Genomic DNA, 71,112 nt, shown 5'->3' on the forward strand with positions numbered 1-71,112 from the left:
GATGGTGAGTGCTGTTATTTGATAACCTTTTTTTTTTCTTAAATAATTTCAATAATTTTTTAGTTTATGTATCAAAATTAAATAGCATTTTAAATTAGGTACTAATTGAAAAATCAAACAAAATAATAAAGTAAAATGTATTAGAATTTACAAATATTACATCACATGCTACTAAAATAAAAAAATAAAAATAATATTACATCACAAATATTACATTAATTTATACTATATTGTATTAAAAAAAAATCAATCCAGTCACAACTTAATTGTAACTGTTTTAGTAAATTAAAAGAGACAACTCACACCACTATATTATGCATTATTTTGAGTAAAAGTATTATTTTGACCTTTATTTATACTATAATGTAGTATAATTTCTCTAAAAAAATTTTAATTTAATCACAACTTAACTGTGACTGTCGTTCAGTCACAACTAAATTTGAAGTTGTGAGTGTCGTACAGTCAAAACTAAATGTGAAGTTGAGACTATATTAACAAATTTTCAAGATAATATAAAAGCTTCAAGGGCAATTTTGTCAAAACTTTATAAATTTTAACTAACACCTATCATATGTGGGTTAAAAAACAAAAATGTCAAATGAAAAAAACTCAAATCAAAGGGGCCAACATATTTGTGACATAATCTAAAAAACTACATTTAAATTTGGTAGTTCAATTGAAATATTATATAGTCTTCATACTATACCAAAAAATTATAGGTCTATTGATTTTAATTACTAAATTTCAATAACTTTTTAGTTTAAGTACCAAAATTAAATAGCATTTTAGATTAGATACTAGTTGAAAAGTCAAACAAATTAATAAAGTAAAATGTATTAGAATTTACAAATATTACATCACATACCACTACAATAAAAAAAAAAATATTACATCATAAATATTACATTAATTTATACTATATTGTATTAAAAAAAAATCAATGCAATCACAACTTAACTGTAACTGTCTTGGTAAATTGAAAGAAACAACTCACACCACTATACTATATATTATTTTGAGTAAAAGTATTGTTTTGACCTCTATTTATACTATATTGTAGTATAATTTTTTTAAAAAAAATTTAGTTAAGTCAGAACTTAACTGTGACTGTCTCACAACTTAGATGTGACTGTCGTTCAGTCACAACTAAATTTGAAGTTGTGATTATCATACAGTCACAACTAAATACATGTGAAGTTGAGATTACATTAGCAAATTTTTAAGATAATATAAAAGCCTCAATGGCAATTTTGTCAAAACTTTATAATTTTTAACTAACACTCATCATATGTGGGCCAAAGAATAAAAATGTCAAATGAAAAAGGCTCAAACCAAATGGGCCAACATATTTGTGACCTAATCTAAAAACAACATTTAAATTTGGTAGTTCAATTGAAATATTATATGGTCTTCATGTTATACCAAAAAATTATTGGGATTTGATATTTAATTCTAATTTTCTAAAAAATTATTGGGATTTAGTATTTAATCCTAATTTTATATTTTTCTTTTTGCACACTCCCACCAATTTATTTTGTGAAATTACTTAATTGACACAAAAAGAAATTACCTTAAAGGACAACCCACATTATTTGAAAAAAAAAAAAAAAAAAAAAAAAAAAAATCTCTCCTTACACACCCCCAACCCAACACTCCTAAACCACAACTACACACCTCACCCTCAACCTCACCTCCAACCACAACCAAAACACACCACACCCGTGACCCCACCTCCATCCCAAAATTGACGACACTCACCTCCCGCCGTCAACCCGCCTTCATCGCCGCCATGCATCATCTCTTCACCATAGTTATTGGAAGTTGAAGACATGCCCTAACCTAAATTTTTTGGATTTGAATGTAAATCTAATGCTTTCTTATTTAATTTCAATTGGTTAATCAATTTCAATACCTTTTTTGTCTGTTTGCTATGATTTGGAGTGAGGTTTTTTAGAGTGCAAGAGTGAATTTTCTGGTTATTTATTTTCGGATTCACAGGTCATTCGGCACTGGTCTGCTGAACATTTCGATTTCGTTCGGTAGTAAGCTGTCGAACCTTTCAGTTTCGTTCGGTAGTAAGCTGTCGAATGAAACTAAAAGGTTCGACAGCTTACTACTGAACGAAACCGAAATGTTTTGTAGCTTACTACTGAACGAAACCGAAATGTTCGGTAGACCAGTACCAAATGACCTGCTAAACCTTATAACTCAAACCTGAAATTTCAATCTTGAAACCCAGAAAACCCATACTCCAAATTATCTCAAACAGATAAAAATAGGTCTTGAGATGGATTAACCAATTTAAATTTGATAAAAAAACCTAGATTTGCATATGAATCAAAATAATTTAGCTTAAGGCATAACTATGGGTTGACAACAATGACTATGATGTTGTATTAAGGTGGTGAGACCACCAACAACGGATTGACAGTAGTGAGTTAACGGCGATTTCAATGGCTGAGTTGACGGCGATGGTGACGGCTTCGATAATGATGTTGGTATACAGGGGTTTGTTCTTGGTTAGTATCGGGTGGGCGTGAGGTTGAGGGTGGGGGTGTGTATTATCTAAAAGGATTGAGTGGGTGTGTATTGTTTGAATGAATTGGGTGGGGTGTGTGAGAGAAATTTGGTAAGATTAATGAGATTGAGAGTATTTTGGTAATGAGAGGGGTGTGTTAAAGATAAATTTTACATTTTAAAAAATTTTAGGAGTATAGGAGAAAAGTGTGTGCAAATAGCAGCTCTCTTTCCATTTTATGCATAGGTATGAGTGCAATCAAGTAGGGAATGAAATCAATTATATTATTTGGTTGCAAATAAGAGTCAAGTTTGGAATAAAAAGTGGGCTCATGGTTAGAGTTCTAAGACTTGGCCCATAAGGTTTATTGCTTATAGGCTAGAGTTCTATCCCGTTTGAAGTTGAGGTTCATGTTTGGGGACCAATCTTGGCTTTGTAGCTAAGGCTTAGATTTGGAGTTCGAGATTTGGGTACAAGGGGTTTAGTTTATGGGGCTTAGGATTTATGACATGTTTACTAATATGTAATCAGAATCAAATTCCTCTAGAATAAAGAGTTGGATTCTAATTCATGTGTTTACTAATCAATAAAAACACAAGTGGGGCCCATATGAAATAAGGAATTCAATTCCTTATTTTGGAAGAATTGGATTCTTAGGTGGGGGGTGGTATTCTGATTCCTTATTTTGGAGGAATTCAATTCCTTATTTTTTTTTTCCTATTATACCCTCACATTATTAACTAGCATATAAAATAATTTATTTAGAATAAAGGTATTTTAGTAATCAAATGCCCACATGATATTATGCCTACTTTGATTCCAGATAATTTAGTAAACAGCTTCAATGAGAATCAAATTCATCCTCAATCCAATTCTTCATCAATTCAATTCATCCTAATCCGATTACGGATTAGTAAACATACCATTAGAGTTTGGGAATCAAGACTAGGGTATGAGGTTTGGTGTCCTTGTCCTGCATCCTATGCCTTTGGTTCATGGGTCCAAAGTCCAATGTTCGAAATATGAAGCTCCTTAAATTTGTGAATCATAAGAATGAAATGAGCATTAATTCATCACCTTAAATTTGGATTCTCCTTCACTTATTTTGGAGGGAAGGAAATAATTTGCTCATTCTCAAAATTTGCTCATTCTCAAACTATAAGTCTGATTTAATAGCATACTCGAATTATCCACCTCGATTGAAGCTCTCGGTGAGCTGTAAAAGCATTAGAATTTTTTCTAAATAGAAAGCATTAAGCGATTTGCCTACTTAGGGCCCGGTTGACACTATTTCTTAGGCAGCACTTTTGCTAGAAGTGCTCATGCTCAAAAGCACATACAAATTTTTACAAAATTTTAAGTGCTTCATACAAAAGCACTTGGAAAATGATTCCTCAAGAAGCTCATATCTCTAAAAACTCCTTAAAAGCACTTTTTTAATTTATAAACACTTATTACCAATTAATGTTAAATGATACCAATTAACGCTTTTACTAATTTGAAAACGTTTTTGACCTCTACAAGTAAAGGCATGTAATTTGGGAAGTGAAATGCCAAGGCATATCTCTATTTTCCTTCTATGTGAGCCATATAATGGAACGGTCTTCCCACATGAATACCCAATTCATTTAAATATTCATTCTAATGAACCAAACATCACCTTCAGTTTGATTGGCCCTAGTTTTTGAAAAACCTAATAGACTTTGCCATACTCGAAATAAATTTGAAAATTTAGTTTTAGGGTTTAGTGCATACAATCCCATCAAGGACTCATTTTACACCCCCTAAGAATCTATCCATATTGTATACTAACATCTAGATTTTTAAGATAAATATTAAAAAAAAACACAAATACACAAAAAAAGTACATGTTTATTGCATGGATGAAATAAATAGCGCAAATACTAATAAATTTAAATGTAATGACTAGGGGTGGGTTCGGTACGGGAACCGTACCGAACCTTTAATACCGCATGTCGGGCGAAGGAGGTCGGAATTCTTGTATTTCGGCTCTGATACCGTACCGCTAGAATGCGGTAACCGCACTTATCGGTGCGGTACGGTGTTTTGCGGCATCGGGCGGTATTGGTAATACCGAACACCTGAATTGCACAGCCTAATCCCATTCGATAGCAGCAGTTTATTGCAAACACTCATCAAATCTGCAATTTGAAGCCTAAAATGCTGTTCAACCAAAATAAACTATGGATTCAAAATGGCCAGATGGAAGGCAGCAATATGTTCTACAAATATGTCATCCATAATTCCATACAAATATACAATATACAATACCAATACCTAAACAAATATTCAAAATCACATATCAATATGTCATCCATAATTCCATATCAATACCTAAACAAATCCAAGTCTCACACACATACACTTAACCTGTGAATAATTAACAAATTAGAAGGAGGAAAATGGCATCAGAAATCATACAAATGAAACAGCCATTAGAAATCAACCTTAAGTTACAACCTTGCAAATTACAAATTACAAACTTAAGTTTAAAACTTAAATTATACAAATGAAACAAGTTCAACAACCATCAGAAATCAACCTCTGCAGCTGGAAAATGGCAGATGGAAGGCAGCAGACAGAAATAATCAACCTCTGCAGCTGGAAAATGGCAGATGGAAGGCAGCAAATGAAACAACCATCAGAAATCAACCTCTGCACCAAACCAAGTGTGAGTGTGTTTGCACAAGTGTCTTAGTTTGTGTAAATGTGTCAATATTTAAACCCACAGATAAACCCCAAATCGCATCCAACCCCTAACCCTAACTCTAGCACTATCCCAAATTTCCAATCATCAACCAATTCAAAACAAAGGGGTATTATTGTATTAATGTTAAAAGAAATGACATCAAAAGCTGGTAAGCAACCCAATCCATCAAGGATCACACCACTGTTATGCTATCTCCTAAGTAGATTGTGGCAGCCCAACCCCAGCTCGGCAGCTACTCCATTTTTTTTTATTGAGACCTACCCCTTCACTCTTCTTCTTTAAATTTTCTTTTTGGTTCAGTTCTTACATTCTCTAGGAGCTGCAAGACCCAGGTAAGTTGAATCTATGGTTAATTTCTATTCATTTTTCATTTTCACTTTTCGCTTTTCTCTTTAATTTCTAGGGTTTAAATATATTTCTCATTTCTGTTCAGTTTAGTCTTCACAAATGTCAGCCACTACACCAGCCATCCCTTCCCCTGTCTCTGTTGCTCTCTTTTCTCTCCAAATGACACGCAAGCCATAGCAACAGAACCTCTCCCCCTTGCTCTCCTTTTTCTTTACTCTCTCACATCCCCACTGCAAGGTAATCTCTCTTAATTTCTGAATTTAGAACTACTATTGTTAAATTTTTATTTTGGTCACTGAGTTATATAATTTTCCCTTTCAGTTCCCTCTGTCTCTCAAATCCCGAATCCAATTAATACCATAATTGAGTTGCTGAAGGTGAGTTCCTAATTTAGGTAATACAAGTATTTATAAATACTATAGGTTGATGATGAAGCTGTATGATAATTAAGGAACACTGAAATAACTTATTCCTCATTATTATGGACATCAATTCCAACCAAGATATATGAAACTGCACTGCATAAAAATTAAGGAAAACATAAACACCAGAACTCATTCAAAAGTCAGTAATATGGATAGACATTTAATCTAACCAAAATACATGAAACTGAACAAAGATGGCAATTCTAAGGTCTTATTCAAGCATGCATATATCCAAGAATTTAACTATTGCAACATTCAAAAAGGGGATAAGTATGCTTACCCATGAGAAATGGCCACCATGAAATCTGTTGTCTGTGCCAGCCAAAAAAACTACTTAAAAAATGCATAAAATGGATGGAAAACCACTGTTATGCTATCTCCCAACAGAAATTAAATAAAACATTACGCCAGCAAGTACCTCAGATTTAATCATGTAGTAGTAGAAGAAGGAGGCATGGCACTTGCACTGGGTCCACTTGCACTTGCACTTGCACTTGCACTTGCACTTGCACTTGCACTTCCTTGAATCAAAGTGGAGGCTGCATGTAAAATAAATTACAAACTTAGACACATAACAGAACAATCAATATAATTTAAATTGCATTGAAATTTGAAACACCAAAATCTTACTTGCTTCTATTTCTTCAAGATCCCTATAAAATTCAACCTCTTCGTCCATTGGTTCCTTGTAGAAGCTAAATTCTTCGGCTCTAAGCCAATCATTAGTACACACTAATGCCTCTACCATTTTTGGAGTCAATGACGCTCTAAAAGGATCAACAATCCTCCCTCCTAGGCTAAAAGCATTCTCACTAGCAACGGTAGAACTTGGAATTGCAAAGATATCCTTGGCAATCTTTGCAAGGATTGGATATCTTGTTGCATTCACTTTCCACCAATTCAAGATGTTGAAATCAGCCGCTGTTGCACTCTCAAAAGGATCCAACAAGTATTTATCCACTTCATTGGATACTTCCACAAGTCGTTGCTCAACCCTTTGTTGTATAAGGACTCTCCACATTTCGGCTCCTAGATCTTCTTCTACATCATCATCAGCCATCTCAATCCTTACCCGACCCCCTACATATCGGGCAGCTTCACTCTCATTGGTTCCACTCCCTTTATACTCATCATACAAAGCAAGCAAGCATTGTTTAACCTCACCCACAACTTCTTCAACCCTAGATGGATCGGCTCCAATATTGGAGAAGGATATTTTAATCATTTCAAATTTAAGTCTAGGGTCTAGTGCTTCAGCTACAAATACAAGCTTGTTTATTATCTCAAAACTCCCCCAATACTTGTCAAATTTGGCCATCATTGAAGAAGCCACCCTTTGCAATGTAGGATCTCTTACATCACTCACTTTTTTCAGTATCTCACTTTGTAACCCAACCATTTGTTGCCAAATTATGGGTGAAGTACAAGTCTTGGTGGCACTAAGTTTCAATGTTGTTTGATAAAATCTTTTAAGAAAATGCACATAGGCTTTTGCCTTGTCCCAATCCTCATCTCCCGGGGGCCCCACTCTCTTAACTAGGTTTCTTGATGCATCCTTTTCATACTCATTAAAATAACTCACAAAAGGAGCCGATTCATCCCCCATCCTTTTGAACACCATCCTATACTTGAATGCACTGTCAAGCATCTTATAAGTGGCATTCCACCTTGTAGAAACATCCATAGGCACATTTGCCATCTTGTCCATGCACTCTAAGATGGCAAATTGCCTAAACTTGTCTAACCTAGCTGGGGATGAGTGAATGTACTTCACACAATTCCTTATCCCCTCAATTGAGCTATAAAGCTCCTTCAACCCATCCTTCACAATTAAATTCAAGATGTGACAAGCACACCTCATATGCAAGTACTTGCCATCAAGCATTAAAGTTTTTAATGCCTTGAACCTTTTGGCCATGTACTCAACAGCCCCATCATTTGTCTTAGCATTATCCACTGTAATGCTAAACACCTTTTTCTATCCCCCAACTGTTCAAACACCCCTCTAGACACCTCCCTATATCTTCCCCCTTGTGACTTGTGATCTTAGTGAAATTAATGATCCTTTTATGCAAATTCCAGTCACTGTCCAAGAAATGGGCAGTGACTACCATATAATTGATGTTTTGGATCGAGGTCCAAGTATCGGTTGTGATACTTACCCTTTGGTCACCTATCACACTTAATATCTTAGCCCTTTCCACTAAGAACAAATCCCACACTAGGGCAGCCACCTTCTTCCTATCGGGAATCTTGAACCTAGGTTGAAGATCTTTGATGAAGGCTCTCCACCCTTTTCCCTCAACTGTCCTAAAGGGCTGCTCATCAATAATGATGTATTGCACAAGCATTTGTTCATGTCTTTGTTGGTTAAAGGACCAAGGAACCAAAGGAGCACCAATTGTCTCATTTGTCAATAAAGGTTGAGTAGGATCCCCCTTATCATAAAAAGGACTAAGCTTGCATCTATCTAGGTGACTTCTCAACCCAGTGGTCCCATTCTTCCTAGAATCAGCAGGTACCTCCTTTTGGCAATAGTTGCAAACCCCCATGGTATGCTTTACCCCCTTATCATCTGTTTTTTGGATTTTCTTGCAGTGTTCCCACACAATAGAACTACCCTTTTTCCTCTTTCCTCCCACTTCAGCGACTGTTTGGGGTTGAGATTGTGTTTGTGGTGAAGGTTGTGTTTGGGGTGAAGGTTGTGTTTGTGTTTGGGATTGTGGTACAGACCCTAATGAGGCACCTAGTGTATTTGATTGGCTAGAGGAATCCATCATATCCTAAAACAGAGACACAAATCTTAGGTGGAAAAATGCAACCTTGCAAAATGCAAATCATACAACCTTGTAATCTAATACACTAATACATGTCAATTAGTCAATATGTCATACTAATACTAACATTTCAGCAAGCACAAAGCACAATTAACAATCACATATTCACATTACACAATCCCAAAATCAAAGCACAATTAACAAGCAGCACAAACCCTTAACCCCAAAATCAAAATCACATATTCACATTACACAATCCCATTACTTCAATTTATTCAAAATCAAACCCAATTCATGTCAACTAAGCCAAACTAAGTTACTAAGCCATGAAATATTGAAATCCATATACCTGATCGTTGCCACCAGCCAGCTTCACTCTCAATCTCTTAACAGTAAGCAACTAAGCACTAAGCACTAAGCACTAAGCAACACGAAGCTTCAACCTTGCAAGGAAACCATGAAGATCAATTATATTTCAAGCCATTTATATATGCAGATTACAAACCCTAACCCAAAACCCTTAATTAATCCCTAATTTTAAAACCCTAATTGAGAAATTATCCTAATTCGAAACCCTAAATTGAAACCCTAATGAATTCCTAACAAACAAAATATAAATTGAAACTTTGAAACCCTAAATTTAAACCCCAATAAATTGAAACCCAAAAAACCCCAATTCGAAACCCTAATTGAGCAATTACCTTCTGATTGGCGTGGCGTGGGTGATTGGGCCGTGAGACAGAGAGAGAGAGGCGACGAGTAACGACGGTGGTTAGACAGAGAGAGAGGCGACAATGGTTACTGAACTTACTGGTTAGACAGAGAGAGAGGTGGTGATTGGTGAGAGTCGTCAGACAAAGAGAGAAAGGGAGAGAGGGAGGCGACGGTGGCTGAACTGGTGGTTTAAGGTGGTGGTGGGTCGTGTTTGGGGTCTAAGATGGTGGTGGTGGTGGTCGGAGATGCTGTAGTGGTGGTCACTGGAGATGGCGAGATGCTGTAGTGGTTGGGAATTTGGGAAGGAGACTTCGAGAGTGAGAGAGAGACAGAGACTTCGAGAGTGAAACCAACAAAAAAAATCTGTTTCGGTATAAAATTAATCAAATAAATGTATAAAACTGATTTTTTTTTTTTTTTAAATTGGTATTCGGTATCGGTATACCGCTGGTATTGTATTCCGTAAGCCGATGCCGTTACCAAAATAGACGGTTCGGAACTAATACCGAAATGGCGGTATCGGTTACCTCAATATTCGGTAATTTTTGGTGCACTTTGCGGTCGGCTCTCGGTAAATTTCGGTAATTCGGCATAAAATCTCAGCCCTAGTAATGACAATTTGATCAATGCTACCCAGAGTCGAGTAAAATCGACTCTTAGCCAAACTTTCTTCCATATGGAGGTTTTAATGAGTGAGACACATGTTGTATTATATCAAAGAATTTAAATTCAAACCTTATAGGAAAACGAAACGTGAGTAGCCCTTACTTAAAAGTTTCTCATCTTCCTTTTTCACCCCTTTGTTTAAAAGTGGATTGGCTTGTAATTGGAACCTCCACATGAACCGTTTTGTTCTCTTGGATTTTGTTTTGGATTTTAAATAAAAACCCTCTCTAACAAAATTCTAAAATGTACACCCTAAAGTTTGGGCCAACTTTCGCTTTACTCCTTGAATTTCAAAAGTTTAAAATGTACATCATAAAATTAGATCCATATTTCAATTTTTACTGTTCGTTAGTTTGACTATCATTTGAAGTGTTATTTGCTTATTTGGAAACTATGAGGCCCACACGTTTTCTTATATGGCATGTGATAAGACGTCGATTCTAGTTTTTGTTAATGGTATTTTCATAAAATTATCCACATAGATAATCTCACAAAGCCCATGCCCCAACAAAAACCATGGTGAAAGCTTTGCCACTTCCCATATAAAAGAACTTGAGTTCCATAACATAGGGCAGAAATTGAAAGAGGAGCTTAACGTTAAGGTGTGTGTATTGTAAAGTTTTGAATATCAAAAATTCATAATGCAAAAGTGAAAAATGAGTCGAACTTGGAGGGTATAAAGTGTAATTAACCCAAACAATAGGAGAGTGTTATTCCCCCATTTGCATCCAAATATGAAATACCTGCTGCCCGCGCTCCCCATTTTATATTTCTATATTAAGCTACATTAAAGAACATACCACAGATTTTTCCTTCCTTTTACGGACGGGGAGCAACTTAAATGGTAAAAGCGGACCATAACGGTCGTTATTATTTCAAACGGTAACAACAATTCAAATTCAAAGATACTCAAAAGTCCCAAAACCAAAGGCACCAGGCACTTTCTTTGCTGCAAGAAAAAGGCTCTTTCCACTCTCGTTACCTCAAGATTTTCTCAGTCCCCAAACACTATTCAACGCCCATTTCCATGGAAGACATGCAATTCAACTCCGCTTTCCAAGAAGCAAAAACCCTACCTTCTTGGGTTCCCGATTCCGAGAAAGATCAACAGTCGCACCCAGATCTCAAAGATTCTAACATTGTCGCGGTTTGCGAGTCTCTGGTGGATTCGATGCTTTGTGACTCGGGTTCAAGACTAATTACTACCGGATTAACAAGACCCAACTCCACAGGTTCCTATCTCTGGTCTCATATTGTTTTCATTTTCTTGTATTGGGATAGTGTTTGTTTGGTTTCTGAGAAACAAAATGGGAAAACTGAAAAGAAAATAAATCAGATCTGGGTCTTTCTTTTTCCCAGTAATTAGGGTCTAAGTTAACAAGGAAATTCACCCACGTAATCCTAATTTTCTTGTTACATTTAAAGAAAAAGATTATCCCTCTGTTTATATATTCAATTTCGCAGTATTAAATATTAGGCCTAAGCTTTTCAGTGATTTCGGTCTATATGCCCATTTATGTCTGGTTTGGTTTGCAAATGTTTAAACCTACAAGTTCCAATTCATGCTAATCATTTTATCAGTTTATCGAAGGTTTCAACACTAATTGCAGAATTATTTGTCTTCCATTGTGTAAATTGAATTATAATTGTCCAGGCCTTTAATTGTTATTAATGTGTTCTTCCTTTTTATTGTGTGAGTAGGAAATTTCAAATTTACAGCTGTTTTACTGTATTATAGTTTAGTGCCACAGTGTTAATCTATAGATGAGAGGTGATAAAGTATTTTTAACTGAATTGGGGAATCTAATTATGGTGGATTTTGCAGCAGATGAGTATGTGATGTTTGTGAATGCTGGAGGTGAGGCTTCAAATGAATCAGATTCTAGTGTGAAATTTATGGGTGACACCTATTTTGAGGGAGGGAATGTTTTACGGACCAATGAACATATACATGATGGTGGGGATTATCCATTCATCTATCAGTCAGCTCGAGTAGGGAACTTCTGCTACCGGTTCAACAATCTTCCTCCTGAAGACTATTGCATTGATATTCATTTCTCTGAAATTATAAACACAAATGGGCCTAAAGGAATGAGGGTATTCAATGTATTCATCCAGGAAGAAAAGGCAAGTCAATTGAGTGAAAAGCGTATCTGTGTCTATTTCTTTTATTTCCCTTCCCTTTTGGTGAAATTAGTAAAAGCAGGGACTGATACGTAGAAATTCTCTTCTTGATCAATATGGCAGGTCCTTTCAGGCTTTGATATCTTTGCTGTTGTAGGAGCCAATAAGCCCTTGCAATTAGTTGATTCAAGGGTCTCAGTGAAGGAGGATGGAGTAGTTGTGATAAGGTTTGAAGGGGTTAATGGCAGCCCAGTAGTTAGTGGGATTGGCATTAGGAGAGCACCAAAGGTTTCAGGTATTCTTATATGCATTGTCTTTGTTTAAATGGTTTTTTCCAGTTTAGTGGTATATGGGTATGTTCATATCAGTATTTTGAAGCTAGTGCTGACTTATGTCTGATTACAGTTCCACGGCTGATAGTGGAACATCTTAAATGTAACTACTGTGATGCTGAAATAGAATTTCCTTCAGCTCAGGTTAGGAACATCTTACTTAAAGTTAAAGAGCTTACACGTTTAAAGCTTAGCGATATTTGCTTATTTGGAAACTTAAAATTTTGGGTTTACAGATGAAACTAATGCAAACAAAGTCCACCGCCAAATATGAGAAGAAGATACAAGAGCTTACAACTCAGTGCCAACTTAAAGCAAAAGAATGCTATGAGGCATGGATGTCTTTGACTGCAGCAAATGAGCAGCTGGACAAGGTCAGGATGGAACTTGACAACATGACCTTTAAGACACTGTCTCAAGGTATGGTTTGTTAAGCTTCCACATTTTATAGAGAGTGCCTTTCTAGTGTCCTCTAAATTTAATGAATTGAGAATCTTCTGGTTAGACAATTGAGAGATAATGAAATTTTCCATAATTAGTTATGCCGAGTGACTTTAAAGTAATCTGGAACTCAATTCTCATTATGTTCAGTGATCTATACATGGATGCCAGTGAATTCAGACTTGAGAGACTACAAAATCTTTAGTTGTCCTATTTTTATGGTCTAAATGGGCAGAGCTGACCCACTTATCTTCTGCCAAAAAAATGAAAGAAAAAGGCTATAAAAGATGGTAGCTTTCATCTTATAAGTTAAACATTGGGTGAAAGAAGAAAGTAATAAGGTCTGCCTATGAAGTACTGCCAGGACCATTTTCAGTTCAACTAAAAGTTATGTTAAATTTTGTACTCTTTTTTTTTTTCTTTTTTTTTTATGTATAACTTTCTGATTCTATTTCATTTCCTCATTAGATCAAACAATGCAGAAACAAGCCGAAGATATAAGGAGTATGTCTAGCAGGTATGAGCGTGACAAGAAGTACTGGGCAGTAGCAGTCAATGATTTACAAGAAAAAATAAAGGTTAGCATTGGAAAGAATTGTGTGTGTATGCATTTGTTCATAATTTGGTCTCGAATTCATGTGACTGGTTTCTTATGCAGCTGATGCAAACAGAGCATTTACAGCTTTCTCGTGAAGCACATGAATGCGTTGGTTCAATTCCTGAGTTGAATAAAATGATATTTGCAATTCAGGGATTAGGTATGTTAGAATTACACTTTGTGTTTTTTGGCTTTCAAAGTTACGTGACACAAGATATTTCATGGACTTGTGGAATGATTTTACAGTTGTGGAGTGTGAAGATCTCAAAGTGAAGTACAATGAAGAGCAAGCTAAGAGAAAGAAGCTCTTCAATGAGGTTCAAGAGGCTAAAGGCATGTGTCGTTTTTTTACTTTTTTAATTTAGTGGTGTGCTGAATTTAAGCTTACGAATCTTTTATGTATGTCAAAATTATCAGGGAATATCAGGGTTTTTTGCCGCTGCCGCCCATTAAGTAAGGCAGAGATAGCAGCTGGGTGTAAAACGGTTGTAGACTTTGAGGCAGCAAAGGATGGATGTCTTGGATTCCTGACAGGTGGCTCCACTAAAAGGTCATTCAAATTTGATCGAGTTTACACCCCGAAAGATGATCAAGGTATTTTTTCACACACACACGCGCGCACACACATATCTATCTATCATTTTATTGCCACCTAACATAATTTAAGTTGGTGAAATCTGTATTGAGCCAGAGTTTTTGCCTTTTTCTTGACAGTTGATGTTTTTGTGGATGCTTCCCCAATGGTGACTTCCGTCCTAGACGGTTACAATGTCTGCATATTTGCTTATGGGCAAACAGGGACAGGAAAGACATTTACAATGGAGGGCATTGAGCAGAATAGGGGAGTCAATTATAGGACTCTCGAGCAGTTGTTTGAAATTGCAAAGGAAAGAAGTGAAGCATTTACATACAACATATCTGTGAGCGTACTTGAAGTTTACAATGAGCAGATTAGGGACTTGTTAGCTACATCACCAACATCAAAGAAGTAAGATTACTGTTGCTGTAGGCCAAAAGTTGACTAGGTTCAGCTGAGATAAAAATGGTTAACAGAAAGTCTGTCAAATTATTTATTTTGGGTATCACCTAGCAACAAAAAACTTACACAATTTTTCATTGTATTGCTAGGTTGGAGATAAAACAAGCTTCTGAAGGGTCTCATCATGTTCCAGGGATAGTAGAAGCAAAAGTTGAAAATATTGGGGAAGTGTGGAGTGTCCTGCAAGCTGGAAGCAATGCTAGAGCTATAGGAAGTAATAATGTTAATGAGCATAGCAGCCGATCTCATTGGTACTGCTCTTGATTGATTTCTCCTAATTTTGTTTCTGTAAAAGATTTTTTCTTTTCTTTTCGCTCTATGTATTTTTATTATTGTTAACCATGGTGAATATTTTACCCGTTTTATTCAGCTTGCTTTGCATAATGGTAAGAGCGAAGAATTTGATAAACGGTGAGTGCACCAAGAGCAAGCTTTGGTTAGTTGATTTGGCAGGCAGTGAGAGGCTTGCAAAAACTGATGTACAAGGAGAGCGACTAAAGGAAGCTCAAAATATCAATAGATCCCTTTCAGCTCTGGGAGATGTGATTTCTGCTCTTGCAAATAAAAGTAGTCACATTCCATACAGGTCTGCTTTGTGTGTTGTGCGAATTTGTATCATTTCTCCACCAATCTTCATATTCTGTTTTTATAACAGTGCTTGTTGCTTGGTTTCAGGAACTCTAAGTTGACACATTTACTTCAAGATTCATTAGGTAAGATTATCCTAGCTGTGCGAGTGTGTGTGCAAGTCTTGTTTTATTTGTTCAGAAGTAAAACTTTGAGGCTTGGGTTAGTACTTGTGTAATAATCAGATCAATTAAATGATCAACTTAGCACTAAAGGAAGCTTAAATTCTGCTAGCTTTTGCCACTTCTTTAATGAGATTGTTGTGTATGTGTTGCAGGAGGTGACTCTAAAACTTTGATGTTTGTGCAAATAAGCCCTTCAGATCAGGATTTGGGCGAGACTCTAAGCTCTCTAAATTTTGCAACACGGGTTCGAGGAATTGAGTTGGGTCCTGCCAAGAAGCAAGTTGATACTAGTGAGCTCCAGAAAACAAAAGTCATGGTTGGTATATTGATTTTCGGTTGAATTATGTTATTTTGACACCAATTATAAATTTTAGTAAACATATTTTCTTTCCATCAAACCAGCTTGAAAAGGCTAGGCAGGAAGCAAAATCCAAAGATGAATCTCTGAGGAAGCTAGAAGAGAGCTTACAAAACCTGGAGAGTAAGACCAAAGGAAAAGATCAAATTTACAAAAGCCAGCAAGAAAAGATCAAAGAACTTGAAGGGCAGCTTGAGTTGAAGACAGCCTTGCATACTCAATCAGAGAAGCAAGCTTCACAACTTTCAGATAGATTGAGGGGGAAGGAAGAAACCTGCAGTGGTCTCCAACAAAAGGTTGCTCTCCACCTGAATTATTATTAATTCTGCACTTCTCTATTATTGATGCTGACAGGAACTTTATCTGCTGAAGGTCAAAGAGTTGGATGCTGAACTCATAGAACAACAGAAGTTACAGTCAGAGTCTGCAACTTTGCACCAGAAGGTACTACCACTCCAAAGTTTAACCTCTCTATGTTTTATTTTATTTTTCCATTTTTATCTTTTTATTATAAGGCTGAGGCACTTTTTTTTTTGTTTTCATTTTTCTTTTTAAATTATTTACAAGTCACATCCTTTTGATATGTTGAAAAGCTGAAACATCTAGTATTTTTTTATTTTATTTGAGCAGGTTAAGGATCTTGAAAACAAGCTGAAAGAGCAAATGCAAGAGTCTGAGTTTCAATCCACCATTCTTCAACATAAGGTTGTTAAACACAGGAAGCATTTCTAGTGCCTAGTTTATATATGTTGATGGAAAATTATAAGGTCATAAGCTTATTTGTTCTCTTCATTTCTTTTAGGTGAAGGAGCTAGAAATAAAACTGAAAGAGCAGGAGCAAAAATCAGACTCCTCCTCACTTCATCAGAAGGTTTTGGCACTACCCTCACCACCCCTCTATTTATGCTCTTATTTCTATTGTATAATTTTTTGAAAGCTATTCAGTGGAAATTTGCAAAATTCAGATATAGTGATTGGAGTCTAATGATTGGCTGGTACCAAATGTTCACCATATATGGTTGCACTTGTAACAAAAAAATATTTTCGCATGATAAAAGATGTCTTTTTGTTATGCAAATTATATCAGCACCCATAGAACCCGGAACATTTTACATGTCTAAAATTGTGATTTGCATTAGTAACATTTTAGAACTTTTCTCTGAGCGAAGACAGAAGAGAAACTGAAAGTGCAAATATTTATTTTCATGTTGTGACAGATTAAGGAACTTGAAGCCAAGTTAAGGGAGCGAGAGAAACAGTTGCAGAGTACTCAAGATTTTGCCGATGCAATAAGGGCCACACCTAATGAGGGAAAGACCTGCATAAGAGATGAAATCATGAACGATGTTGAGCCTTGTATCTTAAGGAGTTCAAATTCACTAAAACGTCCGATGAGTCAAGGGTCTACATTACTGAAAGGGAATGATTCTGTCCACGAGGCAAGAAGGAAAAGGGAGTTCAAAAGTGGTGACACAGAGAACATTATGATGCTATCTACTTTTTTAAATGAGAACAAAGTTAGGAAATCTGACCCACCTAAGATTGCAAGAATCACAAGAACAGCAAAGCCAGTCACTGCTCCTCAAGGACCTTTGATTCACAAGAGGATTGTTAACAGAGATCAGACTCAAGTTAAGGAGAGGGATAGTAAGAAAAAAATCTGGTCAAGATAGTGAGATGTAAAAGAACAAAGAAAAATCAACTTGCTCTATGTTTTCTGTATTAATATGTATATATACAACACATATACTGCTTCTGAATTCTGTTTTCAATATATAATTCTTTTTGTGCCATCTTTGTGGGCCATCGGAAATTCTGTTTTCAGTATATACCTTTCTTTTGTTTTTCCTTTTCCCCCCTAGTGTTCTACATTTTATTTGTTTTTCTGATGTATTTTCACTTTGCTCGGAAGTTCTACATTTTATTTATCAAGAACAGGTTGAATGGGACATGTTTTGATGGCAACAGAGTTGCTTAAGTTCTGTATATTGAATTAGAAATGCCTTGAGTGGATGAAGGATTTCAATGTGGGATTTACAAGTCCCAATTGGACAAACTGCAATATGGGGATACCATTTTCTTTTAGGCTTAAATTCAAAAATTTAATTGTTATGCAGCTTTTGTTGCTACCTTGCAAACCATTTTCTGGGGCATACAGGCTCAGACCCTGACAGCTAATAATAAGTCCCAAATTGTGGTGAAGCAGAGCAGCTCTTGGTAGAGCATATCATATGTTGAGCCACCAATCCATGAACTGTCATTAGCAAACATGCACTTACAATGCATCTGCTGCTACTCCTATTTACCAATAGTATTGAAATAAATAACAAAGTACTGTAAGAAGTTGCTTTAACTCATGGAGTTTACTGGTTAACTGTGAAGCCTATCTTCTTTCTCCCCTTGACATTAATAAATATAAGAGATGTGTCAGTACCTGCCTCCCAATTATGCATATAGAAAAGTAGAAAAGTCTTTAGAACCCTCTCCATATGTGTAAGACAGTTCAGAAAAAAATTGAAGAATTGGCTATATATACTGTTCGTGCCATCTTTAATCTTTATATTGAGGAATATATCGTAGGGATAAATAACTATATATTTTTAAGCCTGCAAGCCCACAGCACCCCACCCTTAGCCCACCTCTCCAGGCCTAAGTCCACCAAACCCCACAAGACCCAGTCCATTCCACTTTGAAATTCACTCCGTCCTCATAAATAGAGTTCACAAAAAAATGAATCTTTTTTTTTTTGCTAAGAAAAAAATGAATTACTTTTATAATTTTATTCCAACTTTTTTCTGAACTCTTTTATAGTATAGTGAGTATAGAGAGTTGAGAAAAACAATTAGGTTCTAAAACAAATTTTCTTTTTTAAATACACATAATGAATTACTAGTTCTTGACACGTGTACGTTTTCATGAGTATTGATAGGCCTAAGTCTTACATGGGCATCTCTCACAATGAGGTGAGTCTCATGTGTTGAAGAGCTCACCTCATTGTGAGAGATGCCTCATTGGGGCATGCCCCCTTAAAGACTCACTCTATCGATAAGCTTTGTTTGCTATGCACTTAAAGGCTAGAGTTGGTTCCTGTATCAATTTTTTTTTATTTAAGTTATTTTATTTTGCTATAACATGTTAGTAGTTAGTCTCTTTGATAGTTTTGTATTCCTTTTAAAGTTTTCATTTCATGAAGGGCAATTTTTTATAAAGGGCATATTTTGAATTTCAAAATTAAGTTACACCAAACCTCTTAAATAGATTAGAATAAAACTATAGATTTAAGAGTTTATATAACTTTATTCACACCAAAAAAGTGCTATAATTTCATTGCATCATTTGTTTGCTATCTTTATATAACAAATATAAATTATAATTAAAAATCATGTAAAACAAGCAGAGAATCTACCTGAATCCCTTGTTTTTTTTTACCACACCTACATTGCTTTACTCAATATATTAAGGTTTCGAGTCCAATTGAGAGAGAGAGAGAGAGAGAGAGAGAGAGAGAGAGAGAGGTGTGTGTATATATCTCATCAACAGATGCATCATCACTATAACAGAAATAATTCCCTTCTCTCAAGAAAAGATAACCATATAATTGAACAACTCCAAAAACAATTAATTCCTCACAATCTCGAAGAAGTATGTACATCTTTGAGAACAAGTGTACAATGAACCTTAATTTAGTGGTCACTTGGCACTTGCACACAAGCACTCTGACTGAACATATTACATTGCAGTACTCAAGCTAGGCTGTACAATTTGTGTGAAAGGGAGTTGCAATTTATAACCTGTCTTAGAGAAGAAAGCTAGGCACATGCACTTAAAAGACCAAAAATGAAATGATGAGGGATCGGAGGGTGGCCTGGCCTGATGAAAAATGTGTGTGTGGGTGTTTGTTTTCCGACCCCCAGAAAATGCCAAAAAGGGTGACGAATATGGAAGCGATTTTCTCGTTTTAAAGGGCGGGTGGGTCATTGCCCAACAGATCATCACAGCCACAACAAAACAAAACCTTACTACACATCTTCAGAGGCGAACGTTATTTTCTGACGATGATGATGATGACATGTTTGATTACTTAATTGCCATATTTGTGTTTTGCTTGTAGATAGAGAAAGAATCTCTTTACTTGGCTTGTCATGTTTGTACTAGTTTGTTCACACCAGAGCACTAGCTTGGCTAGCTATATATTACTAAAGAAAATAGATTGAAAAAAAAAAAAAAAAAAAAAAGAGAGAAGAAACAGAAAAATACTTGCCATTTGATCATTGATAAACCTGACCCATTTTTTACTGATTTGATAATGTTGGTAGTGGATTAGTAAATTTCATAAAAAAATTATTATATGTAATAGTAACACGATGTACATAGCATGTTGGCGTGATTTTACGAATCTATCCAAATTATAACACATGCAATTTTATTTTATTTTTTAGTCGATCACATGCAAAATCATTATAAATAAGACATATATGTCATTGATCGAGAAGATTTCTTCTGAATGACAAGGGCGAGGAAATTATAGGTGAATCCCAATTATATATGAAGACTAGTGTACGTAAGATCATGCCTTAAAAACTCTAATCAATGCCACACTATCGTTTATATTTTAATGCCAAAATGTTTTCCTGTCAGATAGTTTAACATATTAATATAAATTATTGATTTAAGATAATTTTTGCTCTAATTAAGTTTATAGCTAGTTTGATAACATAATATTTTTATATTGTGGTATATACTTTCTAAGAAAATTACCCATTATATAAATTCAAAAGATTAGGCAAGGGGTTACAAGGAGGAAGCTATTCTTTGTTATCTAGTCAAACCATTGAGAGCGTAAAAGAGGTGGTATCCACAAGGACCACAACCTTTTGATTCATGTCATGATGAAGTATTACCCTTTCACATAACCTGTGAGTGAATAAAGAAATGTGTAGCTAGCTACTTATAAGCATGACCTTCGTGTTCTATTTCTTGGATTGAATGGTTCATACATGCAATGTTTGGGTGGTTTCATATGATGATGAAACTAATTAAGCATATATCACAGACTCACTCACAATAGTGGTGGTGGGCCAGAGTTAGGGTGTAGGATAAGATAGGTGAAGATGAGGAGCATTGTATAGTTTCTCAATAGGTCATGAGCTTCTTGCAGCTATAAGGTTGTAAAATGACAGTTGACACACCATGACACTATACAACACAAACAGTCTAACAAAAAGTTCTCTCCCACTCAGCCCTTCACGTTAATCATGCGGCTTCATGTTCTTCTGTTATTGAGTCACTCATCTCTCTCTGAAAAAAAATATATTATATATAGTCATTAATTAACATTTTTTTTTGGCTTACATGGTGTATGTAAAATTTATAGTTTATTTCGAAAACAGAAGGACTGAAGGAGAATTACCTTATTGCATGTATATATGTTGGTAAGCTATTAATTTAGATTATTGATTATGGGGATTATATTATTTTAATGTGTAATACTAAATAAATTAGCAATATAACAACATAACATGTCAAATATTTAACAAGATGATATTATTCTTTATATATAGGATAAAAGACCATTTTGGTCTCTATAGTTTTGCCCTTGTTTCAATTTCAAATTTTTTCATTTAATTTCTTGTAGTTAAGATTTGTTACAATCAAGTATAAAATTAATTAAAATATCATCCAAATTTTAGAAAGAATTTTTATTTGAAAATCATGTGCAATGTTAGCCTTTGTGAGGTTAAGAGCAAAACATGTCATAAAATAATTGGTATAGTGTTGCACTAGCGTGTTCATAAAAGCAAAGACTTCACCGTCAAATTATAAACTACGAGAACTAGCTAGATTAAATTTAAATAACCATCAAATTACAGGGACCAAATGATAAATTGCCCATATAAAAGATGGATTTGATCGAACAGGATGTTTCGGGTCAAATCTTGTGGTAGATCCCGTTGCACGGAATCCTGTTTTTCATATATATAAATTTTAATTTACAAAAATAAAAAGAATATTAATGATTGATTAGCTTTTGAAGAGCTTCTTCTGTTCATAGCTTTATTGAATGCATGTGTGTCTAAGAGAGAGAGGTGATATGAATGAATGAAAAAGCAGCTAGCAGAGCAACATGTCTATAAATAAAGATGGGGGGACGTCCTAGCTAGCATGTCAGGCAGGGAGAGTAATTGGTGGTGTGTCTCAACTCAACTCTCAATGTTCCATTTAGATTCGTGCATATATACAAGCCAGCCCAAAGAATGTTGCACTTGTAGTAGAGCTAGCTATATATGGTCGGAAACACGTACAGTGGCTGAGAGCCAAGTTAAAATTGGTTTCATGTAAAGGAATGAAGCCTGGCACATGCAATTTTATACTCATCATCAAGAGATTGATAAATAGATACATATGAACAAGCATTTTTAATTGCCTTGATATGTAGCCCAAAGAAAAGGTATAGACAGAAAGCATTGCCCTTATTAATATACATGCAGACAGGCTTTGTATATATAGTACAAGCAATTTTAAAGTGATGATCGATAGCTGTCTCTCTCTCCCTCTTCTTTATATGAAAATTATAAGCATGTTTTTTGTTTATATATATAGTACCATAAGTATGCATGGATACAAGGAGCTTTATGCAATATTTATGCTAATACTTTTTCGTTTCACATAAATAGCCAAAGTAAAGAATAAAGTTGGGCATGGCTCTCTCTCTCTCTCTCTCTCTCTCTCTCTCTCTCTCTCTCTCAGAGTTATCATAAAACAGAATGGCATTGAGAGATGCTGCAGTAGCCTTCAGCAGTAGCAATTAGTAGCAATTAGCACGGAGGGATCAGCTGGGGCTCGCCACCCAACACTCTAAAAAGCTAAACACTACATATAACATTATTTTTTGCTACACCAAAAAACGAACCCTAAGCTTTTGAGATGCCACATATATCTTTCATTATTTCACTCTCTCTCTCCCTCTCTCTCTCATTCAAATGTTGACAGTCTTTCATTCAATACACTTTCAAACCACCACTTTTTCAGACAGCACCAAATCACACCACACTGCCACTAATTATTACCATAAGAGAGTCCAAAGCCACAGAGAGAAAGAGATAGAGGAACAGACAAAGAAAGAGAGAAAGAGAGCAGGCTAGGGTAGTTAATTAAAGCTAGGAAGAGGCCCAACAGCAGAGGCTTTACCCAGCCACTGTTACTGCCTACTGTGGTGACAAATTGTCTCAGTGGCTGATGAGAGGAAGCCTGAGACTTGGTTTTTTGATAGAGATGTGGGGAGAGAGAGAGAGAGACAGAGATGTACAACACTGAGACAGTGAGAGTTGTAGATACTGACTGATCATAAAACAAATCAAAGATATGGCATTAAGTCCCCATTTAATAACACTTCTCCAAAATCTATCACATAATAATATATTAATTAAGTAGGTAGTGAGAGATTTAATTGAATGCTTGCTATACAGTACAGTGTTTATTTAAGTAGCTAGCTAGCATCAATATTGCCAAATAGTATATACAATCCAATGTTAATTATCTATATCCATTCTTAGGTAATTAACCACAAAATCATTGGTTTTTTTGGGGGAGAGATCTAGAGATCGAGATGGAGAGAAAACACAAAGCAGACTTAATTAATTTATAGCTTTTTGGTGCAAGCCCAGCTCTATTTTTTGCTACCCTAAACAGCAACCTTTCCTGAATCTACATGCATATAAGAAATGGGGAAAACTAACTACCATGAACATGATCAACAAAAATTTGCACAGATTAGCAATGCAACAAGATTTATATACATATATATAACTGGGGATATTGGAGCTAGTATTGATCAACATCAATTAATTACTGGATAATAGTAATAAGATATAAACATATATCATTTAGCTAGTTTAGGGCAAAACACTATTTCTTTTTCTGTTACCAATTAATTAACTTTTACATTTGCATATGATCGATGAACCCCAACAAAACCAATTAACCAACAAACATATGCCAAAATGGGTTTAATTTAGATAATTTAAAATTAAATAAATTATATTCTCCCCATTTGTGATCATCATATATGCTTTTTAACTGTCTAGCTAGCTAGCTACCTCGATCTCTTGATGCTCCTCCTGATGATAATAATTAATTAATTATCATCATAATCTAGGGCAAAGCATTATATTGCTGCTGCAAATCACTCCACGCGTGATGAACTCCATTCCAGGCGTTGCCGTTGCCGCCGCCACCACTGTTGGTTGGAGTGGGATCAGTCACCGGCGGCGGTGCGTAAGAGTTCCCAAAGAACCACTCGGTCGCCATATGAGCACCAGCTTCTTTTGCTCTTGCACCCACAACTCCAGCTCCTCCAGCTGGATTTGATGAAATCTCCAGATTCTGAAACAAGATGGGTTTGATGGGCTGCTGCTGGTCTTGATGATGGTCCAGCTGGACTGATGAGGAAATTACGGTATTACCCTTGGGAGACTGATCATGATCATCATGATCTCCAGTAGTACTGCCAAACAACATGGCCAGCCTCTGCTGCTGTAGCTTCCAGTGGAGGTCTTGGTTGATGGAGCTCAAGGACTCAATTGACGACGCAAGGTTGCTATGAACGTTCATGTTCTGAAGTACTCCGCTACTAAACCCAATACCACCGCCGCCTCCGCCTCCGCTACTCAAAGTGAGCGGATAATTAAAACCCATAAAAGGAGATGAGGTTCCGGCCGCGGCTGACGGATCAAGAGAAGTAGCCGAATTAAGGTCTCCGAAAGAAGAAAAGTGGTTATTGTAAATCCCAGGTTGTAGTGAAGGGTTGGTATTGAGCCTAGGCAAAGATAGGGCGGCGCCGCCGAGCTGAAAATCCATTGCGGGGGAAATGCCTTGAAAGAACTTCAACCCAGCACTCAAATTGTCCGAGGAGGAGCCGGAGTAGTCTGTGGAGTCACTGCCGGAGAGGCGGGAAGACGATTTCAGCTTCTTGTTTTTCCGGCAGCCGCCGCCGATGGGGACGTTGCGGAGAGCCCCGCCTTTGGTCCAGTACCTTCTGCAGGTCTTGCAGAAATGGCGGGGCTGCGTGAGGCTGTAGTTGTTGTAGTAGCAGAATTTGGTGTTGGGGGAGTCGCATCTCGGGCACTTGAGAGCTGGCGGCTGCTGCTGCTGCTCATCAGATTGTGGCTTTGCAGATGAAGAGCTTTTACGGGTGCTCGCCCCCGGCGGAGTACTCTCGTCATCTTTCATGGCCGGCTTCACCGGCATGTGGTGCTGATCATCTGAGGACATCATTTGGAGATGAATTAAAAGCTTGGAGTGATATTGAATAGAGAGGAAAAGCAGGAAGAGATGAGAGCTAGAGAGATGATGGTGATCAATTAATTAAATGGGTTTTTTTCTGGGGGGTGGTGGGTTGATCAGTTTCCTTTTGCAGAGGCAAAGATACTCAAATTCAATGGTTTCATGCATGGGATGGAGAGAGAGGGTAGGAGGAGTAGGGGTACTGTTGATGGGTGCTTGTGATCTTCATCAAAGAGGGGAAATTGATTGGGATCGATGACTTTAATTAGAAAAAAAAAAAAAGATAAAAGAAAATATGATATGTGTGTAAGGTGGTTTTAGAAGGCTAGATAGCCTAGATCTGATGGAATAAATAAAGCTACATATATATATATATGTGAGAGAGAGAGAGAGAGAGAGAGAGAGAGAGAGAGAGTTCACTAGAAAAATAAGTCGGTCTCTTTATATATATATACATGTAGAGCTAGATATATAGCTAGCAAACAGAGAAAAGGAGTGAGCAGAAGAGACAATTGTAAACTAGCTACATGATCTGAAAACGATGATCAGCTGGCACTGGCAGAATAATTAAAAATTGGATAGAATTAGTTCTTGAATAGTGTTGGACATGGAAAATAATGTATATTCATGTATATATATATACTTCCTCTCGTCATTTCTTTAATTAATTAAAAAACGGAACTCATATATTTTATAGTATTTATAATTTTCTGACCTTATTTTTGACATGATCTAATATTTTAAGGTATAAATCATCAACTAAGATTTGTTCTTCTGTTTTAAGTCTCATGGCCAGTTTTGTGCTCACATTCCTTAGTTAGATTGTAGGTTTTAATTCTCGATTTTGGGCTCTTAAAACTCAAGAGTTAAAACCTAAAATATAACCTCGAATGATGATTCTATATCCGAAAACTCGAAAGTCAAAACCTAAAATATAACTTCGAACGATGATTCTATACCTTAAAATAAATAATCATATACCTTAAAATGGTAAACCCTATAAAAAATAAAATAAAAATAGCAACATTTCAATAAAAGACTCACGTCCATTTTTTAGTTAAAAAACAGACATCTTGAACAAAAAATTTTTGTACATATTTGTATATACTGATTAATCATAGTAATTAAAGGCCCAATTAGAGTCTCTGGTCACTAAAATCTTTTAATTTTGGAGTAGTTGGTACAAGTGTTGTGCGTTTATAGGTGATGAAAACTTTTGTGGATTAGTAAACAGAGAAAGAAGTTCGTCTAAATATATTACAAAATATTCCATATGGGTCATATGGCATATAAACACATCTAATAATAAAAAGATTCATATCTTAGTAGTTGAAAAGTGAAGTTGTTAAAACTTAAAGTTAAATATATGATATTAGGAGTACTATTATATGTAACATAGTTCTTTCAACAATGTGAAATTCACAATGATCGATTGATATAATATAAAGAGATAATGACATAAAAATTATGAGTCTCATCATTTCTATTGATTGAATGAGTAAGACTGAAAATATATTGAACAACAAGTGTAGTATTGAAAAATCACCCAAACTAGTATAATTTGACCTTAATAATAATTAATTTAGTTAAATGACTTGGTAATTTGGTGGATGCGATAGAATCAAGGGTTTAAATTTTGAAATTTTCGGCGAAATTTCGTCGAAAATTTCGATTTTGAAGGGGTCCGAAATTTTAACACTGATTCGACAAAATTTCGGGCGAAATTTCGAACACTCTAACAGCCAAATTTTTTGAATTTCAGAGAAATTTCGTCAAAATTTAGCAAAATTTCGACAAAATTTAGCAAAATTTCGACGAAATTTCGCTCACTTACCCAGAAAGTCTGAAACCCAGCCCAGCGAACCCTCACGCAGTCACACCTTCTCGATCTCACTCGATCTGCAGCGCGCGCCGCTTTCTCCTCTCTCCTCCGTCTTCTCCTTGGCTTGTTAGACTGGACTCATCTCTCTCTCTCTCTTCTCACCGATTCTGTTATGTTCTCGGCTTCTCGAACTTCTCTGTCTTCTCACCAACTCCGGCCACCTCGAAGCATCCAGCCACCTGGCTCGAAGCCTCCGGCCACGTCGAAGCCTCTGGCCACCTCTCAGCCTTTGGCCTCTCTCTCTCTTAAGTCTTAAGAATCAGATGTAATATTATATACAATACAGTATACATTATGCATATGCTTTTAAAATTGTGTATGTAATGCAAGACAGTGATGACTGTGAGTTCAAGCCAACATGAGGAGGAGTCAGAAATAATAAGGATCCCGAGGACCCAAAAAGACAAGGACATAGACTGTTTCTTGATCTTTTGATTTGTACATAGAAACTAGAAAGAGGAGAAAAAAAAAACTAATAAGGACAAGAAGAAGTCAATAAAAAAAAATATATTGAAAGAGATGCAAAAATATACACAATTATTATACTTATATGATCTTAACAGACTAGTAACAACTGTATACTGTATATTATCAATTTATCACGGCTAAAGCAGTAAAGCCTAAATGGCTAAATCTGCCTAAATCTAATAGATTTACAATTTATTAGATTAAATTGGGTTACAAATTTACAATTTATTAGACTCTCGGTCCTAAATCTAATTGATTAGATATTAGATTTACAATTTTACAGTTATAATTTTTTAAGATAAATTATTATCACCTATTAATATATTATCTAAGATCAATAACATATTTTGGGTTTACTTGTAAATTATATTGATCTTGGGTTGTTTTATATAAGATAAATTATATTGATCTTGGGTTGATTTATATAGATTTGGAATTAATTATATGATTTTGGGTTGATTTTGATTTGTATAATTTGTATGATTTTGGGTTAATTTTGATTTGTATGATTTGTGTAATTTGTATGATATATAAATATTGATATGGAAGTTGAATTGGTGATATGATATGGAATTGAAATTGTATGATTTGTTAATAATTAATATTGAATTTGTAAGATTTGTTAATAGTATCTAATATGTGTCATGTATGGAATTGCCAAATTGGTAATTTAGAATTAGTGAAATTAATATGGAGTTGGTAATAAATTAATAATTAATATGAAATTAGTAATATGGAAATGGAATTGGTGATATAATATGAAATTACAAATTAGTAATATAGAATTGCCAATTGGTAATATTAATATGATATGAAATTACTAATTAGTAATAACTAGTATGATATTAATTTCTTGGTGATATACTGATATGATGATACTGAAGACGGTGGAAATTTTGAACCTCCTAAAAATTCTATGTAGTATTGATTACTTTTGTAATTCATGTGACAATATTGTAGTAAAAATAAAATTGAGGTGTTATTGAAGTAATTATTAATTTGTAAAACATTTTTTTAACAATATTTGTCTCCAGCGCACATTATATTCATCACATATCACATGAAACCTACCATATAATTTGGTTTTTTTAATGTAGTAGATAATATGTTAAATAAATATAAGGTAAAATTTCATTCAAAATTTTTGTATTTTGATAGCAATTTTCGTCGTTTTCGTCGAATTTTTGTCGACATTTAAAAATTTTTAAAATTTTCGTCGAAATTTTCATCAAAATTTTTTTGAAATTTGAATTTTATTCCTTGAATAGAATGTGTACAAAATATGATGGATGAGTGGATGACACATGAATTTTCATGTGGTGAGTAAAATCATGCATGACATGAAAGCGAACTTGGGATGTGACGTATTATTATATAAGTGATGGATATATATAGGCTATATATGATGGATATATATAGGCTATATATGATGGATATAGGCTATAAGTAAAAGCAGGGCAGAGAGTAAGGAGTAGCGTTAGCTAGCTAGGGATGGAACTTGGAAGGTTGAGTCAGTGAGTGAGGTCCCCAACAGTAACTGTGGGCTCTGCCACTCACAGCAGCTTTGTCTATTCCTTCCCATGTAATGTCCCTTTTAAACCAAAGATAACCAGACCTCACTTTTCAGGCCCCAAATGAGATTGATTTATTTATGGGATTAATACCATTTTGCTCCCCCGACTATTACACTTGTATCAGTTTGCTCCCCAGACTTCTAATTTAGAAAATTAAAGACTCTGACTTTTTCAATTTTACCAATTGAGGTTCTTTTGTCAATTTACACATTTTTTATCTAAATCTTTGAGGGCAAAATGGTCCCTTCCAATTAGATCTTATCATTTTTTCCTCATGCATCATTTTTCCTCTTTTATTTCTTGCTAAATTTTGCTTGATCATCTCGACATTTTAGATGAAAAATGTATAAATTGACGGAATAACCTTAATTGGCAAAATTGAAAAAGTCAGGGTCCTTAATTTTCCAAATTAGAAGTCTGGGGAGCAAACTGATACATGTGTAATAGTCTGGGGAGCAAAATGACATTAATCCCTTTATTTATTTACTTTGGCCTGGGGGGGGTAAATTAATTCACTGTCTCTAATTAATTAGCTCTTCCATCATTTTGCTGGCTACGTACACATATAATTGATAGCAACAATTTTAGTACTCCCAGTGCCCAAAAAACAAAAGAATTAATGCTCAACCTGTTGCTTCAATTATGCTACTAATTAGCCAATAATGAACAGACAAGCCAAAGGTAAAAAATAAACGGTCCATTAATAATGGCCTAATACACTTGTAGTGTCCCAGTGTTGATAGTTTTTGATATATGGTCCTGAGCAGGTAGGAGGGGGCTATGAGTCCGAATTGCATCAGTTGGTGCAGTAGAAACAAGTACGTACGTTTACGATTACGAAGACCCATAAAACAGCAAATTAAGATACCCCTTCGCCTTTCCCGCCAGTTTTTTTATGCAAAGAGACTGCACTCATCTCTGTAACACAGGAATTTAACGGTCGCGATCATATATATTTTTTTAATTCTCATTTGTCTTCTTGTAGCTTAGCTAGGTTTGGATAATATTGACTATTATGAATTACTTTCTGGGAACCAGGGAGGGGAGGTGTACAACTTAGAGAGAGAGAGAGAGAGAGAGAGAGAGAGAGATTTCCTTTCAGCGATAGAAGGAAATGTGATTCTGGTTTTCTCATAAGATATTTTACCAAAATTTAATTATCCCCATATTGAAAATAGCTATCTTTCAAAATAAGGTTTAACTTTTGCCAAAACATAAGTTGGATGGACACAAATACCCTTACTGTTCTTTACTCGAACCTCCTTTTTAGTGTCCTAGAATTCCCTTTGACTAGTTTATGTCTAGGTCCAAGTTCGTGATATTAAGGATGATTTCTATTTTTTGGCCAAAAAAAAAAAAAAAAAAAGGATGATTTCTATTTAAAAAAAAAAAAACAAAAAATGGATGGATTTCTATTTTGTAAATAAGGGTATTTTTGTCTATCAGCATATATTATATTCTAACTAAACTTGATTTTTCTTTAAAAAATAGCTATTTTTATTAGAGTCACAAGATTTGGACTATTTTTTTTCATTTTGTCAAAAATGCTTTCTCAGAGATACATAAGATGGATTGATGGTATGAATTTTTCAATAAGATATTTTGAGGCGTACATTGGTAAGAATTGCAGATCAAATACAATTATTTTCATATCAAATATGTGACTATCTATTATCGGGTATATTAAACGAGATATGTTTCTAAGTTTTATTGAGGCCTTTTGAAATAAAACCTCACACTTGAATGAGTCTATTGGACTTGCCCTCGTTTATATTGGACATAGGTGGTTAAGTTAGGGATAATATTGATGTAACCTAGGGTCTGAAAGACATGGCCCCTAACAAGTGGTATCAGAGCCGACGATTTGGTTGGTTCGCATCGCATGTGATCATCGGTGGAGTAGGTATATGGTCAATGGAGACTAGTTGTCTAATAGGAGAGTAGCTCTGAGGAAATTTCTAGAGTCCAACCTAGCTGAAGCATACTCAAGAAAATTTTGATTGGGTACGAGATGGAGTTGCAAGGACAAATTAATGCTTAAGGTGGAGTTGTCTATAAGGTTTTACAACAAATTGGATGGTCGGTCGTGCTTATAAGATGATTGATAGATGGTTAAGATGATTCGAGGTAGACTTAGAGAGGATGTCAAGAATTGTGATTTGATTCATGGATAAGTGATTGTCTATCATTAGATATATATTTTAAGTAAGATATTTCTCTAAGTTCCACTGAAATAAAACCCCACACATGAATGAGTCCATTAAGCTTGCCCTCATTCATGTTGGATATAGGTGGTTAAATTGGTGACATTATTGGGCATGGGCCTCCAACATACATCCCGGCCATCATATAATGACATGTTTACTAATCCGTAATCGGATTAAAAGGAATTGGATTGATAAGGAATTGGATTGAGAATGAATTGGATTGAGGAGGAGTCAAAATCCGGATTCCCATTGAAACTGTTTACTAAATTATCTGGAATCAGAGTAGGAATGATACTAATTCCATATAAGTTGTCTACTAATTCACTGGAATCAGAATTGAAACCAATTTGATTACTAAAATGCTCTCGTTTTAAATAAATTATTTTATATGCTAGTTAATAGTAAAAAAGTTGGAATTATAGAAATAATGTGAGGGTATTATAGGAAAAATAGTTGGACTCCTGATGGGTTGTTTCTCTAGGAATCAGAATACCTCCCCCCACACAAGAATCCAATTCCTCCAATATAAGGAGTTGAATTCCTGATATCATGTGGACCCCACTTGTATTTTTATTCCCATATAGTTAGTAAACACATGAGTACCCCGTAATCGGAATCCAATTCCTTATTTTGATTCCGATTACGGATTAGTAAACATACCATAAAAGTCGACAATCATTTCTAATAATTATTAATTGATTTTGAGAGAAGAGAAATCAAATGAAGTATGGATGTTAATTTATTTAGGTGCATTGTGTTTTTTTTCTTGTTACAAGGGAAAGCCAAAGGGGGAATGGAGATTCGAACTCTACAATCCCCTACATAAGAACTCCGGCCTTGGGTGCATTGTCTGTTTGTTGAACTTCTTTTCATTTTTGAACCTTGATCCAAAGATGCCAACTCTCCAAATTCTTCAAACAAGAGACTGCAAATCCCACTTGTTAATTGGACAAAAGTAGATTGAAGAGTTCGACCACGATTTGTCATACATCGACACACCACATCAAACACGTCGATCTTCTCTTCCCAATTTAGACACTCAGATTTCCAAAAAAATATGGTGTTTTACTAAAAGGCTTCTAACATTAGTGTATATATATGGTCTAATTTCTTATAAACCAATTCATAACTCCTTACCAAACTTATATGGGATTATTAACATGGTTTTAATATAAGCCACACTCTCAAACAACCTCCACATTGGCAGGACTTAAGTCATCATTCAAATATCATCTCACAATCCAAACGCTATCTCCACCTTGATCTAAACAAGCTAGGTCTCCGAATTCTCCAAATTGCTCGCAAGAGACACCAAATTTGGGCTTTGTACCACATGTTAGGCGAAAGCCGATATATGAGTGCAACCAAATTACCACATATCTCTACACACACACACGTACACACACCAAATATGTCGATATTCTCTCTAGTTTAGCAACTTGAGTTGCTAAACGAGTATGAGGTTTTATTAAAGGGTCTTGGCATTAGTGTGTATGGTCTAATTCCTTACATATTGAATATATAATAACAAATATCACTCTAATCTAAGCACTCTCTCAACTATATATTACTACAGGGTTTGCATGATAATCAAGCCATTTCTGAATTTTCTTCTCCCTTATAATAATTCACTTAATTCATTTTCCGAAACCCCACCCTAATTAATCATGAGTGTCGCATGCAGTTGATAAAATTGTATTATACATAAACAAAAAACTCTAAGAGTCTTTTAGACATATATAGAGGGCAGGACAGGGCATCGCTACCGACCAAAGACGTTGAGGAACTGAGGAAGGAAATGTATGGTGGTTGAGAAACGTGGAGCGCCGTAAAATTACCCGTTTTACGCTGAAACGTACAGCTAAGTGCATGCATAGCCAGATATATATGTCCATCATCACGTATAGCTATAGACCATCGTACGTTGAGAGAGAGAGAAGAGAGAGATACACGTGATAGAGGTGGCTAGATTCCCGTGAGACCAAACCAGCTAGAAACCAAGCCCATGTATTATGTATATAATAGGCCATAACACACATCAAATTAAGTATCAAACCAATGCTTCCTCTGCCACTCCATCACCAAACGTTACATCTCACGGGCCTTACCACCCATCTATCTCAATTCCATCATATATATATATATATATACACCCTTTTTATTTATTTATTACTTGGATCTCTAGCTTTTAGGGTAGACAAATAAATAATCGCATGGGATGTCTAAATGTTTAATTAAAACCTATCAATTTTATAGATGTTTTATATGTTATGACGATCTTTGTTATTATTTACTAAAAAAATAATTACGTGATCGAATATAAATGAAAGGCAAAGAATCCTATTTTTATATATAATATATCTCCGGACTCCAAAATTCTTTTCAGATGGTAACGATGGCTATTTGTCAAATTTTCACAAAGCTTTAAGAATGTCGGAAATGTTAAAGTTTAGGTGTCAATTCTATTGATTTTGAATGCAATCATATATATTCATTAAGATCATGTTGGATTTCATTAACAGATAACTAACATGTGATAATTAATTTGAAAGAGCTCCTAATTAACCATGAAGAATATTAATCAGAATATTGGAGTCACCCTTTATTGTGGGAGAAAAATTGGCCTACAGATATTGGTTACGACTGAGACATTTTGTGTAGCTTTGTGTTATGTATTCACTTTAAATATAAACTTGTCCAACAATAACAATCTTTAAATTTCTATGCAAACTAAATATACGTTGAGGGTAGAGGAGATTTGAACTTAAATATCTTTTAACATTAAGAGAAGAAATATATATCACTAAACTATAGTCGTATTATACAAACTAATTAAATATTAGTATATAGATTAAGCTAGTTCTAGACTTCTAGTTTATCAAAAAGGTATTGAAGTTAACATGGGTACAAGTAAAAGACTACAGTATCATTATCAATTGGCTATGATGCATGTGTGATGATCCAAAACATGAGATTGAGCTAGCGATTGTGAAAATTATTAAAAGAAAGGAAGGAAAGATTTGGTTTTGTTTGTCCCCTTCCTCCTGCTATAATATATATATCCTCATATATAAGAATGCTCTAAAACTAACTAGTTAGTAAGTTAATACAAAGCTAACTACCATACTGAACCCACCGCATAATGTAATCTCAAAATCCGAACCGTCTATTTTTTAGGCCCTACTTCAAAGATTATCCTTGTAAAAAATCTCCAAATTCGAAAATCATTTAGTCATTTGATTATATCAACAACTATTTATATGCTTTTATCGAAAACACTGATTGTCTATTTATTTGATCTCAATTAGATGACTAAATGATTTCCGATTTAGTTGATTTTTTGTAATGATGATCTTTGAAGTACGACCTAAATAATTGATGGTTCGGATTATGAGATTAGTTATGTGGTGGTCTCAAAAGCATGGTTAGCTTCGTATTAACTTGCTAACTAGTTAGTTTTAGAGCACTCCTATATATATATATATACATATATCTGCAGCGCAGCCAGCCAAAATCACAATTAATGGACATCCAATCCCAGAGTACGGCTGAGCGTGCTCTCACTCGATCACTGAGTCACTGCTGCTCCTGCTCTGCGCGCACACTTACCCATCTCCAACTCCATGGACCATGAATCGAGGGTACTTTGGTCATTTCCTCCTTCTATGCATGTAATTTACACCTCTGAAGTCACTCTCCATGCTCTTATACTCACGACTCTCAAAGGTTTGACTTCTAAAGCTACACTGCTACTGCTCTGCTTGCTTGCTTCCGCTTATTGGGGCAAACAAATCGATCAACCTTAATTTTAAGTCATTATTTATTAATAAATATTAAATTACTCCAATTTTGATAGCTTAAAAGGAATATATTTTTCCCAAAATTCCTTATCTGGATACTGATTAATGATTGGGTTGTGATTTATCAGTTTCCACACCTGAAACTGACCCAACACAAACAAAAACAAATCAAATAAAAATCAGGTTGAGCTGCGTTTAGTTATCTTTCTTAAGCTTTAGAATCATAAAATTAATTTTATCAGTAACAGCCTAACAGGCCGTTTAAATAGCCCAAAGAATAAATACTTCTAGGCCCATATTTTACAAGGCCCAAAACTGTAACTGAATTGAAAAGGCTCAAGTGAGTCTGCTGGAAGAAAGAAGGTATGGTGATGTAAAGGGCCATATATTCCTATATTAGAAGCAACTGCCATATGTTTTAGCCATTTAGCCACCTCATTTTGTCCTTCTTTCTTTGCGTGAAGAAAGAAGGTACATGTCTTACTTGTTGTTTATATGATGATGTACTTGACCTATTTTGGTACAAACATGAAAATGGTAAAAGCTCTCAAGAAAAAAGATGATGAAAGAATTTAAGATGAGTGACTTGGGTCTTACCATAAATTTTCTCGGAATTCAATAAATGCGCAATTGCAGTGACATAAAATTTAGATTTTCATGCTCGTTCTTGTTTTATTTCAGATTTGGTACGCAAAGGAGGAATTGGCAAAGCATGGATAATTAATTTACCAAAATCAACCAGCTGACATTCTAATTTCTAACCAAAGTCGATCACCACTCACCAAGGAGAAATTTGAGAGGTTGAAGAAGTGTTTTCCTCTGTTTGTTTTATGACTTTGTAGTATGAGATGTATGAAGTTTATAAACCACCACATAAAATTGAGCCCTGAGCCAACCACCGGATGACATCTCGGGCCATCGATCTATTGGGCCCCACGTTAAAGAGTTTGAAGATGGAGGCCCATTTGATGATTGATGAAACCTGAAAGCTCCCAAGAGAAGAACTTCATCAACTGCTTATACAAGGCCCAATTGCCCACTTGGCCCAATGGCCCATCTACTACCTTATATAAAGCCCTTTACCCCTAAGAGTTTGGGTGCTGATTTCATTTACACTTTGACAGCTTTCCAATGACTTTTCACAAGTCAAATATTGTAGTGCTCCCATTCAGATGTAATCTCTCCAAATACAGAAAAGTAGAAATATATTGACTGTGGATGGCTGGATGCAGCCCAAGTTGGGTAAACCACATAAATTTCTTGCACGTTCTTAATTTTCTATTTTTCTATGCCCACAATTCATTTTTTACGTTGATATACGATTTTTTGCATCAACATTAAGCAATAAAAAATTATGAGTTGACATTTAAATGCTTTTTAAATTATAATTTTGATAATTAAATGCCTTCTAAATTATGATTTTGATAATTGCATTTTACTTTTTTGTTTTACGGTTTAAATTTTGAAGGTGTGAACGTTTGTCATAATTGCAGAAACTTTTAAAAAACAGGTAAATAATGTTTTCTTGAAATTTTTGTTCATCTTCCTCAATTTTCTTCTACTTCGATCTTTTAAAAAAAAAAAAAAAATTGGATGAAGGTGTCATGAAAATTCGGAGAGTAAAATCGATCATTCAAATTTATGAGTAATAAGAATAGACATACAAAAATAAGAAATAAGCCTAAATCAAAAGAACAAGAAAAGCATGAATTTAAATCTAAAAGCAACTACACTTTTGAGTTGGGATCTAAGAATCCCTTTCAAAAAGTAGACATATATTCCTCCACGTCACTGTCATTTCAAACCAAGTGGACTGGAGGAGTCGAGAATTTGAACAATGCCTTATAAGGCAAATTGCACGTAGAAGCAGATTGAGATTCGTGCATGTTTAGAGCTTCAATGAGGTCAAAGCCGACTTCCCCAGATGGCATGAAAAGTTCAGTTGCTTGGGTGTAAATGTTGGAAATAATTTCAGCGGTGGCAAGTGGGGGAGAGATTAACCGACAGAAAAATTGTATGACATATGGTGTGATGGGCTCACTTATAGTTATTAACGACCTTTTGTTAGTCAAGGTTTTTAATTAGTGGTAGCAATAGCATGCATATATTATATCGGAGGCCACATATATATATATATATAATATAGTTGACAACAACAGCATTGTCTTTCACAATGATCCCAGAAAAAGTAGCACTTTAAGATTGAAGATGTGATGTAGGCTCCTACGTACACATTGTGAATACCTCTTTCAAGTGTGAACTTTTCTCGGGAAAGTTTTGTCTGGTCACCCAAGAAAGAAATTTAATGCGCTCTTTGGCTCACCATTCGCTCATCCAATGCGTCAGCCCAGCACAGGGGACCGAAACCTCTTTCTATATATAAATATGTGGCATCAACTCCCTAACAATTGCAACACTCACTCTTAATTACTCTCACACTCTTAATTACACTCTCACTCTATATTAAGCTGAGAAAATGGCGAAATCTCCAGAGCAAGAACACCCCAAGAAGGCCTTTGGATGGGCTGCCAGAGATTCATCTGGTGTTCTCTCTCCCTTCAAATTCTCAAGAAGGTTATAATTAATTAATCATTCCATTTTCTCAATCTAATTCTTTATTTATTTATTTATTTATTCTTTTCTGGGTATCTGTTTTTCATTTGGTCTCCAAAATTGACGGAACTAATTTGGTGGCAGAGAAACGGGAGTGAAAGATGTGACCTTCAAAGTATTATACTGCGGAATCTGCCATTCGGACCTTCACATGGTGAAGAATGAATGGGGTTTGTCTACCTATCCTCTGGTTCCCGGGTAGACATCTTCATATCAAATCCATTAAACATTTTGAGTAATTTCTTTAGCTCGATCATCCTATGCACCTAATATTTTGAATCATGCAGGCATGAGATTGTTGGTGAAGTGACAGAGGTAGGCAGCAAAGTAGAAAAATTCAAAGTTGGGGACAAGGTCGGTGTTGGGTGCTTGGTGGGATCATGTCAATCCTGTGATAACTGTGCCAACAATTTGGACAATTACTGCCCCAAATTCATACTCACCTATGGTGCCAAGTACCACGACGGAACCACCACATATGGCGGTTACTCTGACGTCATGGTGGCCGACGAGCACTTCGTCATACGTATCCCAGACAACCTGCCACTTGATGCTGCTGCTCCTCTACTGTGTGCTGGGATTACAACTTACAGCCCTTTGAAATATTTTGGACTTGACAAACCCGGTATGCATGTGGGTGTGGTTGGCTTAGGTGGTCTAGGCCATGTAGCTGTCAAGTTTGCTAAGGCTATGGGGGTTAAGGTTACAGTCATTAGTACCTCCCCTAATAAGAAGGAAGAAGCTATCAAACACCTTGGTGCTGATTCATTTGTGGTCAGTCGTGACCAAGATCAGATGCAGGTCATTATTTGTCCAAGTTTAATTTCTTGATGATATATATGCACTACTAGGAAATACCCCATTACATATCACTAGAAAGATATCAATTTTTTAAAAATTGATATTATAAATTTTTAGAACAACTTAAAGGTTTTGACTTAGACTTAGACCCGATACTCCCATCTCAAACACAAACACAGAAACACTCTCAGGCTCTCAGCACTTCCTCTCAGCCCGAGCGCTCTCTCTCTCTCTCTCTCTCTCTCTCTCTCTCTCTCTCTCTCCCTCTCACCCACCCTTCGTTCTCACAGTCGTTGTCGCCGTCGCGTGGTTAACTTTGGCGACGGCGCCGACCCTCAAGTGCTCTCTCTGCCTCGCTCATCGTCATGGGTTGCAGCCAAAATGTAAGTTGGGTTCTCTCTTTCTCTCTGTCATCGATCTTTTCTCTATCCCATCCTGGGTTCTCTCTTTTTCTCTGTTCTCTTCTCTCTTTACTGAAATTAGGGTTTAAAAATTGGGATTTTCTATTATTTAGGTTTTTTTTCAAATTAGGGATTTCTTAAGTTTGTATACTTCCTGAAATTAGGGATATGGTGCATTTGTTTCTTCAAATTAGGGGTTAATTTTCTATGAATTTAATGCTTCATTTGCTTCTTTAAATTAGCAAGTGAGAACTGAGAAGATCGATATGGACAAAGAATGGGGTTCAAATCCCGGCAGCGGCGCGCCGTCTCTACCCAGAACGAAGCCATCGACTGCCGAGAGCATATCCTACGACTCGCCCTTCAGACCATCGTTCTTGCCAAATATTCCTATTTAATGAGCAACCACCTCGGAAGGTACCTATCTTTCTCTTTCCATTGAAATTATTTTATTTAATCTTTTTGTTTTTTTCTGTTTCATACGCTCCCAGAACTAAATGGGATTTTATTATTTTTGTTTTCTTGTATTTGCTTAGAACAATTTCATTAGGAGTCTAACGTTTCTGAGTTAATGTCCAGTTTTTCCGAGTGGTATTTGAGGAAGTTGAAGGATCTTGTTTTGGGATTCTCGACAGAAAGTCACTGACTGAAGGTAAGAACTCCTTTTTTATTTCTGGTGTTCATATGAGATTAACTCGATTTCGCATTGAGATTAACTTGTTAGTAGAGACTTGTTAGAGAGTTATATTTTTCTATAATATTCTCAGATTGGGGAGAATCAGTGTTATAGGGATGAGGAGTTTATGATGAAGGGGCTGTGGTATGGCAGTTGATGTATTCTTCTTAGGGCTCCTAACTTTTGTATTGCTCATTTTTGTAATTCATAAAGCTTATACATCTCCCGTGCTAACTTTATCATTCATTTATTGTTTGTGGCCCTCAAAATCTCACATGTCCTGCAAAACCTTTTGGGGAACAAATATGTTTGATTGTTTTCATCCATATATAATGCATTCTTTTTTCATAGAGAAAAGCACTAAATTTTTCTCAGTTGATGTCATATTTGATTGCCTTGAATGAGATTTAAAGCATTTTGTGTGGAAACGAATTAGAGAGGATATTGTGAATAACAAACATGGCAGCAACAAAGGAGATGAGGATGGGGATGTGAGATGAGTGATGAGCATATACTTGAGATTTGTGGGGGGCAAAAAATCTTGGTACTACTCCACTAGTTTACAAATTATAGAAAACATGCAATAACATAAAATAAGATGGTAACATTCTTCCTACCCCTGCAATATGGCAGAATATATTCTTAAATTCAGAGAGTACAAGTAAAATGGACTTGTGATATTATTGTCTCCTAGGCATTTGAATATTGAAATAGGACAGAGTCAATCAAACTCACACAAGATGATCAACTAATTGATTGAATTCTTTAATTAATTCAAAGAATAAAACTAAATTGGAGTAGTTGTGATATTGTTGGCTATACATATTAAATAGTTTGCCCTTCTCTGTTTGTTTTAATTAACTCTTGTTTGGTTTGTGTAAAATCAAAAATCTAATTCAACCAAAAAATAAGAAAGAAAGAATTAACAGAGGGTGTGGTGTGGGTGCATATATGCAAGTGATAGCTACAAGGAATACCAGAGAACGCAGCAATAAGCTTGAGAATATGTGCTGGCACCATTTGGCATGTATCTTGCCCGTAAAAAGAAACAGGTCAGTCACTCACACTCACACAACACAACACTTACAGTGCAGCATCATCAATCAAATTCCCTATATAAAGCTCAAGTGCTCGACCAAGAATAATGCAAATGCAAGTTGCTGGATACTTATTCCATTTTAGTGGACTTCTTGTCCATTGTTTTGTACTCTTTCATTTGTTTAATGAAAGGTTTCTGTTTCTCATAAAAAAAAAAAAAAACACACACACACACACACACAAAATTCATTGAGTAGCAAAAACACATATCTGCATATCAAAGAGGAGGGTATTAATATGCTTGTAGATCTGAAGATCAAATAAGAGGCTTTGATCTGTAGATTTTTTGAGGAAAATAAAATTGCAGTAGTAATGCCAAACAAATTCTGTTTATCTTACTTTGCAAGTGTTGTATTTGTATTCTGTTTATACAAGAAGCCTGCCAAAGTGAACTAGTACTGAATCCCAAGTTTAGTCATTTTATTCTTTGTATCATTTTGTTTTATTGTTGCGATTTTGAGTTTTCATAATAGTCCATGATGAATTTCGATTTGGCTTAAAGACTCTGTTTGTAAGTGGTTGTGATTGATGCTGGCTATGAACATAATTGGGTTTATGGTTAATACTAAGTAAATGATGCTGGGTTTGGATTTATTTTGACAACTGAAAATTAACTGTAAAATAACACTATGAGAATGTGTGTTTGTATGCTCAAGGATAGTAAATTGGACAACAAGAGCTGGTGGGATTCTGTGGAAGAGAGATTTACTGACATATTACTTTTGTTTTGGCCTTTGAATTTAGAGAGCGGAGGATGAAACAGCTCGATTGTACGCCGAGTCCGTAGAGTCATTTCAAGGGGATAATGCACCCGGGTCGAAGGCATTTGTTCGAGGAGGAACAATCAATCCCAATTAGAAGGTGAAGACTGATTCTGAAGGTTAGCATATCTGAAGAACTCTATGTTGCCTTTTGTTCCAGTTTTGATAGTTTCAGTTCTTAGTGTTTTGCTTTCATATTATGTCATTTCATGCTATGGATAAGTAAAATACTTTTCTATTATTATCGGGACACTTTAATAAAAGTATGGACCTTTTTATTCATTCGCGGATGGCAGGTGAAAAGTCCAAAGATGGGGTATCTGTTCCAAAGAAGGGGAGTAGGTAAAGAAATGCTTTTGATTAACCATGCTGCAATACTCTTTGATAAGGCATTGTAACTAGGACGATTATATTTGGTGATGATTTGATATCCTCAGATGGGTTTTGTATTGTTGAGGTTTGTAAATGTTTAAAATAGAAAAATGGAAAACGAAAAGTGGATACTGATTTTATTCATGTTATTTTACTCAATGGAATCACAATAATCAAACTTTGTCTATGATGCTATTCTTCTTCCAATCAAGAAAAGGAGTGATTTTCAAGTATTCAACTATAGATTTCAGATAAAGCAAGCATATTGCTCACACATTTTGTCTTTTAACTTCTTTTCTTTGATAAAGTTGTGTTGTGAGCTTGCTAATATTCATTCTTAGTTTATTGAATATGATGACAATCCTTTGATTTCTTGAATATCTTATTGAGCATTTACTTCTACTTCTTTACTTAGATTTCTAGTTTATATGTATGTTCATATGCATATTATACTAAAATATGGCTGACACGATCATATAATCATATTAATTTTGGCATTTTTGTGTTTCTTAAATGTGTGCATGAGACTTTTCAAGCTATATGATAATCTACATGTGAAGAAATATATCTAAATGGAATATAGAGCACAATAATCAGTCATTTGAAGTTGCGCCGTTGGTCTGGACCATGAGTTACTGGATTTGATAAACTAGAGGGTCGTCCCAAATTGGAAGTTCTGAAGTTGGATGGAAAATTGCACAAATGCTAAGTTCATATGAAACATTGTTAGTTCTGTTACTCTGTATTAGTGTAAAATTTAGATCATCGTTTGGTCCAATGGAAGCTCTTAGTGTGTAAATATACAATATTCTGTCTATTTCGAGTGTTACATGAACCTATTGGTTTTAGTGTTGTTGGTTTGCAGTTGGTTTTGTGGCAATTAATTAATGAAGAACTACCTCAATTAAAAAACTAAGTAAGTTCTAATGATCTTGAATTTAGTTTTAATGTTGATTATAGTCCTACATCAGGGCTCTTCTTCTTGATTCTGCTGGTAGGTTTTTTTTTTTTTTCCGTGAATCACTCTAGATGTTGTCTAGAACTGATTTATGGTATTAATAATGTTTGATGAATTTCATTCATTTAGCTATTTTGATCAAATATACAGTTGATTGTGAACTCTTTAATTAAGAGGATGTGTAGTGCTAATAAATTCAGCGAAGATGAGGTTAGCTTGTTTATTTTATTTGACAATTCCTTTAGTTTGGTGCACATTCAAATTCCTTTAGCTTGTTCTGTCTTTTTTTTTTTTTATAATTATTATATGATTTCTTTAACTGAAATATGTGATAAAGAGAATAAAATACAATCATAAGTTTGTTATACATTTGTTGTGGTTAGAAGTTTTTTTAGTGTTGCTAGCTGCTTTGGTCCTATGACAATTTTCAACTATGTGTGGATAATGTGCCAATGTGATGAGTTCTTTTAATAATTGCAGGCTTTTGAAGAAGTTGAGCTCCCTAGGCTAAAGAAAGAGACCCCAAGTATTACACTCTCAATAAAAGGACATGATATGAAAACTGTGGAAGTAATCTTCAGAATTTTATGGACTAAGGAATATTACTGTATAGTTAGGTAACTTTTATCTATGTAAATGAATCCTTTTAATTTTGCTTATATTAAATCTGTATTGGTTTGGATAATAATTGTCAATTAGTCATAGGTGTGCATAATTTAGAACTAGTCATATATGCCTTATATTTTGTGTAGATTTTTGAAGTTGCTTAGGGGGTTATATATGGATTATGGTTATCCCTACTTGTAGGGGATTTGTAATTCTTTTTTGTTAACTTGAATATGGGTTGAAATTGAATGTTGGAAATGTATGAGAATGTTGGATGAAATTTATGGAAGCATTTAAATTGCACAAATTGGCAGGAAAAATTAATATCTAACAACCCATTTTATTTTTTTTAATTCAAAAACATTTACAATATCAGTTAAATACTGATATCTAATGTGTATTAAATCTGATATTTATACAGGTATATACATCGAAATAACAAATATCACCGATATATAATGTTATTTTTATTTCACATTCTAACTCAAACATGATGTTTAAGAGACTTATAATATCTAAAACAACGAACAAACAGATATCTAATGTGTACATATATATCGGTTTTAGTTATAAATTCGATGTGTTAAAAATATTATATATTGCTTTGATAAAAAAAGTGATGTAACAACCTACCAAATATAGCTTTTGATGAGTTTATAATATCGGAAAATAGGACCAAACAGATATTTAATATACCTTTTAATGTCAGTTCTTGAAAAAATAATGATATTGAAAGTATATTACATATCAGAATCCGTTCATTTAGATAGCGGAAACTTGAAAAATCGATATATATTATTTATTAACAATATCAGATATTTAACAAATAGGATGTCTAATTTGATATAGACATCAGCCCAAAACTGATATTGAAAATAAGGTACATTAGATATCACGTCTGCCCTTATCGGTCGCAAACCTAATAGACATCGGTTTTCCACTGATATCTAATGGGGTATTTCTTAGTAGTGATGACTTCTAGTATTGGACTGTCATGTGTGTGGAATGTCCTAAAGTTTTTTTTTTTTCTTTTTTGTAGGCTGCCATGGGCACACTAGATGGTATCATTGACACAGTTTCTGCAGTCCACCCTCTGTTGCCTTTGATTGGTTTGTTGAAGTCTCATGGAAAGCTTGTAATGGTTGGTGCACCGGAAAAGCCTCTTGAGCTTCCGGTTTTTCCTCTGCTCATGGGTAAGCAGAGAAATTTTGTGTGTGACCGTAACTTCACGATCTTAATATGCTGTGCATTTGAACTGAATGAATGTGTATTAATTAACAACCTTTCATTTTGCAATCACAGGAAGGAAGTTAGTAGCCGGCAGTAACATTGGTGGTCTGAAGGAGACACAAGAGATGATTGATTTTGCAGCCAAACACAACTTAACTGCTGACATCGAGGTTATCCCGATTGATTATTTGAATACTGCGATGGAGCGGCTTGCCAAAGCTGATGTTAGATACCGATTTGTTATTGACATTGGAAACACATTGAAGTCTGCCATTTGAGTTTTGCATCCAGACTAAATCAACAGTAGAACAAGAAAAGAAATTGAGTTTGATTTTGTGGTCTCGATCAATTAATTTTGTTGTTTGCCATATGTTTTGTAAACCTTTGGTCACACTATCAGCACAATTAATGTGATTGGACGGATCTTAAATAAGAGAATGAATAAACTGATTTATTATTTTGGGAAGCAAATTTCATATGTGGTTATTCAGCTAGTTTTTGGCATATATAATAATATTTCTCATCATAATGTCAGAGAGTATTTATTTTTATAATGTTAAAAGATCCCAAAAAAGAAAAAGAAAAAAGAAATTCGGATGAGGTTTTCATTTCTCTAGTTTATACTAGTGTTCCATCAGCACTAGTAGTTAGTCATTCATTTCGCAAAATGTCTAATAAGATGATAAATACTCATTTAGTATTCTTTATCTACAATAATTTAAACTTTTGATTAGAATAGATGTTTAAAAAGTAGAAGGCAAGGGAGTGGAGTCATCTTTCAAGAAAATGACAGAATCACCTAATAATGGTAGCTACAAAATTTAACAGTGATTGTTCCTGAAAAAGACATTGACAAAATAAAATTTTGTAGTGGCTACATAAAAACCAATAAGATGTGTTTTGGCTTAAAAATTACCTATGCCCAAGGTGTTAAATTTCGAAATTTCGCCGAAAATTTCGATTTTTTGGGGTGTCGAAATCGAAACCTCAATTTGTTAAATTTTCGGGATAATTTCGGCGAAATTTTCAAAATTTTCGAAATTTCGCCGAAATTCTCGAAATTTCGCCGAAAGTTTCGCCGGGGGGCTCGATCTGGTTTTGGAGGTGAGATCTGGAGTTGGTAATAAACCAAAGAGAGAAAAAAAAAACTCACATTGCAATCAGTACCAAGGCGAGACCTTAGGTATGGAAGCAGCTTCTTCCACTCCTTACCTGTCTTACCATTAGCACCTGCTCCAATTTCCCATTTTCCATAATTAACAAAACTCAATCCCACCACACACAAAAACAAAAGCACTAAAGAAAGAAAACAGAGAGACCTTTAGGATTGACGACGAAAATGAGGTCACGACGGTGAGATGAGGAAGACCCACCTCGCAGAATGGGTGGGTCAACGAAGAGATCAGGGGCCTTGGGTAGCTCTGCTCTGACAGCCCATGGTTTCGCCATAGAAACTCTCACTCCTACTATTCCACCACCGAATGCTATTGCTATCTGATTAATACCCATTTTCTCTTTTTGATTTTGGGGCCATCTGGGTTTTGGGAGAAAACTGGGGGGTGCGGCAGGGGGGAGATCGAGGAGGCGGCGGCGGCAGGGGGCGGCAGGGGGAGATGAGGGAGAAAGAGGGGGCGGCAGGGGGGCAGCAGGGGCGACGGTGGAGTGTTGGAGAGTTCAGTGAGCAGTTGAGCACTCGGGGGAAACTGGGAAACTGGGAAAGAAAGGACAGACCGAAAGAGAAGGAAAGGAAAGGGAAGAAAAAAAAAGAAAAGAAGGAAAGAAAAAAAGAAGAAAAAAAGAAAAGAAAAGAAAAAAAGAAAAAAAGAAAAAGAAAAAGAAGAAAAGAAAAAGAAGAAGAAAAAAAGAAAAGAAAAAGTAAAAAAGAGAAAAAAATTAAAAGGTTTAGGGTTGATTGGAGTTTGTAGACTTTGAGCAATTGTAAAGAAAAAAAAAAGATTTGGGCTTTCGTTTGGCTGTTTTAGAATTTCGTTTAGTTGTTTTTAAACCCTAAATTAGTAAACTCTAATATATTTTTATATAAAAAATAATTTAAAATACTCCCTAAACCCTAATATCATATACCATATCCTAGTTTGAGATTTTTGGGCAATTGAAAAAAAAAATGATTTGGGGTTTCGTTTAATTGTTTTTAAATCCTAAACCAATAAACTCTAATACATTTTTATATAAAAAATAATTAAAAATATCCTAAAGGGCCTAAACCCTAATATCTTATACGATATTTTAAACAATATAGAGTATAGATTATAAAGTATATAGGGTTTAGTGTATATATTATAGAGTATAAATAATATATTAATTTTATTTATTCATTATACTAATTTTATTTCACAGTATTTACCTTCAGCGCGCATTATATTCATCTTATATCACATGAAACTTACTATATAATTTGGTTTTTTCAATATTTTTTATCAATGTAGTAGATAATATGTTAAATAAACATATAGTAAAGTTTCATTCAAAATTTCCGTATTTTGATAGTAATTTCCATCGTTTCCGTCTAATTTCTGTCGAAATTTAAAAATTTTCGAAATTTCCGTCGAAATTTCCATCGAAATTTCCTCGAAACCCGAAATTTTATTCCTTGCCTATGCCACATGGATCAAAGGATTTGTGGGCGTGCCACCGCCACGTGGGTGGACAAACAGTATTCGGGCTGAAATCCTAAAGACGTGGCCAGAGAAGTGGATCAGGCGATTTGTGGGTCGAGGTTGGGAAGTAACTCTCGGCCGAAGTTCTTTTTTTGCCTAGTATTGTGCTAGGACTTCACTCAGAAGTGTTTACGACGACTCTATGCCTGAACTCAAATGAGGTTGATACAGCTCAGATTTCGCTTAATTTGTGCGAAGTCTGACTCTGTGAGTGAACTCGAGTGTGGTGATCACAGGAGCCAGGGTGGACTGACTCAAGAAAAAGAAACATACTTTAAAGTGAAAAATAAGTGAAATATGGTGTGGGTGAGGACCGTGAGGTTGGTAGCTAATAGTGGTCCTTACCACAAATCTGACCATGTCTCAACCCGGTCATGCCATTTTTGTGCAAGTGAGGAGAAATAATAGTTAAAACCACTAGGAGGAAGCTAAAAAGAACTAGATCTTGGAATGAATGGGTTTTACCCAGAGAGGAACGACCAAAATCTAAAGGAAAGCTATTAAATACTAAAAAGGACTTTAATAGTAGGGGCAAAGACTAGTCAGCTAGGGAAATAAATGACATTTAAATCATATTATAAAATTAAGAACAACAATTTCTTTCCCATTGTTCATGTTTGAGCTTACACAGATGAGGAAAGGGAAAATAAAAGGGAAAATTTTACAAACAAGACACATATTTTGATGGTTGTTTCATTTCATGACATTAATTTTGCTTTGTGTTATGAAGGACACATACTTTCATTTTGTGTCAATTAAAGACCATGTTTTTTTTCAGTTTTTATCTCAACTTTGGCCCAACGTTGGACCCAAATTCAAAAAATTTATACTGGGTTTAAAGATATGCATCTCCTCTTTACAACCATATAAAGATCACCTAAATCGGATATCTACAACTCCAGATAATCGGCCCCAACGTAGGGTAACTGAAATTGTTTGATTTTCCAAATTTTTTCCTAGAGGTCCGATTAGACAGTTTCGGGTACCCTACTTTTGGGCTAATTATCTGAAATTGTAGATGTTTGATTTGAGTGATCTTTATATGGTTGTAAAGAGGAGATATATAGCTTTAAACCAAGTATAAATTTGCTAAATTTGGTAGAATTTTGATGGATCCAATGTCAGGCCAAAAATGAGATAAAACAAAGTCCTTAATTGACACAAAATAAAAGTATTTGTCCTTCATTAACACGAATCAAAATTAATGTCCTAAAATAAAACAACTATCAAAGTATGTGTCTTATTTGTAAATTTTTCCCAAAATAAAATAAAGACGTACTAGTAACTAAATAGGAACAAAGGCGTTGTGCCTTCGTTCTTACAGACACATAGATTGCAAAAGAGGGAAAAAAAATAAAGACAAAAGAAAAATGCCAAAGTAAAAGCTAAGAACAGTGAACTAACAACTACCTAAATGCCAAAAGCTTGGAGACAAAGGTGAGCTTTGAATATTCAGAGAGAGAGAGCCTCTTGGGATCTGGGTTTTGTGTGTGGGGGTTTGGTGATGATCACATCCTTTGGCAACTTAGTATTTGTATTCCATATGAATGAGTTCCACGTGTAGGGTCCTTTTTTTATCTCATTTTGAATCTCACATAACCTTGTACTATTACCAATTTTTATACACGCCACCTCATTTTTTTCCAGTTAAAAAAGTAACATGGTTGTGTTACTTTTCAAAACTTGTTCCTTTAGGTGATATCTTGAGATTCCTATTGTCGATTTAATTATTAACTCCAGCCCACATTGTTGGATGACCAATTACGGCTGAAGTGTATGCTACTGCTGAGAAGGTGTATTCTTTGGCTGTGGAGGAGGGCTCTCTGTTGGTTGTTTATAACTTTTTTTATAGCTCCTCTTTTCCACATGGCGATTTTGAGGTTTTTTTTTGGTCAAATAATGATATACATAGACAAAACGGCAACAAGCAAACAATACAGAGGAAGAGAGGTAGTAAGAGGGGATGGAACCCAGGCTCTTAAAACCCAAGGAAATGTAAAGCAATACAACAAAAAAAAAAGAGACAAGGTAACTAAGAACAGCAAAAAGAAAGCAATGGAAGATAGATAAAACTGTAGCTACAAGTAAACTGATGCGGCATGCCACTGCTGCTTGGAATTAAACCGGACTGATGGAAGACAGGACCTTAGCAAGTGGATGAACGCCCATCAGTGCCCAAAGTAGGGTAACTGAAACTGTCCGATTTTCCAATTTTTTCCCAGAGGTCCGATTAGATAGTTTCGAGTACCCTACTTTTGGGCCAATTATCTGGAGTTGTAGATGTTTAATTTGAGTGATCTTTATATGGTTGTAAAGAGGAAATACATAGTTTTAAACCAAGTATAAATTTGCTAAATTTTGTGGAGTTTTGATGGGTCCAATGTCGGGCCAAAGTTGAGATAAAACAAAGTACTTAATTGACACAAAATAAAAGTATGTGTCCTTCATTAACACGAATCAAAATTAATGTCATGAAATAAAACAACTACCAAAGTAAGTGTCTTATTTGTAAATTTTTCCCAAAATAAAATAAAGACGTACTAGTAACTAAACAGGAACAAAGGCGTTGTGCCTTCGTTCTTCCAGACACATGGATTGCAGAAGAGGGAAAAAAAATGAAGACAAAAGCAAAAAGCCAAAAAAAATGGCAAGAACGATGAACTAACAACTACTTAAATGCCAAAAGCTTGGAGACAAAGGTGAGCTTTGAATATTCAGAGAGAGAAAGCCTCTTGGGATCTAGGTTTTGTGTGTGGGGGTTTGGTGATGATCACATCCTTTTGCAACTTGGTATTTGTATTCCATATGAATGAGTTCCACGCGTAGGGTCCTTTTTTATCTCATTTTAAATGTCACCCAATCTTGTACTATTACCAGCTTTTATACACGCCACCTCATTTTTTTCCAGTTAAAATAGTAACATGGTTGTGTTACTTTTCAAAACTTGTTCCTTTAGGTGATATCTTGAGATTCCTATTGTCGGTTTAATTATTAACTCTAGCCCACATTGTTGGATGACCAATTACGGCCGAAGTGTATGCTACTGCTAAGAAGGTGTATTCTTTTGCTGTGGAGGAGGGCTCTCTGTTGGTTGTTTATAACTTTTTTTATAGCTCCTCTTTTCCACGTGGCGATTTTGAGGTTTTTTTTTGGTCAAATAATGATATTCATAGACAAAACGACAACAAGCAAACAATACAGAAGAAGAGAGGTAGTAAGAGGGGATGGAACCTAGGCTCTTAAAACCCAAGGAAATGTAAAGCAATACAACACAAAACAAAAAGACAAGGTAACTAAGAACATCAAAAAGAAAGCAATGGAAGATAGATAAAACTGAGCTATAAGTAAACTGATGCGGCATGCCACTGCTGCTTGGAATACTGGACTGATGGAAGACAGGACCTCAGCAAGTGGATGAATGCCCATCAGTGCCCAAAGTAGGGTAATTGAAACTGTCCGATTTTCCAAATTTTTTCCCAGAGGTCCGATTTGACAGTTTCGGGTACCCTACTTTTGGGCCAATTATCTGAAATTGTAGATGTTTGATTTGAGTGATCTTTATATGGTTGTAAAGAGAAAATACATAGCTTTAAACAAGTATAAATTTGCTAAATTTGGTGGAGTTTTGATGGGTCTAATGTCGGGCCAAAGTTGAGATAAAACAGAGTACTTAATTGACACAAAATAAAAGTATGTGTCCTTCATTAACACGAATCAAAATTAATGTCCTAAAATAAAACAACTATCAAAGTATGTGTCTTATTTGTAAATTTTTCCCAAAATAAAATAAAGACGTACTAGTAACTAAACAGGAACAAAGGCGTTGTGCCTTCGTTCTTCCAGACACATGGATTGCAAAAGAGGGAAAAAAAAATAAAGACAAAAGCAAAAAGCCAAAATAAATGCTAAGAACGGTGAACTAACAACTACCTAAATGCCAAAAGCTTGGAGACAAAGGTGAGCTTTGAATATTGAGAGAGAGAGAGCCTCTTGGGATCTGGGTTTTGTGTGTGGAGGTTTGGTGATGATTATATCCTTTTGCAACTTGGTATTTGTATTCCATATGAATGAGTTCCACGTGTAGGGTCTCTTTTTATCTTATTTTGAATCTCACTTAACCTTGTACTATTACCAGTTTTTATACACGCCACCTCATTTTTTTCCAGTTAAAATAGTAACATAGTTGTGTTACTTTTCAAAACTTTTTCCTTTAAGGTGATATCTTGAGATTCATATCGTCGATTTAATTATTAACTCCAGCCCACATTGTTGGATGACCAATTACGGCCGAAGTGTATGCTACTGCTGAGAAGGTGTATTCTTTGGCTGTGGAGGAGGGCTCTCTGTTGGTTGTTTATAACTTTTTTTATAGCTCCTCTTTTCCACGTGGTGATTTTGAGGTTAGCCATTACAAGATGTTAAAAATCCAATCCAATTCAAACAAGACGAGCTAGCTAATAATATATATATAGCCCCCTCCTATCCTATCTCTAAACTCTCAATCTCTACAAACTGAACTAATTGGCACCGTCATCAGGAGAATGTAACGTGTTTGCCACATCAATCACAAAGCGATACTTAACATCACCTTTGCCAAGTCGTTCAAGGGCAGTGTTCACATAGTCCATGGGAATAACTTCCACTTCTGCTGCAATATTGTGCTTGGCTGCAAAATCTATCATCTCTTGCGTCTCTTTTAGTCCCCCCATTGCACTACCAGCTATAAGTTTCCTCCCTGGTTTTCACCAAAAAATGAAATAAATAAATAAAAACCTCTCTACATTAATTAAATCACTTTAAATCATTAGGAGGAAATAAGGTTATAAAAAGTGCGGTTGTGTGGTACATAACAAGAGGATTCGAATCTTCTATATTTATTTTTCTTTTGACTTTTAATGTTACTCTTGTATTATAAGTGCAAAGGTGTGTGAGCAAAAAAAGAAATGAGTTATAACAATTTTGTCTGTGTAGGGATATCACATATATGAATATAACTCTTGAATTTTTATACATTCTTAGAATTAAAACAATAGGTATAGCAGAAAATTCGAATACATAACAAAAACTAGGAGGGAGGAACAATTACCCATAAGCAAAGGGAAGACATGTAGCTCAAGGGGCTCGAGGGGAACACCCACAAAAATTAGTTTTCCACTGGTACTCAACAAGTCGATCAATGGAAGAAGAGAGTGAGGGGCTGAAACGGTGTCGATGATACCATCCATTGTGCCCATGGCAGCCTAACAATTAACACCAAGATTTGCTCAATTTTTTTTTTTCCAATATATAAAATCTTATGCTTTGCCATTTATTTGTCAATTGATTTTCAGTTGAACGTTTAAAATGATATTAGGGCAAACAATTCATACATACCGAATTTGGTCACACTTATTCCAAGTCATCCAATCTAAATGATTTACGTACATGTTTAACTCAATTACATTAGATGACATGAAACTGGGTGCTTTAATTAAAAACTCAAAATGAGAAAGAAATTTAAGTCAAACGGTCGGCCCAGTACATGTTTAACTCAATTACATTAAATGATATGAAATTAGAATCGACAAAGCTGGAAATTAATTAGTACTAACTAATTGGTTACCTCCAGTTGGGCCTGATCATGACTGACCAAAAAGAATCGGCACCAAGGCGTTCCACAGCTTCTTTGTGCTTGCTTGGAGAGGTACTAATCACTGTGACCTTCAGTCCAAAAGCTTTGGCAAACTTGATGGCCATATGACCAAGCCCACCAAGGCCCACCACTCCCAAATGCTTACCGGGCTCAGAGAGCCCAAAATATTTGAGTGGGCTGTACACTGCAATCCCGGCGCACAATAGCGGGGCAGCACCAGCAAATGCAAAATGGTTAGGGATTAGGACTGCAAAGTGTTCTTTCACAACTAGCTTATCAGAATATCCACCAAATGTTCGACTGGTTGATCCATCTTCTCCAATATAATGTCCATTGAAGCTCCACATCATTTTGGGGCAGTAATTTTCCAAGTCTTGTTTGCAGTTCTGGCATGAGCCACATGAACCCACCATGCAACCCACTCCGGCTATGTCTCCAACTCCAAATTTTGTGACATTGTCCCCAACCTTTGTCACTTGCCCCACAATCTCATGCCTAAAGAATAATCACATAATTAAAATGTGCATAATCATTTACTTGTTAGTTTAGTTTGTTATAAACAAAATTATCATCGGCTTATATACACTTGTAAAAATAAGAATATGCAAAATTATTTGTACCACATTCATAAAATGTAATTACCTTTCACTCTAATAGAGGTGTTAATATAATTAGTCAAAAAATTTACCCGGGAACTGTGGGATAAATGGTGGACCACATTTTGTCCTTGACCTGGTGAATGTCTCCGTGGCAAATTCCACAGTAAAGTATCTTTATGGTGATATCATTGTCGCCATTAGCCCTGTACAAAAAGCAATGCAATCATCAATTAATCCTCCTTAAGTTGAAAGTTAGCTAACTCTGGCTTAGTGCAAATTAATTATATGAGTTTTAAATATTAAGGAAGATCGAATCCAAAAGACAAAAAAAAAAAAAAAAAGAGGACGTATATACATACCTCCTAGTGAATTGGAAGGGGGAGAGAATTCCTTTGGAATCTCTAGCAGCCCATCCATAAGCATTGACAGGTTGTTCTGGTTGATCAGCTGACGATGCTTTAGACATTTTCTCTTTGTATAATTGTATGTGTGTGTAATATGAGAGAAGTGATCAAAGTGAAATTAATCTAGCTATCTCCAAATGAAATAGAGGTGCATACGATGACATATTTATAGCATAAATTTGGTGGGATATGTGAGTCATGTGAACTGTATTCATAGATCTGCAAACAATGATGTCAGCAATGACGTTTTTTTTTTTTTTTTTGCGCCAGGGTCAGCAATGATGTTCACATGCATATGTGGCAGTGGCGGCTAGTGTTTCTGTCTATGAGCATATATTATATTCTAACTAAACTTGATTTTTCTTTAAAATATAGCTATTTTATTAGAGTCACTAGATTTGGACTATTTTTTTTCATTTTGTCAAAAATGCTTTTCTCAGGAATACATAAGATGGATTGATGGTATGAATTTTTCAATAAGATATTTTGAGGCGTACGCTGGTAAGAATTGCAGATCAAATACAATTATTTTCATATCAAATATATGACTATCTATTATCGGGTATATTAAACGAGATATTTTTTTAAGTTGTATTGAGGCCTTTTGAAATAAAACCTCACACTTGAATGAGTCTATTGGATTTGCCCTTATTTATATTGGACATAGGTGGTTAAGTTGGGGATAATATTGATGTAACCGAGGGTCTGAAAGACATGGCCCCTAACAAGTGGTATCAGAGCCGACGATTTGGTTGGTTCGCATTGCATCGCATGTGATCATCATACAAGGTGGAGTAGGTATATGGTCAATGGAGACTAGTTGTCTAATAGGAGAGTAGCTCTGAGGAAATTTCTAGAGTCCAAGCTAGCTGAAGCATACTCAAGAAAATTTTTATTGGGTACGAGATGGAGTTGCAAGGACAAATTAATGCTTAAGGTGGAGTTGTCTATAAGGTTTTACAACAAATTGGATAATCGGTCGTGCTTATAGATGATCGATAGATGGTTGAGATGATCTATAAGATATTTCTCTAAATTTCACCGAAATAATTTCCCACACATGAATGAGTCCATTAAGCTTGCCCTCATTCATGTTGGATATAGGTGGTTAAATTAGTGACATTATCGGGCATGGGCCTCCAACATACATCCCGGCCATCATATAAAAGTCTACAATCCTTTCTGATAATTGTTAATTGATTTTGAGAGAAGAGAAATCAAATGAAGTATGGAGTTAATTTATTTGGGTGCATTGTCTTTTTTTTTTTTTTTTTGTTAGGAGGGAAAGCCAAAGGAGGAAGGGGGATTCAAACTCTACAATCCCCTACACAAGAACTCCGGCCTTGGGTGCATTGTCTGTTTGTTGAACTTCTTTTAATTTTTGAACCTTGATGCAAAGATGCCAACTCCCCAAATTCTTCAAACAAGAGACTGCAAATCCCACTTGTTAATTGGACAAAAGTCGACTGATGAGTTTGACTACGATTTGTCACACATCCACACACCACATCAAACATGTCGATATTCCTCCCAATTTAGCACTACTGGAAAAATGGACAGTAGGCACGAACAATGACTCACAGTTATGAGATGGATGAGATTAGAGCATTTTCATACATGGTTTGAAGTAATCAGTTACTCAAAATTAGTTGACACGGCGAAAGGGTGAGTAATTTAATAATAGACACTGGTAACTGTGAGGGTTATTAAAAATCAACGGCTTCGGCTGCGTGGAGCCGCTGCAAGGGAGCTGACAAATGAATAACTACACATATGAGCAAACTGTGCCATTTAGTAATTCACAGATGACCAAACTGTGCCATGTTGTAATTCACAGATTACCAAACCGTGACATATACTAGTATTGTTCAGATTTTGTATAAGTTTGGTGGTTTTCTAAACTCTCACGGTTTTGGATAAGTTGTGTATATTTTAACTATTAGTCACTCTTTTCATACTGTGCCTATTCCAAAAGTAATATTTTATCTATGAGTCACGGTTTGCATACTGTGCCATGAGCAAAAGTAATATTTTAACTATCAGTCACTGTTTGCATACTGTGCCATGACCAAAAGTGTCCTTCCCTCTCCAATTTACCACGCCAAATAGATAATACAGATTGACTAGGAGTCTAGGACATTTTATAAAAATTCAAAAATATTGGTGTTTGAGAAAACTGGGATTGAGGACCGGTCCTCACTCTTGAGGACCGGTCCTCCAGTAACTCTCTTTGAAAAGTATGGGCATAAGAACCGGTTCTCTCCTTTGAGGACCAGACCTCCAGTAACACACCTGACATGGTTTATTTTGCCTACTTAAATTTTTTCTCTCTCCTGACTCTCACATTTCTCTCTTCTCGATTTAGCTCTGTCCGCAGTCTTTCTCTTCCTTCTCCCAGCACCGATCTTCTTCGGCGAGAACTTTCTCGTCCGGTGGTCAATGGCGACAGGACCACTCCCAAATGCTTCCTCTCTCCCTCCTCTCTCTCATCATCACAGCATATATGAGTCAAGTTAAAGACTCTCACTCTCAGCTCTCACAGACTAATAGGCAAGTCGCGATCTCCCATTTCCAGAAACACCCAACTAGTACCCAGTCGCGATCTCTCTTGATCTCACTCTCGAAGTCTCGATCTCGCCTCTATCCCAGTCTCGAGACCGCCTACACCCACACCCACACCCACGAGGCTCGATCTCACTCTCGATCTTATCTCTCACTCTCATCTCTCCCATTGATTTTTAGGAAACCAGCTGGGCGCACTTCCATTGATTCCACACTTTGAAAAATATTTCACTTTCCCTTTCTTTTTTCCCTCCCAACTATTTTCACTTTCCCTCTTAGACTTCCCCAAAAGTTTTTGACTTTAGCTCCATTGCTTTCTCTTCTCTCTAGATTTCAGTCTCTCCTTCAGCTCGATCTCATGGCTTCTCCCCTTCTCAAGTCTCACCATCTCATCTCTCTCCTCTCTCGCCGATCTCTTTTCCCGGCGATTTCACTGTCGTCCGGCGGCCAACGGCGACGAGACCACTCCGGTTCTCCTCCGCCTCTCTCTTCCCATGGCCATCTCTCTTCCCTCTGACCGCCGATCACGGCGACGAGACCACTCCGGTTTCCGTCGATTCAGGTATCCATTTTAATCCTCTCTTCATTCTCTACGTGATTCTGTAATTGGATTGAGCTGTTGTTGAAAGAAAACAGAAGCCCTGTTTTGAACCCACGGACACGCAACCACTGTTTGGGACTTTTGGTGAATTTAATTTGATTATTGGATATCTTGTGGATGATGAGCATCTGCTCCAAATTGATGAACATATGTTAATGTTTTTCTTGTTTTGCTATGAACATATTTTGGATACACTTTTGTTTCATCTCACAGATTTCAGATTGCAATTGGGCTTCAGACTTGTCTTGTATTGGTTTTTAATCATTGGTAGGTGATATTGAGCATATTTAAGCTTATGGGTATTTGAATTTGAGTGAGATTTGGATTAGCTTTTTGCTGTTTTTATTGAGATGGGTTTGAGTTTGAGCTCAAGGTTAGACGCACTTGTTGGATTGTTGCTTTAAAGTGTTTGGTGCTTTGTTGCTAAGATGCAGCCTGATCAAATGAAAAAGCCTTCTTGTTTGTTATGTTTCCTTATCAGCTTGAGCCGAATGGTTTCAGATGTGCAACATGAAAGTGGTGATTTTTCTTCACTTTATTTTATTTTATTTGGGTCTGAAGTTGGTTTGGATTTTTAATGGTGATCAATATTGTTTTTAATGAGTAGAGTATTGGTTAGAGAAATGTGTTTTGCTGACAATGGCATGAACTGGAGTTTGTATAAAGCTGTGCCAGGAAATGGGTGTCAAGGTTGTTGATCTTTTTACTGCATTTCAGAAATGAGATGACTGGATGAACACTTGTTTTACGTAAGTTAGCTTGGCCATATTGCTCTCTCTCATTTTTGCTAACGCCATCAAGTTTGACATTTGCATTATGTTGCGTTTAAATCATCAATTGCCCTGCCAAATATTTTAGTTTCCTGATATACCTTGTGTATACTCTTTAATTTGCTAGTGGGTTGATTACTAAAGTGGTATTATATTACTGGAGTGATGATCATTGTTAAGATATCTATGAAATATATTCTTCCCATTTTCCTGGAACAGAGCTAAATGCCTAAATGAAGGTGTCCTTATGAACCTTACCTCCACCATAAAAAGTTATTTAACGGTGACATAAATCTATGAGTTCATTGTTTAGTTCAATTTGGGTTTATTGGTTATATGTGGCCTAAAGCTATTTGCATTGTTTCTGATAAATGTTGTGGGTTAATTTTGTGAACCAATACCTCAATGTTTTCATATTAAAGGTAGACAAAATATCCATTTGAGGAAATTACTTCAACCAAACTTTTAAGCAGTGTGTGGTTTTTGCAGGACCCATCATTTAAACAAAGTAGCTACTGGTGGCATTGCCATATCAGCAATGAGCAATGCCTACTACACCAGATTTTGCAGCTTTCACCATCAAGTAAATTTTCTTTGATCAAATTACTGGTTACTCTTCATTTGCTTATCGACAAGGACAACGCCTCAAGGAAAAGTGAAGCCTTCAAGTGATAAGTCCTTCACTGTTCGAGTCATACATTGTAGGTAATTTGTAGCTTGGTTATTTTATATGACTCTTTGGACATTAATTTTAGAAACTCTTCTCTAGACATTTAGTATAATTTTAGTTTTAGTAGTTTGGTATCTTGTAATACTTGACTAATTTACTTAATGAATTTATCATTGCAATTATTATATTCTAATGAATGTGTAATTTTGATAAGTGTTTATATATTTATTTTGCCCTTATATAGTTTATTATGATAAATAAAATTTAAAAAAATTATTTAAAAGATTTTATTTTTTTAATGTTTATTTGACTTTCTTCACGGGCATTGGCCGTAGTTGATGAAGATAATCTACCACGGCCATTAACCGTGATATATGTAGTAATCTACCACATGTAGTGTCCGTGGTCGTATATGGTAATCTACCACGTGCAGTGTCTGTGGTCAATGTTACGTTCAACCACGGATATTGTCCGTGGTAGATGACCGCGCTAATCTACCACATCCCAATACATAACGGGCGGCCCGTCCGTGGTTAATTTAAATCTACCACGGACAATGTCCGTGGTAGATGAACTGTTTTTTAGTAGTGCATATATTGTTTGATATTATTGTATATGAAACAATATATGAGCAATTGTATATATATTAGTTTTATATATTTAATGGAAGTATGGCACGGATACCCGAAGGTGAAAGGCAAAGGTCATTTAATAAAATAAATACATGAATAATTTGTATATAATATTTATATGTTTTTCATGTCACAGTATGGCATATTTTAATATTATTTAGTGTTTCACGGTTATACAACCATGAGAGCATTAACTGGAGTGGTCTCATCGTCCACCAAGCCGTATATATCAGCTTGGCTCAAGCTTGGCTCAAGTATATAAGCTTGGCTCAAGTATGCTAATGAGAATGGTGTGGGACCCGGTTTGAATGGCCTCACGGTTAGGTAAACCGTGACATTGTCACAATGGATACCCCTCTCAATCGCACCACTGCACAAACCGTGACTAGATGATCAATAGGCACTGCAAACTGTGCCCTTTGAGACTAATTGGCATGGTTTGGTGAGTGTGCCTGATGAAGGATTTTGCAGTAGTGTAGGCACTCAAATTTCCAAAAAAATATGGTGTTTTACTAAAAGACTTCGACATTAGTGTATGTGGTCTAATTTCTTATAAACCAATTTATAACTCCTTACAAAACTTATATGGGATTATAAACATGGTTTTAATATATATAAGCCACACTCTCCAACAATCTCCACATTGGCAGGACTTAAGTCATCATTCAAATATCATCTCACAATCCAAACAAGCTAGGTCTCCGAATTCTCCAAATTGCTCGCAAGAGACACCAAATTTGGGCTTTGTACCACATGTTAGGCGAAAGCCGACATAAGAGTCTTTTAGACATATATAGAGGGCAGGACAGGGCATCGCTACCGACCAAAGACGTTGAGGAAGGAAATGTATGGTGGTTGAGAAACGTGGAGCGCCGTAAAATTACCCGTTTTACGCTGAAATGTACAGCTAAGTGCATGCATAGACAGATATATACGTCCATCATCACGTATAGCTATAGACTATGGTACGTTGAGAGAGAGAGAGAGAGAGAGAGAGAGAGAGAGAAGAGAGAAATACACGTGATAGAGGTGGCTAGATTCCCGTGAGACCAAACCAGCTAGAAACCAAGCCCATGTATTATGTATATAACACACATCAAAGTATCAAACCAATGCTTCCTCTGCCACTCCATCACCAAACGTTACATCTGACGGGCCTTCCCACCCATCTATCTCAATTCCATCATATATATATATATATATGTATATATATACACCCTTTTTATTTATTTATTTATTACTTGGATCTCTATCTTTTGAGGGTAGACAAATAAATAATCGCATCGGATGTCTAAATGTTTAATTAAAACCTATCAATTTTATAGATGTTTTATATGTTATGACGATCTTTGTTATTATTTACTAAAAAAATAATTACGTGATCGAATATAAATGAAAGGCAAAGAATCCTATTTTTATATATAATGTATCTCCGGACTCCAAAATCTCAAAGCCAGTTTTGTTTATTGCTTTTGTTTTTCAGACGATAATAATGGCTATTTGTCAAATTTTCACAAAGCTTTAAGAATGTCGGAAAGGTTAAAGTTTAGGTGTCAATTCTATTGATTTTGAATGCAGTCATATATATTCATTAAGATAATGTTGGATTTCATTAAGATAATATGTGATTTCATTAACAGATAACTAACATGTAATAATTAATTTGAAAGAGCTCCTAATTAACCATGAAGAATATTAATCAGAATATTGGAGTCACCCTTTATTGTGGGAGAAAAACTGGCCTACAGATATTGGTCACGACTGAGACCTTTTGTGTGGCTTTGTGTTATGTATTCACTTTAAATATAAACTTGTCCAACAATAGCAATCCTTAAATTTCTATGCAAACTAAATGTTGAGGGTAGAGGAGATTTGAACTTAAATCTCTTTTAACATTGAGATGAGAAATATATATCACTAAACTATAGTCGTATTATACAAACTAATTAAATATTAGTATATAGATTAAGCTAGTTCTAGACTTCTAGTTCATCAAAAAGGTATTGAAATTAACATGGGTACAAGGAAAAGACTACAGTATCATTATCAATTGGCTATGATACATGTGTGATGATCCAAAACATGAGATTGAGCTAGCGATTGTGAAAATTATTAAAATAAAGGAAGGAAAGATTTTGTTTTGTTTGTCCCCTTCCTCCTGCTATAATATATATATATATATATACATATATATCTGCAGCGCAGCCAGCCAAAATCACAATGAATGGACATCCAATCCAAGAGTACGGCTGAGCGTGCTCTCACTCGATCACTGAGTCACTGCTGCTCCTGCTCTGCGCGCACACTTACCCATCCCTAACAGGCCGTTTAAATAGCCCAAAGAATCAATACTTCTAGGCCCATATTTTATAAGGCCCAAAAACTGTAACTGAATTGAAAAGGCTCAAGTGAGTCTGCTGGAAGAAAGAAGGTATGGTGATGTAAAGGGCCACATATTCCCATATTATAGGCTACTGCCATATGTTTTAGCCATTTAGCCACCTCAGTTTGTCCTTCTTTCTTTGCGTGAAGAAAGAAGGTACATGTCTTACTTGTTGTTTATATGATGATGTACTATTTTGGTACAAACATGAAAATGGTAAAAGCTCTCAAGCAAAAACATGTTGAAAGAATTTAAGATGAGTGACTTGGGTCTTACGATACAGTTTTTTGGAATTTAATAAATTCGCAATTGCAGTGACATAAAATTCAGATTTTCATGCTTGTTCTCGTTTCATTTCAGATTTGGTAAGCAAAGGAGGAATTGGCAAAGCATGGATAATAAATTTACCAAAATCAACCAGCTGACATTCTAATTTCTAACCAAAGTCGATCACCACTCACCAAGGAGAAATTTGAGAGGTTGAAGAAGTATTTTCCTCTGTTTATTTTATGACTTTGTAGTATAAGATGTATGAAGTTTAAAAACCATTCCTCGTTGTTAATAATTAATGAATACAATGAAATCTTTCTTTTCTTTTGCTTAATTTGTTATTGCAGAGGTGTGGACCTTTTTGGCATATCAGAGACTAATTGTTAACAAATTTTGCCTGGGAAATCAACAAACATATATTATATAAAAAATATTACATAAGCCAAGTGGATCAATATTAAAACACATTCTTCCTCTACAAAATTAATATTAAAACAAATACTAAACACATTCTTCTTCTACGAAATTAATATTAAAACGCATACTAATTAAACATAGTGGTTCTCGCGATTGACCATTTTGGATTGTAGGCAAAGCTCAGCTACGAAGAAACGTACTCCAATTTTCTTTGCATTCAATATGGAGAATTTATTGTGTTGGCCACATCAATGACAAACCGGTACTTAACATCATTCTTGGCAACTCGTTCAAGGGCAGTGTTCACATAATGCATTGGAATAACTTCGACATCTGCTTTGATATTATGCTCTGCTGCAAAATCGATCATCTCTTGAGTCTCTTTCATTCCCCCAGTTGCGCTTCCAGCAATAATTTTCCTCCCTATTAAACCACATTCAGTTTTCTATTAAAACTAAGTTTGAAATCAATTATATCTATCAAAATTAATTAGTGAAAAATAAAATGAACATACCCATGATTAAAGGGAAAACTGGTAGCTCAGGAGGTTGGATTGGAGCGCCCACCAAAATTAGTTTTCCATTGGTCTTCAACAACGCAAGCAATGGTGAGAGAGCGTGAGGGCCGGAGACTGTATCGATGATACCGTCCATTGTACCCATGGCAGCCTATAGTTCCATTCAATGTGTTGATCATATGTAAGTACACACGTAAAATTTTGAGCAAAAATGTTACAAGGAATCACGTATTTAGTTGACCACATGACGTGTCAGTTGATAAGTAGTTATTACCTGCAATTGTTCTTGGTCGTGACTGATGAGAAATTCATCAACACCAAGTTGTTCCAATGCTTCCTTTTTTTTATTCGGAGAAGTACTTATCACGGTTACTTTTGTTCCCACTGCTTTGGCGAACTTGACGGCCATATGCCCAAGACCACCAAGGCCTGCCACACCCAAGTGTTTACCAGGTTCCATGAGTCCAAAATATCTCATAGGGCTGTACACCGAGATCCCGGCACATAGCAACGGAGCAGCACCTTGTAGCGGAAAATTGTTCGGGATTCGGACGGTGAAGTGCTCGTCGACGACTAGCTTGTCGGAGTACCCACCGAAGGTTCTCGATCCGTCTTCGAAGTGTTTGTTGTACGTCCACACCATTTTGGGGCAGTAATTTTCTGAGTCCTGTGTGCAGTTGTCGCATGAGCCACATGAACCCACCATGCACCCAACTCCGGCTATATCTCCTAGTTTAAATTTTGTGACATTGCACCCAACCTTTGTCACTTGCCCTACCATCTCATGCCTGCAAAAGTGACATTGAGATTATAAATTAATCTTGTTTCCAAATTAAGAAACTCAAAATTAATCAGCTTAATTAATTGAGAATATGAAATGGGTACGTACCCTGGGACAATGGGATAGATGGTCATTCCTACTTCGTCCCTGGCTAAGTGGAGGTCCGTGTGGCAAATACCACAATAGAGTATCTTCATGGTGATATCATTGTCGCCATTGTTCCTGCAAGTACAAAAAACCACACAACCTTATAAGTGATAAGAGTCTATCAATTTAAGACGTTACGTTGTCATAATATCATTATTGATTAAGTACAATATTGTTTAATTTTTATTGTTTTGATTAACAATCTGATAACATAACATATCAAATATATCTAATAGATAATAAATAATATATACCTCCTGGTGAAGTGGAAGGGAGAGAGAATTCCTAAGGAATCTCTAGCAGCCCATCCAAAGGCGGCGTTCACTGGTACTTGTTCTAGTACAGCTGATGATGATGCTTCTGACATTTTCTTCAACAATTGATGTGTGTATATATGTATCTATGTACGTATGCAGTATATGTGAGAGGTAGAAGAAAACTGTAATCAAAGAGATTGACGCTTGTGTTTTGTTGGAGGTTGTCGTTTTGGTGATGTTGGGGGTTGAATTTAAGTGCATATATATACCATTTGGTTGGGTAACATGCAAGAAATGCAAGAGTTTGATGAGACTTAATTAATTTGCAAAAGTACGACTTTTAAAGTTGTGTTTACTTTTTAAACCATTTAACTTTATTATCAAGTAAAAAATAAATTGGGCAACAAGAATTAGTCTGAATAGATCGGAAGGAGAAGTAGAAGGAAAATCTTGTCTTACAAGTCTTACTTGGACGGCTCGATCTTGAATTGGAACATATTTATAATTATCATCATTAACCATATTGTCAATTTTGTAAAAAGAATAGACATACAAAAATAAGAAATATGACTAGCTAGCTAACTCCAAATGAAATAGAGGTGCATACGATGACGTATTTATAGCATAAATTTGGTGGGATATGTGAGTCATGAGAACTGTATTCATAGATCTGCAAACAATGATGTCAGCAATGACGGTTTTTTTTTTTTGCCAGGGTCAGCAATGATGTTCACATGCATATGTGGCAGTGGCGGCTAGTGTTTCTGAATTTTCTCCTACTTTTTTCAAAGCCATTCTCCTTATGACACTCTTATTTTGTAATAATTAATTGGATCAGTTTGAAGAAATATTATTTGGTATAGAAAACATACACTCACATTTAATATTTGAATTTTGATAGGTTTACTTCTTCGTACTAGAGTATAGTTTTATCAACTATTAAATATGTTTGTAAGGGATACTTTTTTCATACTAGGGTATGAATTTATCAACTATTAGATCTTTTTTTTTTTTTATGCCATACGTTGTTTATAACATAAACACTCATAAAGGCCAAAAAAAAAAAAAAAGAGAGAAAGACAACATACCCAAATTTAGAATCCTTTTGATGTGTTGTTTTGATGTGTTTTCAAAAGTGTGTGAGAAAAAAAATACTAGATTCATAACACTTCTCCTGATTTGTTATCCCTAAACGCAAGTATGCATATGTACAATATGTTTATAATGACCTTAATATTTTTAATTGGAGAGAGTCATTATGGGTATGTCCTAATCCTAACTCATTACCCTATCTACCCTCACCACTTAGACTATCCTAAAGGCTGTAATGACCTTGACTTAACACACTTTTGTTCTTTCCAACTTCCCCTAAGGTATACAAACAAACAAGAAAATCATTACACATTCTATCGAGTATCGATATTCCAAATAGCTATCTAAAATACCCTTTTTCTTCACTCGGCCTATTTTGCAAGTCTAAGAAAAAGGCATTAAATAGGATGAATACTAAGAAATAGATAAGTCTAAATGGAAAGAATGATCAGATTGTGAGATAATCGGCTGAGTCATCAAACAAATCCTAAATGGCAACATTTAGCCTAAGTCAAGAAAAATGGGTTGAACTTGACGAAAAATTATTGGGTGTAATTGATACACCGACACGTAGTGTAACCAATTTAACGTATTAGGATATTATTTAAGGGTATATTTATATTAGTAGGGTATAATATTAATAACATCTACTCATATTATGATATGTTAGATAGGTTACACCACTTAACGGTGTATTGGTAACACAGAATAATTTCTCAAACTTGACATGATGTATAATTTTAAGACTTAAATCAAATTGTGCCTTGAAATAAACACATTCCACTTTGGCATATAAGTAGATCTAAGTTTAGTACTAAGGCTTTCTACTGTGAGAGCCGAAAAAGATGAGTCTCACACTCTCACTTTGTTTTTTATCGTTACATTTGGACTACTTGACAAAAAACAAAAACATTTGGACTCGGGCCTGAAATGTATGGACTGAGACCCAAGATATTGGCTAGTGAACTGGTTTCACAGGTCAAAATCAGCCCAGCCCATAGGAAATAAACCAGTCCAAGACGGTGGATTTTGCTGGCTGTCTTTTTCGGAGAAACGAAAGCAAAGAAAGAATCAACTAACTGGCCGGACGACGTCGCATCCCAAAGTGCCGCTGAGGCTGGGTGAGGTGAGATTGCTAACGCTACTACCACAATTAACTAGTTCAATTTTTCTGTTTGGTTCCATGGAAACCGAAGCAAAAGTTGAGAAGAAAAACTGTGATTCTGGTGTATGTTTTAAAATTTGGCTTGACCTATGTGTAATGATTGCATTTAGCTCAATAACTATGCAAATATGTATCTATGTATTTATGTATTGGCTTATTATGATTTTTGCCCCCTGAACTATGATCCCATTCCTAATGTGCCCCCTGACTTATTAATTTTATCAATTTACCCCCTAACAGTTACAACGTTAGTCTAATGTACCCCTTCGTCCAATTTCCGTCTCAACTTCCGTCTATTTTGCTGATGTGGCAGGGTATATTGGTCATTTCGACCTCCCTGGACCATTCAGCATCCCATTTTTTCCACCTAGACAGCCCCCAAATGCCACATACCCACATGTGGGACCCACCCGATGCCAGCTCAGCTGGCCCTCTTTATCTCCTCAAATCCCCATCTCTTTATCTCAGCTCGAGCTTACCTCTCTCCCTCATCAATTTTCTCTTCTCTTCAAAATGAGTCGAAGCAGCAGCCATCGAAGCTACCAGAGCAGGACGCACAACGAAGATGCTGATGGTGAATCATCACTGCGCTGCCACTGTGGATTGGTTGCACGAATATCCACCTCCTGGACAGATTTGAATCCAGGGAGGAGGTTTCATGGGTGTCCAAAGTGGAGTGGGGTGAGATTTATGGGTTGATTCTGGTTCATGGTTTATGTTTAATAATTTAGTTAGAGATAATAATGGTTGGGTTTGCAGAAAAAACAACACGGGTTGTGGTTTTTTCGTGTGGCTGGATCCAAAGATGTGCGATCGTTCAAGGGATGTGATCAATGGGCTGCGGAGAAGGCTTAATGGTATTGAGGGTCCTAGAGTAATGGTTGAAAGAGAGAATGCTAGAGAAAAGCGCTTGTGGGTTGCCCTGGTTGTGTCCTGGGCAATTTTCTTGGCTATTATGCTATTAAGGGCATAAGTATGGAAAATATCCAACTGGGTTTGTAATGAAATTGACAATGTATGGTTGTCTCCTGGGGAATTTTGTTGGTTATTATGCTATTAAGGGTGTAAGAATTATTTATATCAATGCAGTAATTTACATTCCGTAATGTAACAGTTGACATCTCATATGGCAATTACTAGCAGTCAAATGTCAATTGGAAATCAAACTGCAGTTCAGATTACGTATGGAAAATATCCAACTGGGTTTGTAATGAAATTGACAATGTATGGTTGTCTCCTGGGGAATTTTGTTGGTTATTATGCTATTAAGGGTGTAAGAATTATTTATATCAATGCAGTAATTTACATTCCGTAATCTAACAGTTGACATCTCATATGGCAATTACAAAGCAGTCAAATGTCAATTGGAAATCAAATGCCAATTGGAAATCAAACTGCAGTTCAGATTACTTACTGTAACAAAGGGCATCAGTATGAGAAATTGTGTTTGTAATGAAATTGACAATGTATATATTATTTAGATTTTCTTTCCATATTATGCAATGAATTTGATTAGGAATGGTATGAAAACGACATGAATATGATTATGAATAGTATGAAAAACTAAGGTGAATTGGCATGGGTTTGGACAGTAAATTGACATGAATTAATGGTTGATCCTATTTGAAATAAATTGACATAGATTTTCTGTGAAAATAAATGGACATGAATTTTGCAGTAATATGACATTATATATTGCAACCCCTGCATACCCTGCATACAATCATCCGAAAAGCAACACAAGCCTTCCAAGGTTCACAAAATGTGCCTAAAACCAAACATCCAAACATCTACACCTGCTTACAAAGTACACAAAACATGGCAATATGCAAGTTTTACAAAATGTGCCTAAAACCAACACAAGACATCCAAACATCTACACCTGCTTACAAAGTACACAAAACATGGCAATATGCAAGTTTTACAAAATGAGCCTAAAACCAACATCATCTTGACAATTGTCTGCCACCCATATCAAAGTTCTCAAAAAATGACTGGTTGTCTTAACATCATCAATCCAACCATCCAAATGTGGCCCTCTGCAAGTTCAAACACTTCTCCCTGAATAGCTGGTTTGCAGTCTTGGGCTTCTTATTCTTGCCCTTCTTGGTGCCAGGTTGGGCTTGCTGAGGCTGGGGGTCTCCATAAGGTTGGGCTTGTTGTTGGGGGTCTCCACAAGATTGGGATGGCTGAGGCTGGGATGGACCTTGAGTGGCTTGCTGAGATGGACCTTCAAAGTTGTCATATTCATATGGACCCTCAAAGTTGTCCTGCTGAGATGGCCCTTCTTTTTGGACATTATTTGAAGGCCCTTCACCCTCCTGATGGCTCATATGTGATACACATCTTGCCTTCCTCAATGGATTTGTTCTCTTTGATGGTCCCTCTCCATTGTTTTGGGTCTGTCTATTGAACTACATGAAACATACAAAAAAAACAGCCAAAGTTAAATGCTAAAGTGTCAAGTAACAGGACAACACTAAAGGGGCAAGTCCACTCACTGGTAGTTTGGTGGGCCTGCGTGCACTTCCATCTGTAGTGGTCCTTGCACTCTTAGCAGCCTGCATGTACACATGATAAAATGAGAACCAAAGCCCAACAATAGATTGCATATACATATGAAAAAATGAGAAGGCCATTATTTACCTGCTTTTTGCCCCGAGTCCCAACACTTGCTTTACAACTCCTAACATTATGCCCAATCTCTCCACAATTACCACACTTTGTGTGGAAGTTAAACTTTTGCAGCTTGTGAGCTTGACTTGGCCTTTTGGGGCTTTCATTTGGTGCTTTAACCCTTGACTTTTTAGGTCTACCTGGCTGCTTGTGGTAAAGTGGTGGTAGCATTGGGGCTTTTCCAGTCTTTTTCCACTGATCACTACTTGGCATTGGCTCAATCAGCTCCCTGTAGGTTCTTATGTAAGCATCTTTCTTGTAACAATTGTCCACATACTGAAGGGGATCCCCATTTAAGTAGCTTATAGCTGAGCAAGCATGAACACATGGCAGCCCACTTAGGTCCCAAGCTTTACATGAACAAGTATGCTGGACCAAATCAACCACAAAGCTCCTGTTGCCACCATGCTGGATAACCTGGTATTTGTGCTTGTCTGCTGGTCTTGGAATGCACCACCTTGCCTCATCTCTAATGTCATTCAATTTCTTAACCACCCTAGGACCTACCTCATGATGCCACCTCTCAACACCTGCCCTTCTAGTGGCTGTTAACAACATCAAGTACATTCTAATCCTTTCCAACAAAGTCAGAATGGGCTTATCTCTAGCCTCCAATATAGCCATGTTGAAGGCCTCACAGTAGTTGTTAAGCATCTTTTCACACTTGAATTGGGTACTGTAATGAGAAAGAGCCCAATTCTTAGGATCCTTTTCATGCAACCACTTAAAAGCAGCCTCATCCAATTCAAGCATCTTCTTCATTTCAGCATCAAACCACTCCAGTGTGGTGGCCCTTGCTATTTTCTCCATTTGCTTCTTCAATGCCAAACCTTTGTGCTTTTGACTGAAATTAGCATATAAATGCTTAAGGCAATGTCTATGCTCTGACTCGGGGTACTGATCCTTGATGGCATCTATAAGTCCCTTCTGCTTGTCACTTAAAAATGCCCAATGATGCGAATTTTCAATGTGCAAGTCACCCCCCAGCAGCTCCAGAAACCAGTACCATGTCTCATAATTCTCCACCTCAACCACAGCATATGCTATTGGGTACATGCCATTGTTGGCATCTATCCCAACAGCACTTAGAATCTGTCCAGGATGAGGTCCTTTGATGTGACACCCATCCAGCCCAACTACTTGCCTACATCCCTCTAAAAAACCTCTCTTCAAGGCACCAAGACAAATGTACACCCTCTGGAACCTAATAGCATCTTGCTCACCACCAGATGTCTTCAATATCACTGTGCTTCCCCTATTTCTCCTCAACAACTCAGCACAATAGTCCCACATTTGTCCATATTGTTGCATATATGTTCCCTCAAGTAACACAGTGGCCTTAGCCTTTGCTCTGTAGATCAATGAGGCTTGTGCATTTATCCCTGTCTCATTTAGGACCTGTTCCTTGAAAGAATTCAGCTCCCATCTCGGGTTGTAAGCAAGTTGAGTCATATACCTCTTTGCAAGCCAATCTGCAGTGAGATGCTTGCTCACTGTTTCCTTATTGCAAACATGATTGCCCACCAAGGTCTTCACATACAACTCAGAACTACCATTCTGTGAGGATGCAAACACAACAAACCCACACTTCTTCTTACAAACTGCCCTTACTGCATTTTTATCATTTTTCACAAAATCAATTTGTCTACCACATTTCAGTGAGAACTCTTTAACAGCCCTTCTAAACAAATTAGCAGTGGCAAACTTGTCTCCCAACTTAAAATGAGGGTCCTTTAGGTCTACATCCTCATTGAATTCATGAAACTTGGGCAGTCTCCTCTTTGGTCTTTTAACTGCAGTGCCCTGCTGAGGAAGATCTTCATCTGATGAGTTGTCTGGTGTCCTCACCTCATCATCAATTTCCTCATCCGAAACCACATTATCATCCAATTCAGCATTAGGGTCTCTGTCATCAGCAGTGGGGTCTATGTATCCCTCAAATAGCCTATCATCATCCCTCACTAGCCTAATCTCTTCATCACTAACCCCATAAAATTCATCCTCAAACAAAGGATCAGCTGCATCATCTTCCTCATCATCTTCAGACTCACCCTCCTCAGCATTAGCATCTTCATCTTCAGACTCACCCTCCTCAGCATTATCATCTTCATCTTCAGGCTCACTCTCCTCAGCATTATAATCTTCAGACTCACCATCATCTGCATTATCATCTTCAGACTCACTTTCCACCTCAATCACATTCTCCCTTTCGCCATCAGCAGGTTCCACCACCCTCCTCTTAGTTTTTTTCACTGCAAGTATGTTTAATGAAATTTATTAGGTGTAAGTGTGTAACAACCCTTGGCAGCA

The 71,112-nt window shown here is 35.9% G+C and overlaps 6 protein-coding genes, 1 long non-coding RNA gene and 1 pseudogene across 12 annotated transcripts in view; 4 read left to right on the forward strand and 4 right to left on the reverse strand.

Annotated features, from left to right (window-relative positions):
• The first annotated feature begins 11,129 nt into the window (after positions 1-11,129).
• Positions 11,130-17,616, forward strand: LOC147284177 (Di-glucose binding protein with Kinesin motor domain-containing protein). Of its 2 annotated transcripts, none has more exons than XM_086243434.1 (19): positions 11,130-11,411; positions 12,005-12,306; positions 12,427-12,598; positions 12,709-12,779; positions 12,872-13,055; positions 13,545-13,654; positions 13,735-13,834; positions 13,921-14,007; positions 14,092-14,268; positions 14,389-14,662; positions 14,803-14,964; positions 15,084-15,299; positions 15,389-15,426; positions 15,618-15,781; positions 15,868-16,119; positions 16,196-16,267; positions 16,454-16,528; positions 16,626-16,694; positions 17,041-17,616. In XM_086243434.1, exons 1-19 carry the CDS (start codon positions 11,207-11,209, stop codon positions 17,494-17,496), a joined length of 3,186 nt encoding a protein of 1,061 aa, XP_086099560.1. In that variant the 5' UTR covers positions 11,130-11,206; the 3' UTR covers positions 17,497-17,616. The 2 variants fall into 2 exon arrangements, with proteins under 2 accessions (XP_086099560.1, XP_086099562.1); XM_086243436.1 differs by having other exon boundaries at positions 12,008-12,306.
• A 6,085-nt stretch (positions 17,617-23,701) lies between these two features.
• Positions 23,702-25,357, reverse strand: LOC147284178 (dof zinc finger protein DOF5.7-like). The gene has a single exon (XM_086244087.1). It carries the CDS (start codon positions 25,094-25,096, stop codon positions 23,975-23,977), a length of 1,122 nt encoding a protein of 373 aa, XP_086100213.1. The 5' UTR covers positions 25,097-25,357; the 3' UTR covers positions 23,702-23,974.
• A 12,097-nt stretch (positions 25,358-37,454) lies between these two features.
• LOC147284179 (putative mannitol dehydrogenase) lies at positions 37,455-45,023 on the forward strand. Its single transcript, XM_086245394.1, has 5 exons — positions 37,455-37,610; positions 37,734-37,847; positions 37,937-38,450; positions 44,362-44,515; positions 44,625-45,023. The coding sequence occupies exons 1-5, from the start codon at positions 37,513-37,515 to the stop codon at positions 44,828-44,830; spliced, it is 1,086 nt and encodes a 361-aa protein (XP_086101520.1). The 5' UTR covers positions 37,455-37,512; the 3' UTR covers positions 44,831-45,023.
• LOC147284180 (uncharacterized) lies at positions 38,459-43,534 on the forward strand. Of its 4 annotated transcripts, XR_015122464.1 has the most exons (7): positions 38,459-38,833; positions 39,094-39,268; positions 39,431-39,503; positions 40,440-40,579; positions 41,370-41,505; positions 41,683-41,728; positions 43,197-43,534. It is a non-coding gene; the product is annotated as an uncharacterized LOC147284180 (long non-coding RNA). The 4 variants fall into 4 exon arrangements; XR_015122465.1 differs by lacking the exon at positions 40,440-40,579; XR_015122466.1 differs by lacking the exons at positions 38,459-38,833; positions 39,094-39,268; positions 39,431-39,503; positions 40,440-40,579 and adding an exon at positions 40,587-41,034.
• A 7,044-nt stretch (positions 45,024-52,067) lies between the features above and the next one.
• On the reverse strand, positions 52,068-53,974 carry LOC147284181 (putative mannitol dehydrogenase; annotated as a pseudogene). Its single transcript, XR_015122246.1, has 4 exons — positions 53,818-53,974; positions 53,548-53,661; positions 52,830-53,354; positions 52,068-52,467 (listed from the first exon to the last, which is right to left on the reverse strand). The product of XR_015122246.1 is annotated as a putative mannitol dehydrogenase (transcript).
• An 8,181-nt stretch (positions 53,975-62,155) lies between these two features.
• On the reverse strand, positions 62,156-64,405 carry LOC147284182 (putative mannitol dehydrogenase). The gene is made up of 5 exons (XM_086244733.1): positions 63,867-64,405; positions 63,574-63,687; positions 62,959-63,472; positions 62,682-62,835; positions 62,156-62,590 (listed from the first exon to the last, which is right to left on the reverse strand). The coding sequence occupies exons 1-5, from the start codon at positions 63,977-63,979 to the stop codon at positions 62,385-62,387; spliced, it is 1,101 nt and encodes a 366-aa protein (XP_086100859.1). The 5' UTR covers positions 63,980-64,405; the 3' UTR covers positions 62,156-62,384.
• A 1,540-nt stretch (positions 64,406-65,945) lies between these two features.
• The window catches only part of LOC147284183 (elongator complex protein 4-like), a 7,541-nt gene continuing 2,374 nt past the window's right edge, over positions 65,946-71,112 (forward strand). Inside the window, exon 1 of the mRNA XM_086245662.1 lies at positions 65,946-66,087. The gene's annotated coding sequence lies outside the window, so the exon portion shown is untranslated. The remainder of the gene's footprint in view (positions 66,088-71,112) is intronic.
• Positions 67,839-71,112, reverse strand: part of LOC147284184 (uncharacterized) — a 3,516-nt gene continuing 242 nt past the window's right edge. The window contains exons 2-4 of the mRNA XM_086245661.1: positions 68,773-71,054; positions 68,628-68,687; positions 67,839-68,540 (exon numbers count right to left, since the gene is read on the reverse strand). Coding sequence (XP_086101787.1) covers positions 68,139-68,540; positions 68,628-68,687; positions 68,773-71,054 — 2,744 coding nt within the window. The 3' untranslated portion in view covers positions 67,839-68,138. The remainder of the gene's footprint in view (positions 68,541-68,627; positions 68,688-68,772; positions 71,055-71,112) is intronic.

Source organism: Dryas octopetala, chromosome 5 (genome assembly GCF_963921425.1).
Source record: "Dryas octopetala chromosome 5, drDryOcto1.1, whole genome shotgun sequence".
In the NCBI taxonomy this organism is placed as follows: domain Eukaryota; kingdom Viridiplantae; phylum Streptophyta; class Magnoliopsida; order Rosales; family Rosaceae; genus Dryas; species Dryas octopetala.

What these genes read in the sequence shown, in the direction of transcription:
- LOC147284177 (XM_086243434.1), top strand. Translation starts at nt 11,207, where the DNA reads ATGGAAGACATGCAATTCAACTCCGCTTTCCAAGAAGCAAAAACCCTA. An exon ending in ATTTACAAGAAAAAATAAAG is followed by an intron (nt 13,655 to 13,734) that starts GTTAGCATTGGA and finishes TTTCTTATGCAG; the next exon opens with CTGATGCAAACAGAGCATTT. An exon ending in CACCCCGAAAGATGATCAAG is followed by an intron (nt 14,269 to 14,388) that starts GTATTTTTTCAC and finishes TTTTCTTGACAG; the next exon opens with TTGATGTTTTTGTGGATGCT.
- LOC147284178 (XM_086244087.1), bottom strand. Translation starts at nt 25,096, where the DNA reads ATGATGTCCTCAGATGATCAGCACCACATGCCGGTGAAGCCGGCCATG.
- LOC147284179 (XM_086245394.1), top strand. Translation starts at nt 37,513, where the DNA reads ATGGCGAAATCTCCAGAGCAAGAACACCCCAAGAAGGCCTTTGGATGG. An exon ending in ACCTATCCTCTGGTTCCCGG is followed by an intron (nt 37,848 to 37,936) that starts GTAGACATCTTC and finishes TGAATCATGCAG; the next exon opens with GCATGAGATTGTTGGTGAAG. An exon ending in GGTTTTTCCTCTGCTCATGG is followed by an intron (nt 44,516 to 44,624) that starts GTAAGCAGAGAA and finishes TTGCAATCACAG; the next exon opens with GAAGGAAGTTAGTAGCCGGC.
- LOC147284182 (XM_086244733.1), bottom strand. Translation starts at nt 63,979, where the DNA reads ATGTCAGAAGCATCATCATCAGCTGTACTAGAACAAGTACCAGTGAAC. An exon ending in ATCTATCCCATTGTCCCAGG is followed by an intron (nt 63,473 to 63,573) that starts GTACGTACCCAT and finishes TCACTTTTGCAG; the next exon opens with GCATGAGATGGTAGGGCAAG. An exon ending in ACGACCAAGAACAATTGCAG is followed by an intron (nt 62,836 to 62,958) that starts GTAATAACTACT and finishes ATGGAACTATAG; the next exon opens with GCTGCCATGGGTACAATGGA.